Raw genomic sequence first — 52,887 nt, 5'->3', positions numbered from 1 at the left:
ATTTGCTGTTATGTTAAACTTATATTAAAGTTTTTCTTCATTACCCATTCAAGCCGTCTCCAAGCATTATATGAATGTATGTTTTGCCTCCATCCTATTGTGATGATACTAAACAGGTTATCCCTCAAACATTCAGAAATATTGCTAAAAAGAGCCTGAACTATGTTTTGAAGTGTTTCAAGTAAATAATTACATCCAGTGGCTAGAATCAAAGACAGGAGGTAAAATGCTTGCTAATGCTGAATTTGGATGGATGAGTATTTAATGCTACAGAGCACCTGAGGAAGGAATAACTCAAATAGAGGGTCAAATTCAAGGCTGGAAAGTGTATATAGTGTATGAAAAGTTTACTACTTATGTATATGATCTGTGATATCTTCATGGGAAACAGATCCCAATATGGAATTAGCACACTGTGAGGAGGACCTTCTTTATAAGTTCGGCAAAAAGCTTCTGGGTAAATCTATGTGGGAATACATTTGAGAGAAACATAGCTAACAAGGCATCTGAAGCTACTGATAGAAAATTGTGCAGACAAGCTGGACTCGAAGCAGTGACAGAAACATGGAACATTGCTGATGTGTTATTAGGACGAGATGCCTGACGAAGTTGAGCAACATTCACTCTTCATAAAATGACATATATAATAGAAACTAACCACTATTTTGGCTTTCTTCGATCACCAAGGGTACTAAAAGTTAAAGAAAGTGTTTAGTCATCTCCAGCGACGCCTGCGAATGGGATGCCGAGGTTTAATGTTGTCAGGTAAAGATAATCACATGTATAAATGCCTTTTCTTAACTTTCTGGGCTTTGTGTCTAATGTTTGATAGCAGGACCAAGAGCTGATACACATTTCAGATGGACTGAAGACTGTGACCAAGTACTGAAATGTGTTTTAATTGAGGCTCTGGTGTTATGCTACCTCAGCAAATAAGTACATTCATTGAGGATACTGAGGAAATTGATTTTAGAATGCATACCTGTTGTCACAAGTGTAGGAATGTATGTGGAGTATTTATTACACAAGCTAGTTGTATGTTGATGGCCCTTGAATGTCATTCCCGCTTAAGAAAGAAAACAATACTTGCAATTGCAGCGCCAAAAATTACTGATACTGCTTGTATGATTAGAAGTTCGATGGTCAAATGGACCATGCATTACCGAAATGACTCATGAACTTCAAAATTCTAGAAAGTACGATATAATATCGGACCACATAGTTGTAAAAATACAACTTCGTTGTACGTCAATGTCCAGGGCAACAAAACAGTAGTACATCATCAGACATTGAGAGTTGCTTAATTGTTAAATGTCCAGAAGCTGGACATCATGTAGCTGTAAAAACTATTGTACAAGTAGTGGTGACAAGCCATACAGACAGTGATAATTTCACAAATGGCATATCAGGGGTTTTGGAAGGAGCAATTTAATAACCCAGATCAAATTTGGGTACTACTTGTCATGCGACAAGACGAAGGAAGAACTTCACATATCAGTGAATACACTACAGATGCACTAAATATGTAGCGCTTTATGAGTAGCTATAAGTACAGGATGGTGTGCTGTATTGTTTCTATGAACCTCAAAAATGTGGTACTTGATCTATGATTTAGTTAGTGATTCCGAAGGCTCTGAGGCAGGAGGTACTTTAAACATTGCACGATACAAGGACTGAAAGTCACCATGGAACGTCCCACAATATTATGAATTTGTAGAATTGCTTTTTTTTAAGGTATTCACGTTAGTGCCTTGAGAGATAGTAGTAGCACTCCACTGTGTGTGTGTGCGTTGATCAGAAGAAACGCTAGTTATGCCAGGGTAAAATCTACTGAAGATTTGTAGGTTCTTCTTTATACAGAATAGTCCTGGACGTAGCTGGCCCTCTGCTAGTTATCACCAGTTACTTAACTAACTGAGCCAAAACTTATCCATTGATTGTTACTTCGCTACATTTAGAACATTTGGGGAAATCCATATGGTAAAGGGACAAACTTTAAGAGTAAGTTATGTTTTGTTTCAGTGTCAAGTATGGCGAAAAATGTACTTTTCCATGTCATCCTTCATCTGGTGGTTTGGCTGAATGGGCTATACAGGGCATTAAACATATTCTTTTGAAGCTCAATGAACATCTTTTATACATCAAAATGCCACATAGCATAACATAACAACAGTTGATTGGTTGTTTGCCAAATTTACTAATCTTATAACATAAAGCAGTTATCAATGAATGTGATGTATAATACATATTACAGTGCTGGTGTGCTACAATGTTCACATATATATATATATGGAATGGCAAGAATCTTCACGGTAAAAGAGTGAAAGTTTGAACTTGGAGTCTAGTCGTAATTCTGGTACATGACTATACTGTGAAAACTATCCAGTTTTGGTTAGACTGGTACTTATTGAGATCCTAGGCAGCTGAATCCATCAAACTACACCTGCAATGGTCACATAGAGTGTGAAACATGTTAACAAATTAAATCCATATATCATTATTGGATCTCTTGTGCACCATTTAGACAGGAATCAGCAGTTGAAGAGAACAGTGAAAGTACTCAGTTGTACGATTTTGAACCAATTAATGACGAGGAAGATGTTGCAAGTAACTCTTTGGCTGCTCATGGCAATTCAAATGATGAAAAGTCTTAAGAAATACTGTTCAGCTATTTTGGAGATCAGCCATAGCATTAATGCTGACCTGTGAATCATTATGGGTGACATTGAAATCAATTAGAAATTAGGATAGCATTAAGTTTCGACAGTTACCATATCAGTAAAATCAAAATGATAAAAGTTAGTTTTACTCAATGCTTTCTGGACTACTTTGTAGATTTTTATGCTAGCTACTCCATTACACTAAACTGTTCGTTTATAGTATATTTCTCTAAGTGATGAAGTTCGTGCACATTGAAGTTGATTTAAAAATCATTTTTACCAAATGTCCTGTACATTATTTTCCCCAGGAGTTTCCTTTTATAAATAACTCAAAATATTTTAGACAATTAGATATTTCAGTTGTATTTTGATTTGCAGTCACTGAATATAGAATATTTTGTTAAATAAACCTAAATTTGTAATTAAATGGTTTATACTGAAGTTGATTTAAATTATTTCTACCAAATGTACTGTATATTATTTTTCCTTTGGTGACATGTTGCGTATAAAATATGCTGAAAAATAACTTACTCAGCAGTTAATGTGCCTAGGTAAGATAATTTGTTTTTGTATTGTTATTTCTCTATCATTTGTTTCTTAAACTGTAATTTACCTATGAGAAAAATGTAAAACTAAGATATGAAACGTAAATGAAATATTATGTATTTAACATTATTTCAAAGGTTGAACACTATAGTCTTGCACTGATAAATACCACCCCGCTCTCTTTTTTAATTGATTACTGGCATTCTGTAACTGCTTTCTTATGATATTTTTTTACAGAATGCATAGTGGAAAAATATGGCTGAAAATGTGCAGAAGTTGCAACTATAAGTACCTGGGTATAAATAAAATTGAAAATATTCGTTAAAATGTAACATCCTCCCCCTCAGTAAAAAGCATTTAAGTTATTTCTTATGGTCCTATATTTATTTATGTTTTTATGATGAATACACAACTATATTTTAATTATTCTATAACACAACTCAGAACCTCGCACTTTTAATAATTCTATGCATTTAGAAAAGTAGCAAAATAATTATATTCGAAATGGTAATCTGCATGCAGACAAGAGTATTCACTACAGGCCTTAGGTGCATTTATACTTTCACTTGATCGTATGAGAATACTCAATGTTATAAAAAGTTAGCTTCAACAAAGCTATATCTACTTGTAGAGGTAAAAATCATTTGTTATCATGGCTGATAGCATGTATGGTAATTTTTTTAATATGGTTATGAGATTTATTAAGAAGTATGTTTGGGCTACTGGTAAATATATTCAGAGGTAGTTCATATTAGAATTGTTTAATTTTCCCCTTTAAGCTCATTAAGTAAGGCTGTAATATATCTAACATAGATGTAGTTGAATCCCAGGATGATTTAGTGAGCTTAATACTCAAGGAAATGACAAACGGAAGAGTAATTTTCAAAGACTACACTGTGAGCTACTATTAACTACTAAAAATCAAATAATTTGAAAAGGGCCTGCCGACAATAAAACAATTGTTAGTGCTCCAAGTTCTTAGCTAAGCTTTCAAAGATCCTGCAAGATTTTACCAGGTCGTAAAACAATCTTATAAGAAATTGTGAAACTCTTTTAGTTAAGAATTTTCTAAGATCGTTTGTTGGAAACTCTCAAAATCTTAAAACCTTCAACAGATCTTATATTCTCCAAGATTCTATAAGATCGTAAAGAATCTTACAGAATCTCAGTGCAATATTATAATATTTCCTAGTCAGAACCTGATAAATCTTACAGGACTTGTCATAGGATCATACTAGGAGCCTATAATTGACCTTACTAAGATCTTAGACAAGATTCTCGTTTGGGTTGTCCTTTATCACCACTTACTGTCTTGTCACTGGGGAAGTTTTCTCTGCATAGATGGTCGAGCAAATCCAGAGTTGTCCCTATCATTCGTGATACTCTAGAAGTGGTCATGACAGAACCCTGGGCTCTTCAGAAGTTTGACTTTTCACTGGGAAATTCTTCAGCACGTTGACTACCACTTGCAGGTCTTCTCTAAAGCTAACAAGTTGTTCATTCTTTTGCCAATATACTTCTAAAGATGATCATTGACTTGGACCGCCAGTTTCTCTAGATGCTGTAAATCATATTATTGATTTATTCATGCTCAATAACTCATTTTGATTCCACATTTTCTAATGGTCATCTACCTAAATAGCTAACTGAGTTAAAATTGTAGAGTTATATCTCTCCACTATTGCACCATAAGATGGTTGAATAACCGTTGTTTTAGTCTATTTGTTTCAAAGAATCTGACATATCTCTGCAAACAAAGCTGATTCAAAATCTCATCCTTGATCTTAATGAAATTCCATAAGAATCTCAAATCTTAAAATGAATTCATTGATGACTGTTCTTGATAGAGTTTCTACTTCAATGTTAGGAACAGCCTGTACTTCTGGTCATTCAGCGAAATAATAGATCAAAATCCTGATGTATTTATTCCCATTGTTATTATGTGACAAAGAACCAAGCACATTGGTAGCAACTTTCTCAAATGGTGCTCCAACACAATACTTGTGTTTCTTTCATGTACCTTTTTGCTCACAGCAAATTCACATAATTTACACCAATTCTCTTCAGATTTCTGGCACCCAATAAAAGCATTACTCTCTTAATACCTAAATGTCCAGCTATTAGAAGGTTGTGGTGATAAAAGAGTACATATGGCTGCAGTGTCTGTAAAGGTTGTTATACACTATTCTTGATCCACTGAATAATTAGTTTCATCTGCATATTTTTTTGCCTTAGCTTCATTTATTTGAGGGTTGGACCACATTAATTCTTCATTATCACTTGCGAAAGTCCCTAACTGAGCACTACAGTGTTGTTCTTTAAACTGATCATCGTTACTATCTTGAGCTTTCATTTTTTCACAGCGTTTACATTCTTTATGCAAGGTTTATAGAATAAATCATCAACATTTCCACGGTTCTCTCCATGGTGCTGTACAATGTTGAAGTTGTACTTCTGAAGTTTATGGTCTTCTGGATTACACATATTCATCATCCACTTCAATTCTGCTTGATCTGTCTGGAATGTAAGCTTAGCGCATATAGGTAATGATGTAAATCACTTAAGGCTTTAACAACACCGAGTTGCTCTTTTTTAAGTTATACAACACTTTTTTTCTGTAACTTTCATTGTCTTCTTGTAGTAGGTGATCACATGTTTTTTCCCATATTGTACTTTTGATAACACTGCTCCCATTGCAAAATAAGTGGCATCTATGTCTATGATGAAAAGGTCTTCAAAGGTTGGGAATGATAATATAGGAGTAGTGGTTAATTCTTTCTTTAGTATATTGAATCCTTTTTAAATCATACCATGCATTTTCTACCTTCTTATACTAATATAGTATTATTTTGATTTTATCAGTTATTATGTTTTCACATAATGTACATCTAAGGAAGTCGCTAAGCTGTTTTTTCTAGTTTGTTCTTTTGAAGTCACATTTATTCTGTCCGTGGGAAGCGAAGCTTGGCTGAAATACTGTGTCCTGTGCAAAAATGTATATAGCAGTGTCTTTCAATGGTAGATATCGTTTAGTAGCTTGTATATTTGTTTGTAGTAAAGCACAAAGCTACACAATGGGCTATCTGATTTGTGTCCACAATGGGTACGAAAATTTGCTTTCTTGCATTATAATTTTGCAGAGTTACCACTGTTCCATTTGAGGGAGGGGTTCATTGGTAGATCAGGTGTGATTTTGAGGTTTCGGGCTCCTCTAAGTTTCAATGGGAATTTAAGCAGCTTGGTAGATGATCTTGGCCTGATTAGTTAAGTAAAGAGTCCTGTTCCAGTACAAGCAACAGCCCATCACCCAAAAAAACTGTATATAGTGTATTGTGTTTTTTGTATTTTTACAATATATCTGTTATATTTTAACATTTCATTCTTTATTTAGTCCTTTGGGATTCTTTTCGAAAAGAATAAGAGTGTATAATAATATTTCAACCACAAAACGTCTGTTCTATCCATTGCTGAGGAAGTTTTTCAATCAATACAGGCAGCTGAGATACAATAAATACACTAGTAGAGGGAACAAAAGAAAAGTTTACAAATACAATACAAATTAAAGCATAAATACGATACAATACAACTTATAATTAATGTAAGAGATTTTTAGCTCATTCGAGTTAGTGTTATTAATTATAACGTATTTTACTTAATCCTACTTATAATTGTTATTTCATTTTTTACGTTAAAAATCTGTATCTTATAATCATTCACAAATTCTCATTCAACTAAAAATAATAACACACAACTTCAAAATAGGTACAAAATAAGGTCAATCTATAACTTCGAAAATTTGACTTTATATGTTTCGACATTGCAACGTCATTTTCAAGAGTGAGTTGCAAGACATAATCGTGTCTTATTTGTACTTTTTATTGTTAAACAGGTCATACAACTCTTGTGGGAAAAAACTGTAATATTGGCTCAACCGAAAAGTATTATAGCCAATGATATTCGTGGAACCTTGGAAATAATTAAAGATGAAGGTCCCGCGAATATTTATGCAAAAGTGTGGAATGTCCTTCTCTAAAATGTTCTCGCGGGAATTGTAAATGAAATACATGACATACTTAAGAACAACAAAAACAAGAAGTATAAATAAGACGCGATTATGTCTTGCAAATCACTCCTGAAGATGACTTTGCAACGTCGAAACATATAGAGTCAACTTTTAAAGGTCAAAGATTGACCTTAATTAAAATGTTTTTAATTGTGTACTTATTTTAACGTTGTACGTTATTTATTGATTAACATTATACACAAGTGCCAAGAAATAATACTCATCTTAAACTTAGTTATATTACTTTAATACTAAAAGTAAGTTATTGAATATCCTTTAACTGAAATTTAGATGCATCATCTTCGTGTTTTTGTTTGCTTGTTTTTTGAATTTCGCGCAAACCTACACGAGGGCTATCTGCGCTAGCCCTAATTTAGCAGTGTAAGACTAGAAGGAAGGCAGCTAGTCATCACCACCCACCGCCAGCTCTTTTACCAACGAATAATGGGATTGACGGTCACATTATAACGCGCTCACGGCTTAAAGGGCGAGGATGTTCGGTGTGACGAGGATTCGAACCCGCGACTTTCAGATTGGGAGTTGAACGAACTAACCATCTGGCCATGCCGGGCCGGCGGGTTTTTAAGTATTGGAAGTTTGTATTTTATTCCCTATATGCTATGAAAATAAATATCAATTTCCGATTTTAAGTAACAAATTTTATTCTTTATAAATAACAATATTCTATATATAAGTAAATATCTTTGAGAAAACGTATCTGTTATAAATTATTTCATTTTTACCATTATATGGTGTTATATTTTTTGCAGTATTTTTTCGTAATGAAACAATTTACTTTAGTAAGGTTGGATAAATTCCTCCCCAAACAAAATTAACTGTATATTTGAGAAATAAAGAATTCTTAACACCTTGACAATTTCCAGTGATAAATTTTAATAAACATAAATCTCAGTGTTTATGCCAAATCTTTAACATGCTGTTTACAGCTTCAGGTTTAATTAATAGGCCCGGCAGGGCCAAGTGGTTAGGGAGCTCGACTCTCAATCTGCGGGTCGCGGGTTCGAATCACCGTCCTACCAAACAAGCTTGCTCTTTCAGCTGTGGGAGCGTTATGATGTGATGATCAATTCCACTATTCGTTGTTAAAAGTGTAGTGTGTGGTGATGACTAGCCTTCCCTCTTGTCTTTCACTGCTAAATTAGGGACGGCTAGCGCAGATAGCCCTCTGGTAGCATTGCTTGAAAATCCAAACAAAACAAACCTACCTCTTCCACTCACCACGACCACTGTTTTTCTGGCATGAATTTTCAAGCCTCTTCTTTCCAAACTCTTCTGGCATACTTCAACTTGCGTTTGTAACTTCTACTCACTTTTAAGTTCATCTTGGTGCATCCCAACGTTTACTTCGAACTTGTCTGCTTCTCCATATAACGTCTTTACGATTGTTGTAGTTCCTTCATAAGTGGCTCTCACTAGTCTGAGAGCACTCCTTTCTTTCAGAAGCACCATTATACTAATTCTCGTGGCACTCTGTCTTACGCTTTCTCCAAATCTCCAAATTTATGGTATAACTTCTTGCTTCCTTCTCCTGTTGCGGAATGAAGACTGCATCTATTGTTCCTCTCCCACGCCGAAAGCCAAACTGTGCTAAACTACAAACAAATAAAGAAACTATGCGTTTGATCTTTGTTAAAGATATTTTTGATGTTGTTGTATTGTATATCATTATATGAATAATTGTTAAAAGGCGGATAATAATATATTTGGTATATAAATATTCTGCACATTTCTTTGAACCACTGTCCAATAGTCTATATTAATGTGAAATATTTTACATTGAATGATCACTGTTAAATAATTTTATTTGCCTGTCTTGTCTACTTGTTATACTGCGAAGCATGCTTATCTGATACATCGATAAAATATCAAGACGCACAGCTGGTTCGTAGTTTATGGTATATTTTTTATCATTGCATTGGTTTTAAAATTTCAAGTTAAGAATGGTGAAGTCGGCCTAAATTTAAATAGAATAATATATGTAGAATGTGAGATGGTGTTTCTTTTCCTTTTGTTGATAATAGGGAACATTCCTTGCTGTTTAAAATATAGAAAACGTTTGCATTTACACACGTTTAGTGCACCTATATGCAATGTGCAGATGACTGGTTTTCAAATGAGGTGACCTTAGTTTTCTGCTGATGACACATAATTAAGGTTTTTTTCACTTTGATATTTCTACGATTTATCGTGAACAATGTTTCTGGAGAATTTCTTAGACTTCTACTAATTTTCTCTCTAGCAACATCATTCATGTAGAGGTTTGACGATACATCCTCGATATTTTTATTGATAGGATGACTAAGTAAGGTGCTGACAAATGTACTCAGGGAAAACGGATTCTACACAAATAAATATATAGTGATTAATGCTCTCAGTCTTATTTAGAATTTCACCAGATTTCCTCCACGTCAAGATACTGTTCCACTTTTAAAGAAGTGCTTTGTGTGTTTCATGCACATGTTGGCTCAGTTGTATTTGTCTCTTGTGTATGGAACGAATAAACGATTTAAACTAACAACTTGTGTCCAATCAGGTAGGGAACTCAGATTTAACTCCATAATCTGCCGAGTCTTTTAGACTTATGTTGGATATTGGAAGGAAAATCATGTATTTATTTTTGTAGGACAAATATCTAATTACTATTATTAAACAACAGAAAAAAGCCTAAATAATTGCTTTACGGATATGGTATCTTTGGTAAAGGCTTCTTGATTTAAAAAACTTTAACAATCGTACGCTAGCTGGCGAATATAGATTGCTCAGTAAAATATTTCTTCATAAAAATAATAATAATTAAGTTTATTCTAAACTGTTATCTTTAGTATTGTGGCTAAACGCAACGAAAATATTCACGTACTTTATTTTTCATTTTATAATACAGATTATTTATATGTGCAAGTTAAAGAGCTTTTGGTAATTTCCGTCTTTACAAACATATGCATTCTCAAGTTTAATTAAAAAAGTGATGCCTGGCATGGTCTGGTGGTTAGGATGCTTGACTCCAAATCTGAGAGTTACGGGCTCGAATCCCCGTCACCGAATATGCTCGTCCTTTCAGCCATGGGGGCGTTATGATGTGACTCTCACTCCCATTACTCGTTGGTGAAAGAGTAGCCCAAGAGTTGGTTGTGGGTTGTGTTGACTCACTGCTAAATTAGGGATGGCTAGCGCAGATAGCCCTCGTGTAGTTTGCGCGTAATTCAAAAACAAACAAACCATTAAAAGGCTAAAAATTATTTCCGTGTTAAACCTTTACGTAGGATTATGTTTATTCTATATTATCTATAATACATGAAACTAGATACGGTAATTTATTGATTATTTATTTTTATATCACCAATGTTCAATTCATGTTCAATGTCAAATTTCGTATTAGACTATTAGTTGCAAAAGTCATAACATAATTACAATTTAATTAAAGTTTGTATACCTTATTGCACAACGCTCCGAATAAATTAATGTTAATTTGAGTTATCATGGAGCACCACTAGTTTGATTTAATTTACATAATATCTGTTCCGCGGACTTCCCTGAGGTGATAGTCTAAGGTGGTTTTGCCCTAGCACAAAAGTACGTGATAGATAGTGATGCTATCTATTGAGAAAACTAACAATCAGATGCATTGAAATTTTTTCAAAATGTTTTTGTAAATTGTTACTTGATAGTTGATTTGAGGAATATCAAGTACCCATTTGTATATGTAGTTTACATATGCTTATATAATTTCAAAGTTCATTATACCTACGATAAGCTTGATCTGAGGAATTCGTCAAAAAATAAAAGTTTTGGTAAAGGTACATAAAGTGTTAAACATAACAAAGATAAGTTGTTTATATTCTTTTTTCTACAAAGTAAGGAACCAAGTAGTTAGTTTAATTATATTATGTAAGCTTTTGTTACTATACGTCTCTTTAAAAGAAGAACATTTGGTGATAATATAATGCTATATTAAAAAACAACAGTAAAATCGTTCTCTAAAGGTTTAATAAGCCTAATTAAAAACAAAACTATAAGTTTCAGTCTTATAAATTAGAATCATCATCAGGAGTGCTGTAAAAAAACGTAACTTCATCTATTAAAGTAAACGTTTTTTCTTTTCTTTTCTTGGTATTAAAAGGTTTGTTCAAACTCTGTAGTTGACCATGTCATCACACCCTTATGTATATATGTACAGAGAATTGAGTACAAAATATTAAAGGAATTTCGAATTTTCTAATCAGCAAGCTACCACAGCCTATACAAAGTTGCGGTAGAATGACATAAAGTCTGTTGACGTTATTTGGCACTCTTAAGTAGTGTGATGTCACCGCTTTTAGTAATGCTATGTAACAGCCATTTTGAAATCAAAGTCTACATACGCTCGTATCATAAACATGTGTTCAAATTGAAGGTTTACAATTTTCGAGATCGGGATATCTCTTGCACTTAATGACACTGGAAAACAAAGCAATATGGATCAAGCTGTGATAAGCAAATTGCTGTGTCTTATAATAGGGGAGAATCAACTAACATAAAAGTCAGCGGCAAAAGTTTGTTTCAGGTAACAGTAAGAAACATAAACAAGAATGGTGTCTGCCTGGAAAAACTACACAAAACACGTGTACACAAGCTGCTTCCACGTATACCCGTTCAACCGTTAATACCTTACAGAGCTGGAGAATGAAAAGGGTATTCATGCTAGTCCGCACGAAGATATACAAATCAAGTTTCTGGATGCAGCACCTATGGATTTCTGAGTGATAGAGCTGTTGAAATGGCGCCGGGTAGCCATTATCCTCGTACATTTACCAGTTTATGAAAAGCATGCTGGGAGAATTGATGTCTTATGGATATCACAGCTTTGCGACGGAGCCTTTTGCAATGGAAACTACGCTGTAGGAGTATTTTAAATATGCATGATTGTAAGGTAGAGAATGATTAGATGTGGCGATATGGGTTGTTGTAACAACGTGGTAAGACTTCAAAATCGTTTTAAAATAACAAACTAAACATCAGTTTATATATTTATGCAGGATCTTGTATATTATGAATGTATCAACTGATACGATTACATAAACACTGGTTAAAACACTACACAATGTACATTTTGTACAAAGTGATTGAGGACCCGAATTCATTTATAAAGTTAAGACCAATGGAATATTACGGCAAGATTCAGAGTTTTGTTGTATTTGTAACAAAAACATGGTCTGTGATGTTAAAAGCCTAAACCACAAAGAGAACGAAACCTGATTCTAAATATTACAATACATCTTCTTCATAGTTTCGACCTCATAGATAACAAAAAATGTTATTATACCAATATTTTTTTCTCGTCATAGCTTCATGTGGTTTAGTTTTTATTTGTGGAAAAAAAACTACTCCACACACATATTTGGAAGAAAACATAGCTAAACATTTTCTGGTAATGACTTACTGATTGATATTAAGAAGTGTATAATTGACCAGGGAATTCTGGATTAATGGTTGTTAAAAAACGTTTTTGAGTTTCTATTAGTTTATAATGAATCACTGCTTACCTGGGTTACTTCAGTGAACAATGCCACAAAAAGGCTATTCAAATTGTTGAAGTGGTCTCAGTTGACAATCCATCAAGCTTGTAAATGCAATAATGGTTTTATATCGAAAACGAAGTTTCTATATTTAGGAGTACAAGGGACCTGACAAATTTGCCTTTGATAAATAAAACGCTTGAGTAATAGATAGGAAAGAGGCTTCCCAGAGAGACTCTATAACAGATTGTAAATCATTGTTGTGTATGCTGGGTTTTTATTAGATCTATCTATAAGTTTTATGGCTATTAGTCGACGCAGTTGATAAGCGCATCCTATATCCCTTTATTGATTTTTATCTTGTTTAATTAGGAAGATTCATTATCAGAGCTACACGTTATACCACGTAGCACACTGGGCCTGCAAAGGCCAGTTTAAATCAATTTATGAGAGACGTTGTCGACCTTAATAACAAATTTCCCAGAATCATTTATGGGATGATACTGATTGTTTTGTTTATGGTGTATCAGGCATACAAAAGAGATCACCATTTAAATGTAAAGTACGTTAAATTGTTTTCCTAAAGGTGATGCTGAATATTGAAAAACAGTTAATATTTTATATAATAATACATTGAAGAATGATATTTTATTTTTAAATTTTTGTTTCTAAAAACTCGTTTTTTATTTCGAAGCGATTTTAATAACTGATAACAAAGAATACTTTAAAACTATTTGGAATAAGTACAAAAACAGTATATATCGACAACATCGTTGAAAAATCTTTATAATTCTAAAACTGAGATACAAAAAAAGAGATGAAGTGTATGTTTTTGAAACAGATGGGTAGTAGACAACAACTACTTTTCTATGCTTAAATGTGTTTTGGTTAACAGTAAATAAAATAACTTTTCATTCAAAAAATTTCAATAATTGGAATTACTGGATATTTGTAAACGATCTGGAATACCTACGTAAACAGTATATGTGGAAAAAAATTAATATTTTTCAACCTTAACTGGATTATTGAAAACAGTGGTTACTTGTTTAATAAGTTTTTTAGTAGCACTCTTTCTTGATCTTTATTAATGTTTATGGTTTCTCAGAATTCTTAATTGTTTTGGTCTATGGCATATATAGTTTTTAAATTCGTATGTTTATGCAATAATTTTGTTCGCATCTTAAAAATATGCAAACGCACGATGTTTTTTATAGACTCAAGAAACCTCAGACTGAAATCTTTTGGTCTAAGTTAAGCCCTTTAAGATATTCATTCTATGTTGTAACTTGGAGAGAAATATTATTGTTTCAGTTGCTTTCGTATTATATAATTATGCGATTTCATTGAAACTTACATACTTTTCATTGTATACAACTGGCACTTTAAGCATGTTAACTTTCTGCTATTCTTTTTCAATATTTTTGTGTCTTTTTGGAATTTTTCTCTTGTTTTGGACATTTACCCTCTATAAGTCCACAGGTGAGACGTCTGTAAGTTTGCTCAATTATAACGCTAAAATATGGGGTTTGACTCCCTGTAGTGGACAGAGTACAAATAGCTTCTTGCGTGATTTTGCACGAAGAAAATAACAAATAAATATCCTATAAATATGATATTTCATAAACTATTCCCAAGCAAATCTATTTTAATTATTTGAAATCGTGACTTTCAGAATTTGTTTTTTAATGAACAGTGAAGTCATTTGAAGATATTATACAACTGACAACTATCGGGTTAAGAAAACTTGTATATATTTTTAATAATTATAAAGCTGATATGATTCATGTTTAATTTAACATACAAACTATCTAAACTTAAGCAATCTTTCAACTTAATAGTAAATCTGTTCAGTTCTTACCTACAACCTTAGAAACCTAAATGCTTTCACAGATTTCAGACGTATGCCAATTAGACCTTTTTTGTTAGAACAGTCTGGAGACATTTAACCCATTTTTGTAAATAATTTGTGCTTTACCTGTATTCCTATAAAAAAGAACAAATGTTTTTTTTTCTTAAGCTTAGGATTTAACAGTCATATTGTTGATCTTCCTATGGAAGGAGAGAAAGAATAATGAATTTAACTCACCATTACATTGAAACTGTTTTAGATCAAAAACATTGCTACACCAAGTAAAATGCTTTAATAGTTTATAAACTAATTTATGTTTTAACTTATTAAAAGTAAACTTACATTTGTTGAAATGCCTACTAAGTACCAATTAATATTTTATGTTTAAGCACCACTGTCTGCACTCTATAGCTTAAAGTGCTTGATATATTACAGCCATATCTGATTAGGGCAAGTATCATTTGTTTTCTCCTTATATTCCTGTAAAATTATAAGTTCTGTGATGTCAAACTGTACAGACTTTCGCATACTGTTTTTTTTTTTTCGTTGTGTTTTTATCTACGTATACCCTTAGAAATGTCGATCGCTCAATCTCTTCACATCCTATTAAACTATAATTAAATACAAGTGAAGGATTTTATAATTTCAAAAATTAAAATATTCTTCTAGCAAACGACTTTTGAATCATAAATCGTCTATAAATTAAGCTTTGTGTTTACGTGATCTCAATCCAAATACTTCGATTTTTTACGAAAATCAAAATGAAGCAGAGAGAAATGACCATACAGAAAATAACTTTATTACCACACTAACGGCTGGTGAACATCATACAAAGAAACGTCGTATGTTTCAGGTACATTAGATGTTTTTTTTTATTGTAGACTTCAGTTTTAAACAATTTATATTCACTATAACAGACACAACTTTCACGAAAACGAAATTTAAAAAGCATTGTTATATTACTTGATGGTTCTATATATATGATTTAAAAAATGACCGCCCATCAGTGGCTCAGCAGTAAGCCTGCAAGCTTATGACGCTCAAAAACGAGTTTCGATATCCGTGGTGGACACAGACAGCCTGTTGTTTAGCCTTGTGCTTAAGAACAAACAATCAAAATATGGCCTCGGATGACAAAAACTGGAAGATAGGTATTCAGACAATACAGATGCATTGAATACATGAGCACGTAGGATAAAACGTTAATAATGGATACAAACATTTAACTATTAATAGCTTCATTGTATTTTTCAACTTAGAGATTACTTCTTTGTTGACTCCTACTACTATATTGATATTGATTTTTTAGTCTTTAACCAATAATTTTTTTCCGGAGTTCATGAGATATAAGTCTCACAACGAGGCTTGTGCAGAGAGTAGAGTTCTTTTTTTTTAATGAGGATCACACACACGTGTTTATATGTTTTCTTTAACAAATAAGTGACATTATCAGTAAACAAAAAGCAACCACGTAATAATAATATATGGTGAAAGTAAAAATTAACTTCAATCAAATCATTAGCTATTACTTCCAAATCAGCCTTAGTATAACATGTTTATTTAAATTTGGACTTTGTTCGCAATAAATTCATAATTTTGTTTCGTAAAATAACAAAGATTTTATTTTCAACATTCTTAATACTTATAATAAATATTTCTCTCAGTAACTTTGACCATAATGGTAATGGATTTATGAACAATCTAAGGATAAGTTTGTTAGCTTTTTTGAAAAGAAGTTCGGAATTTTATGTAGGTAATTTAAAAAGCCATTTAACCATATTCTAGTAACTCTTTTGTTTATTCAGTTTGTTTCTTGTCACTGCTGTTGGTCAACCTGGACTACTTATCAAATAACTATACAATAGATTGGGGTAATTTAGTCATTTAACCATTTGTGAGTGTTTTGTTTTTACTTAGTACTGTTTAAAAACATTCGTTTCACACGTTTTTAACATAATTATTCAAGTAATTACTGATGAGACGGCCCCCTTAGTAAAATGGAGGTTTCTCCTTCTACAGTGTTCCTAAGATATCACGAGATATTTTATAGATAATTTCAGCCACATTTTCTTCAAGGTTCAAGCTTGATTAAATGATATTAAGCGTTGAAACTATAATAGGCTTGCATTAAAGTAATTACATTTGAATTCGGTACGTATTAATTTCAGACATTTTGACAGATACACACACACAATATATATATATATATATATATATATAATTTAAGGATATATAAGTTCAATTCGTATTTTTGTTCTTTCTTAGTTAGCACTCCCTAAGTTAAAGTTAACGATTTTGAAAAAAAATGCCCTTAGGCTCTCACAAAAGCTGAGATGAATTGCATTGAAAATGGTGGTCATTCATGTCAAAAAATATAATAAATAGATCCCAACAGTTTAAGGTAACGCAGTTTTGGTTATGTATGAAACATCTTAACAAAGAACAAATGATTTTTATTAAGTCTTTAAAAAAAGTAACATGTCATGGGAAACTTTGTTAGCGCAATAAGTTGATTTCCTGACACAATTTGTTACTTTTAGCAAAACGCTTAGGTTGACAGCACTTTTTATTTTAACTCATTTTCATGCATAAAAATACAAACAATTTTTAATCTTTTTAGGACTTACGATTTTTTAAAAGATACTCTTTTTTCGCATCCCCCACCACTACTCATTGATCCCTTTAAAAAAGACTCAATGGCATCTCCTAGTAACATAGCATTCAGAACATTGCCATCATCCCATAAGACAGTACCATGTTCACTTTCAAGTTGTCCGGGTGTTTCTTGGTTGACGATTTCTTTTGTACTCGACGATTGTTCTTGATCTTCAATTGGTTTTTGATCATCTGATATATTATTTTTTGGAATTTTCTTTGCCATTTCTCTTACCTCTTTCTTTCTCTCATCACTAAGACTCCGCTGATTTGTTCGTGACTTTATCCGTTTCCTGAAAATATCGGGAGTGCAAGGGGAAAATTCTGACTTTTGAATACTAGAAGAATCAACAGTTTCTGATCTTGTGTAACGTAAAGGGGTGCGTTTTGTAATACAGCCTAATACTTCCTCAGGCATGGGTTGAATTATGGAAATTAAATCTTCTCTCTTAAAAACAATGCCTTCTTCTTGACCTAATGTCTGACATGAAGCAGCTTCTTCAGATGAGACCTGCTGAGCAGTTTGTATTCCAGTTTGGGAATCGTTTGATCCTTCATCACTGCCAGATCGTTTTCGAAAAATATTAAGTTTAGTCTTCAAAAGTTTCGCTTCGTTAAATTTGACTTCTGTTTCATTTCCCTCAGAAGAAGACGTAGATAATTTTTTTAAACTTTTTAATAGCTCTCCTGATGATAAAGTTCTACTGAAAAACCTAGATGTTTTCCATGCTGCTTTAGGCTGCTTCGTCTTTGTTTGAGTAGTCTGAGTAACGTCCTCAGAATAATCCTTTCTGGTAGAAGTAAGAGAAGAAAAACCGCTTCCAATACCTAATCCAAGCCTAACTGAAGTTTCTCTTTTTTCTAGATGGTGTATCGCAGCATTAGATGATTCTTCGGTACTCTTTTCTCTCTTTTTAATGATGCTTGATTCTCTGTTCGCAATTTCTGAACGCCTAGTTTGCGAAGCCTCAGATGTATCTTGAAGTGTTGCAGTAGGAGAAATAGAGAGGTCAGACATTTTATACAACTATCATCTTAAAATTACTGTTTTCCACACAGATAATATTTTATCCAGACTTTATTGGGTTCAAAAAATATATATATATATTTTTTTTAGATTTTTTTTATTCTATGAGTATAAGCCCATTGTTTCGTATTATAAAGTTACACGAGTAACATATCACGATGATTCTTGTAGATATACTAAACAAATTGGACCTCGTCTTGCTGACTAGTTAATTCTGTCTGAGCTTGAAAGCATGTAATTCTATCCGGCTATACCATCATATTAGTTACACGTAGCATAAAAAGTATCGATGGTGTAAGATAGGCAATGGCATCTATTTCAGCTAACTCTGAAAAATAGAATTAGTTATTAACAGATTAGATAAATCAATAGCTTGTGAACAGTTATTTATTATCAAATAATTATTTAAAATATTTCAAAGATTTACAAAACCAGGTTACATTTACTAAACACAAAATCAACAGGTAAAGCTATTATGAATTTTTCAAAAAAATATTTGAAATTATTGAATACATAACAATGCAGTAAGAAAAGATTAACTATTTTAAAACACTCGTTGTTGCATTTTATATTAAGAATTTCTTATTGGATAACTTCATAAACTATGTACAGAAGTGAAAAGCGGTATAATTTATAATTATTTTGGACAAAAACATATCAGACAAAGGGAATATGCTTGAAAAAGTATCCTTTAAAATTTATAAACATGATCTGATTTCGTCTTTAAAACCAATTATTTGAATAGGGCTCCTTCTGTTAAAAGCGTTTTATCAGTACGGGCTTTAATAGTCCTTATAAGGATCGATTTCAAATGTAAAGAAATGTTCATTTTTTAGAAACCAGCTAAAGCTTTCGTTTAAGAAAACTAAAGGTAATTCTTCAGAAAGCTTTAAATGGTTTCCTGTAAAACCAAGATCAAAGGATAAATATTTCTAGAACGAATTCGGTTTTTAAGCGCAGAGAAGATATAACTCAGGAAATACGTTCCCCTTTTGTGGCATGGAGTAACGTCTATAGGAACATATGTTTTAAAACAAGTTTCTAATAAATAATCATTTTCATTAAAAATATCAGTTTTGGTTTACAGTGTTTTTACTTTTTTAAGTTGCAGCCATATTTGTGGGTATACTTAGTTAACTCGGTAATTTGCCATTGAAATATGCTTAAACTAAGTAGATTTGGCTTTATTCAAAAATATGCAGTTAGAACGATCTTAATGAATTTTTAAACAATACTAAAACACGCTATTCACTTCAGGAAGTGAGAAAAATAGAAAATGTCTAAAGTTTTAGTTAGTAAGATTGATTAATATCACAACCAACTTTGTATGATACTATTAATAACAAAAACTTTTACCATTCGCTACAAATCTGATGTGTAGTTTAATATTACTTTGACAATTGGACATTATATAATTGCCATTAAGTAACTATCACCGAACGACACTTATTGTCTTTAAAAACAAATAAAACAATTAAAATAAAATCGAATGTATAAAACAATTAACTTGAAAAGATAACAATAACACTAAAATGTGATAATATTACAATTCAAAATACACGTGAAACTTAAATCAAATTGAAAGGAAACATTAAAAGTAGATCTGCTAAACTTCCTGAACAATTGAAAAAAAACACTCCAATAGTCGTGTTTCCGACTCCAAATATCGACTTCTCCGCACTTATCAAGTTGCTCCGAGGACCTGATGTGACTCCAGATTCTGCAAGAATTTTGCCACACAAACTCCTTGTAAGTATGCTATTTCTGATCTGGCCTAATAATGTTTCACGTAAGGTTCAATAATGTATAAATAGAGAAGAGTGAATAATACTAACTGTACTAAAGAAATGGTAGATTTGATAACACTTATAGTGGAACTACTGAAGTACATCTTAGAAGAATTGTTAACGCAGTTATACAAATTATGACCAATAGATTTTCTAGTGTTAACTTAACTAATGATGTGTCTGTGTTTTTGAACATAATATATATATATATCTCTAGGTACCATGCCCATCTAGAGCATTGGTGAGCATGGTCTTCCACTGATCCCTGTCTCCCGTTTCTCTTATCATTTCTATAGTAGTAATTCGTAGTTCCTTGGCAATTATTGATAGCAGCATCTGTCTATGTCTTCCCTTACTTTTCTTTCCTGGGAGTTTTCCTGTCAAACTGATGTTTTAAATTTCTTCTTCTCTCATGACATGTCTTATAAAACTCCGTCGTCTCTTTGTTAAATTTCCCCACAACATTCGTTTTGTCTTGGTCTTATTTAGAGCGACTTCATGTTTGTTCCATGATATTTAAGCATTCGTTTTAGAAACTACATTTCTATTGCACTGATGTGTTTCTTCATTGCTGGTCATATTGGAACCATAAAGAAGAATTGGATAAATATGGCGCTGTAGAACTCTTACCCGTGTTTTAATTGTAATTAGTTTGTTGGTGAATATGGTCTTCTTTTTTTTTAAATGCTTCCTTTGCCATTCTTATTTGCCTTTTGATTTCGTGATCACATTTTCCGTCTGATAATATTCAGCTTCCCAGATATTTAAATTTATTGACCTGCTTGATTGTTTCATACCCATTGTTAATCTACGTTCTGGTATTTTCTTATTCTTAGTTATCACCATGCATTCAGTCTTCTTGCAGTTGATTGTCAGTCCTTTTATCATACTTTCCATTACAATTTTATTGGAGATGTTCTTCTAGACCTTCTTTCTTACCAGCAATAAGTACAGTATCATCGGCATATCTTAAGTTGTTTACATTTTTCCTTGACCCCATGAAGGTCTTGTATCTCTCAGAATATCATTTTGCTGTATAGGTTGAATAGATCTAGGGAGAAAACACACCCCTGTCTAACCCTTCGTTGTATCTCGGTATATTCTCTTATTTGATGTTCTATCCTCATGGCTGCTGTTTGTTCGCAATACAGGTTTCTGATTATTCGGAGGTCTTTCCCATCTATGTTTACATTTTGTAACATTTCAAAAAGTTGTTCATGTTGTGCCTTATCAAAAGCTTTTGCATTATAATTCCCTTGCCAACTGTTGCATTTAAGTCTCCCATTATAATACTGATTTTTTGAGATTTGCAAATGCTCTTTACTTTATCAAGATCTTCATAAAACTTATCGATTTCTTCTTCTGATTTTTCTAATGTAAGTGTATATACCTGAATTATAGAGATGTTGAGTTGAGAGGTGATTGAACATAATAGAAAGTCTTATTAATGAAAATCTAGACTTTCAAAGTGAAAAACTTAATGATTTAGAGTGTGGGTTGTTTCAAGAGAACCTTGAGAGTTTCGATATAAATGAATTGTTCAACAGTATATATAAATAAAGAAGTTATTTGATTTATATTCAGTTTTCTTTGTGTGAGTTCTTTATTCCACATGTAAACTTTCTTGAGTTGGTGGCTTGTGTGCTCTTCTCTCAACAGCACCACCCGAAATCGAAATAAATTCAATTGTAACGAATGTAAAGTCGAACCCACAAGCTCATTACAGGTGGCACAGTCAACAGGATATATTTAAGGCACACCAACAACAGGCTGTGAGGAACAAAAAAGAGACTAGAATAATATAAAATAAGTAGATGTAAGTAGTATAAGTAGACTTACGACATTGTAAGAAGTAAGTATAGATGGCTACCACTACTACGAGAAGACACAAAACTGAGAGCTGGTGCAGGCTTATAAGCTGACAGATGCAGATCAACTTGCTCTAGCTGGGCCATCTGGTGCTACACACTTAACGAATGCTATATCACTTTTCCAAGGTCAAATCCATAAAGAAGTAGAAAACTTTATAGATGCTATGAAAGAATCTGCTAGAATTTTGGGGTGGACTGACGCTCAAAAACCAAATACTTAGACTTAGAACAGCAGGAGAAGCAAAATGCTACACTGGGACTTATCTCGTAAGATAGTACAAGAGTATAGAAAGTGAGGGACACCCAACACAATACTAACACAAATCCACCATTTATTGCAGCATAATTAGAATATTTGGACACAAATTACAGGAATTAGAAAAAAGATTCCACAGAGCGTATATACATCCAAATGAATTAATGATACAAGATACTCTGAAGTCTGAATATGAGAGAGGTCTAATTAATAACATAACTAGGCGTAATGTAAATGAAGCAATCACACCTAATGCAGCTTTGGTAGACTCCATCGAAGTGGTTACTAGAGTAGAACTACGAGAAAAACTAATTTACTGACATCAGCATTTTGCTATAAGTACAGTAAGTAATAGTAGGAATGATAAAACAAGCTGGCAAAACAAAAACTAGATTAAGGCCAAGGTTTATAAAGTTTTAAGGTAAGACATATTGCAAAGAACTGTTATCAGAAAAATAATAAGCAGATAACTTCTTATAATTGTGGATTGAAAGGTCACATGGCAAGAAATTGCAGATGCCCATCAACATCTCCAAAAGATGGAACTTTCAGAGGAAGGTTCACGAGAAATAATAATAGAAGCTCAGTGATTGCTAAGGACTCAAGAAATGTAATTCCAGCCAGAATCACAGAACGAAATTAGAAGTGGTTTCATCAGTTTGGAATAAGAAATTGAGTGTTAATAGTGTCAATGAAGGGTATAGAATGTCGGTTGTTAGTTGATACAGGTGCTTAATCTGCTTTCCTAAGTGCAGACTTAGTAAATAAAAATCCGGCGTTATTAACTAATGATTGGAAAAAGTATCCAAAAGTGTATTAACATCTATAACACGATATTCTAGGCAAATATAGTGCTCAATTAAGAATAGGAAATTTAGAACTTGAACATTCATTTTACATCTGTAAGCAGATAGAGTTAGAGACAGATGGTATTTTAGGGCAAGATTTCTTACGAGGTTACGACACTGAAATATCTCTTACCAGAAGTAAGCTGCACAAAGAAACTGAGATCTTAAGTTTTGATGGAGTAGTACCTTCAGACTTACGTGCTAAAGCTAATAGTTAGACCCTGAATGCTAACATTAGCAAGGCTAAGGATCAACTGTCAATACACAAAAGCACCGATACTCCTAAATGCAGTATTGCACGACAGAGTCGGCGCGGTAAGAATACGAAGTGTTTAAACAGAAATCAAGTTAAAGAAGAAAATTAAAGAAAAGCCCTAAGTCTAGCAAAGAGTAGTAATAGTAATAGTAACAACAATTCCGAAAATGCTAAGAAGAGAGTAAGTGGAATTAAAGTAAGGCAAAGTAAGATTAAGAAACTAAAGCAGGGAAATAGTAAGTCAGAACCTTCAAATGACTCTACACTTATACATGATGTAAGCAACAGAGCATCCCAACAGGATAATCTGATATAAAGAGTACCTATAAAATTAGTTAAGGTAACAGAAGTGCCTGCCAGAAGTCAAATTATTATAAATGCTAAAGTAGAAGACTAAGCATAATTAAGAAGTATTAATTGAGCCTGTAGAAACAGAAGAAGTAAGGGTTTACATAGTTGCTTGTATCAATAAAGTTTCTGAGAGAGACACCATGTCAATTAAAGTATTAAACAAAAGTTAAGAAAAAGTAACACTCCCTAAGCACATCGTGGTAGGTAAAGCTAGCAGTAGAGCGAAAATAGCCATTGCATAACACAGAATGAAACCAGAAACAGGCATCACATAGTAAACTAGATTGGAACTTTATCTTAGCAGATGTAGAAAAGAAATATAAATAGAAGTTAATAAGGTTGCTAGATGAATATAGATATATATATTTGTAGGAGACGGTGATTCTAATGGATGTACAAATAAGGTTAAATATAAGATAATGTTAAGTGATAATAAACCTATAGCACAAAGACCCTATAGAGTGCCAGAGAAGCACAGGGGATAACTAAACGAATGTGTAAAGAAAATGCTTGAACAAGGTGTAATAGAAGATAGTAATAGTAGCCCGTATTCATCTCCAGTTGTATTAGTTCATAAAAAGAATGGCAATTTAAGGTTCCGTGTGGATTTTAGAAAGGTGAACGGTGTAACAGTCAAGGACATCTAATCATTACCTAATACTCAGGAGAGCCTTGATTGGTTAAGTAAAAGTAAGTATTTTTCGTCCATGGACTTACAAAGCAGGTATTGGCAAGTAGAGATTGAGCAAGAAGACAAAGCTGTCTTCAGGTAAGTGCCAGTTTGATAGAATGCCATTTGGCTTATGTAATGTTGCTTTAACATTTCAGCAACTAATTAAAGTTGTACTATCTGGTTTACAAGGTTCCAAATGCTTTTGTTACTTAGATGATGTCATAGCTTTTTCCGCAAGTTTTGAAGAATATTTAAAAAGATTAAGACATATCTTTGAGAGGTTTTACAAAAGAAATTTATAGCTAAACCTAGTAAATGCCAGTTCTATGAAAATAAGTGGAATATTTAGGTCATGTTGTAACTGCAGAAGTTGTAAAACCTGACACAAAGGAACTAGAAGTTTGTAAAAATTATCTGGCACAAAAAAACAGTGAAATATATTCGTGCATTTTTGAGATTCATAGGATTTTATAGAAGATGTATCCCACATTTCGCTAGTCTAGCAACACCCTTAAAGGAATTAAATAAGAAAGATGTAACATTTTGATGGACAGATAAAAGGCATTAAGCATTTAAAACGCTACACGACTCACAATTAAAGGCAAAATTTTTAACTGCCCACACTTTAGTAAGACATTCATTTTAAGTACAGATGCTTCGGGTTTTACTATAGGCTCAGTCTCGCTTGAATTAGACGAAAACGGAAAGGAACACCCTACAGCTTATCAGAGAAGACAGCTAGGAAAAGTTGAAAGGAATTATTCCATAATCGCACAAGAATGCTTAGCTGTATTGCATGATATTATTATCAGATTAACGTTAGTTGTATAGAAGAAGATTTATTATAATCACAGATCCTGCACCCTTGAGATGGATAATGACATTAAACGACCAATCGTCTAGATTAGCTAGGTGGTCATTGCTACTGTAAGACTTTGATTTCGAAGTTATACACAGCCCAGTTATAAAACATTTGAATGTAGACACCTTAAACAGAATTAAAACTGAAAATATAAAAGACAATGAAAAACAAGAAATTAATAATATTTCAGAATTACGATAAGATATTTGTAATAATTATGAGATATTCTGGGATTTAGACCATGTTTTTAGTGAACAGAAGAAAGATGAGATGGTAAATACCATCAAAATAAAGTATTACAGGGAGAAGATATAGAATACACGTTAGATAATAAAGTGATATGCAGAATAGTAGTAGATAAAGGACATATGGACAAGATATTACATATAGTTGTACCTTACAGCTTAAAGTATAAAGTTACGAAACTTATCATGATACTCCATTGGCATCCCTCTTAGCATTTGCAAAAACATACAGTAGAATCAGTAAATGCTTCTTTTGGATGAATATGAGAAAATACATTAAAATTATTGTGAGTCATGTTTAGAATGTCAAAAACGAAAACTAGTCCACACCTAAAGAATGCTCCTTTACAAAGGATATCTAGTTTAACAACACCTTTCCAGCTAGTGGCTATGGATATTTTTGGTCTATTGCTTACGTCTTATGCAGGAAGTAAATATGTTTTAGTCGTTGCTGACTGTTTACCTAGATTTACGGAAGTGATCTGTTTACCAGATCAGAAAGTAGAAACAATTGTTAAGGTATTTGTAAATCAAATTGTGGCTAGATATAGCATACTGCAATATATTTTAACAGATCGAGGTGCAAACTTCATTTCTAAGCTAATGAAAGAAATGTGTAACATATTAGGTACACAGAAAATCGAAGCCACTGCTTATAACCTAACTGCTAACGGTCTAGTAGAGAGATTTAACAAAACACTATTAGATATGATCTCTTGGTATTGTGAGCAAGATCATAAAACCTGGGATGAGCAAGTTCCTCTGTTACTATTAACTTATAGAAATGCTGAGAATGATTCTCCACACGAAAGTTCTTTTTTTCTATTACATGGTAGAGATGTAATGCTACCTATGCAATAAATATCAGATCCCAGAAAAATTAACTGTGTGATAGATGAAGACTACTAAGCTGAAATGATGAAGAGAATAGAAACTGCATTTGAAACTGCTAGTGAATACTTGACTAAAATTGATGAACATCGACAAAAGCATGTAAATAAGAAATCACAAACCAGTGAAATATACTTAGGTGACAAAGTATTACTATACACACCTAATGTTCTGAAAGGAAATACGAAAAAATAGCAAAACTATGGAGAGAACCATTTAGGGTCATTAAACAAACTAGCCCAGTTAATTTCAAAATTCAATAAATGTATGGCAAACGGAAACAACTAGCAACTGTTAATAGATTATAGGTAGTCAGAAATTCCCAACCATATCAGTATGAGCAATTAACAGACGAAACTGAAGTAAAGAAACAAGGTAAGAACTTACAAAAAGTCACTGAAGACACCAGTGAGGTTGAAATAACCCCGGATGATGATGACGAAGTCGCGGAGGTAGAACCTATACTAGAAGGAGAGGATGTTCTACTTGATGATGCAGTCGTAACTACTGAAGATATTCAAGCTAGCGACCCTTGTGATAAGAGTAGAACATCAATTCAAGGAAATGTACCAAGTACACCAGTAACAACACAAGCCGATAAAGTGACTTAAGGTTACAACCTACAGTCATGAGACCCAATAGCGGATCCACCAGAATTAACCCTTACACTCAGGACAAGGCGAGTAAGAATTCACCCCGGGTTATTATACATACACCTAAACCTGATGTAAAAATAATTAACAATGACCCAGATAAAATGAAGGCTAGTGTATTGAAAGCATTCAACAACATAATCGATTATCTGAAGAGATATGACTAGGATAAGTAAAATGACTAGGATTGTATATACTGTTGTATATAATTTATGTTTAATAATGCAATATAATATTATTATACACAATAGTAGTAGACATACTCATATGTAAACCAGGATCCTTGTGATACTGACGTTAAGAATTGTGACAGGACAAAATGTAAGTATAGTTCCAGTAGATAATATGGTTGGTATGGTATTTGTATAAGAATGTAATTTTATATTATCTGGAGATAAATGGATGATTGTTGAGAACATACCGTTTCCACAAGAAGAATTAGTAACATTCATTGGACGTTGATACTCGCGTTAGATTTCATTCGGAAGTGTAGAAAATATGACGTCATATCATATGACATATCAGGAATAGCTATCTTAAAACTGGTAAGAATATTACAGAAAGGACTAATTGAAAATTACAAGACACTAATTAATCAATATCACGATGGGATAGATGATCTATTACTAGAACTAAACGACATTAAAAACAGCGTTTATATATCCTATTGTAATCGACAGAAACGTGGTTTAATTAACGCGGGTGGAAGTATCCTAAAATGTTTATTTGGAGCTGCAACCACGAGCGATTCAACTGAATTAAATAAATGGTTGACCAGCAAAGAAAATTTTTCTGAAGAAATGATAAACTTAATAGGTGAATACGCAACTATTATGAATTCTTTGAATTAAACAATTGAATTCTATGATCATGAAATAAGAGAGGTATCTAGAGCACTAATGGATATCACTGACGCATTAATAGATGCTTGGGAAGAACAAACTGAAATTCATAAGGTAGAAGCTGAACTGCTCATCTTTAATGCAACGATTCAAAACAATTTACAACAATTAGCCTTTACTGTGGGAATTAGTAGAATAGAGTTAGCTAAATTAGTAGAAGCATTGTATGTAGCTGGAGATAGAAAGTTAAGATTTTACTTTCTACCCCCTAGTAGACTAGAAAGAGTACTAGACGAGACTGAAAGAAGATTGCCCTCATATTTACAGTTTATAATCCCTACACATAGTGAAAAGATCTACATGTATTATACATGGGCTAATGTAAAAACAGCTGCAGTAAGAGATACACTGCAAATGTTTATAGAGATCCCCTTGAAGGTAACAGACAGAATGTTTAAACTATATCGAGTAATACCATTACCAGTAGCCTTAAATAATTCGCTAGCATTAACTATAGAAAGTGAAAAACCATACATATAGCTGTTTCTAATGATCAATAAACATATCTAGAACAAGCAGAGGAAGATATATTAAAGTGAATAGAGGGACCCATTAGAGTATGCAATCTTAATTCTGAAATATATTAAGTACCCATAGTAACGTGTAACTATGTGATATTTGCAGGTATCAAAAATAAAATAACCGAACTATGTGAGAAAAGAGTGAATATTTCTGTACTATTTTACTTCTTTAAAACTAAAATGGTCCCCCGCTGGGACAGCGGTTAGTCTACGGATTTACAAAGCTAAAATAAGGGGTTAGATTCCCCTCAGTGGACACAGCAGAAATCCCGATGTGACTTTGCTATAATAAAAATACACAAAACTAAAATGTCAGGTACGTGGCTATTTAACGTTAGAAGTGAACTAACTTTATCGGCAGTATGCCCAATATCTAATGTGCATCAATTCGATTATCAGACTGAAGTAATTAAATCAAGGGATAGTGGATATTTAAAATTAGTTAGGAATTGTTCAGCACATGGGCAAGGAATAACTTTACCCTCCAGTTTTATGAGTAAAAATAAGTATACGCTGCACAAGTAAACTTAAAGATTCCTGATGTACAAGAATTATTAACTGAAAAAGAATCACAATTAATCAGAGAAATAGAAGCAAATTTAGAAATTAATGAATTAAAAAGCATATTAGCAGAAACACAACTTTTACCCCCTATATGATTAGGATTAATATAGAACATTTGTGATTTACATTAGAGAAAAAGAGGTTAGATAAATTGAAATTATAGAATTTAGTGCTGATAACACTATGCCTATTAATACTCCTGATAAGCATATTGTTTTACAAGGCACGAAATAAATTGGTCTGGATCAAAATGTTAAAATTGGATGGATTATCAAAATCCATGAAGAGAAATAGAGCTGGAAAAGATATTAAAATTTTGTCCTATTCTGAAACTACTGAGGTAATAGAATTAACCCACTTCGAATCGCAAAATTAAGTAGGACCCAGATAATTACGTAGATTGATAAAAAAAAATTGGAATAGACAAAATCAAACCAAAGAGGTTAATAGAATATAAAAATAAAATTTTAGTAATCAAATTAATAGGCAAAATTAATAGGATTAGCTTGATTTATCGTCGAGAACAAGGAATGAGTGTGTCGCAATACTGAAGAAACCGAGAGCGAGACTATCCATTAAATCGTGAAGAAGAGACCATGAAATACCTGAAAGCTATACTTGAAGCAAAACGATAATCTGGTGAAACCGACCAACATAATACAAATCGAACGAGAATCGATCAGAAATGATAATGAAACAATGCGAAACGGAAGTGTTATTGAATACTGTAGTGTTAATAATGTGTCAACATAATTTAACCAAGTGTATTGTGTGTTAAACTTACTAACTCCCAATGGAGAGAAGTGCAATAATTGAGATCGAAGGGCTCACCATTGCAGGGATATATATATCATCAAGGAAATGGCAGTGAAAGACTGTTCTGCGAGTTAGCACGACAATTATAGTTTCCGACTGCCATTTCCTCAGGAACTACTTCCTGAACAGGCTTGTGACATTTGAATGGAGCTACCACTTACTTGGATGGATTGCACTAGACAGAGAGCCAGTTCACAATTATGGAACTAGCCAGTTTGTACCAGAATTTGAAACTACACTACACCAAATTTTGCACTAAAGGAACCGAAAAGGCCAAACTGACAGCTGAAATAACACAACTGCCGTGCGTCAACGTAGAAACTTTTGAGTGCCTAGCCTACAGGAGTCTACCATGAGAGAGTGGATTGCAATTATCATTCTCCTCCACACGAACATTGTACGGTATGGAAAGTGAGTGCATTATATACCTGGATGAGGAAATGCTCCACATTTCCAAATTTTCAAAATGAGTATCAAAATGTAACTTAATTTTTTTATTGTTTGTATTATTGTAACATTAACTTGTGATAATAAGGATATAAATAACCAATGTTTAATCAAGATATAATCAATATATGTTATCTGTCGTTTTAGAAATTTTGATATTATTATGCTATTATTTGAATATATATATATAGTACTGTGCAAAATTGTAAGGACAAAGTCAAAAATTAGATTTCAGGCAACTTTCAAAGAACAATGGAAGGTAAACCACAGCTGAAACATCAAAATTTGATTCATTTTCATATTTAACAATTAGCAGGTTGCGGGTTTGAATTCCCGTGACCACCAAACATGATCACCCTTTCAGCCGTGGAAGTTATGAGCTGACGGTCATCCACTATTCGTTGGTAAAAGAGTAGCCCAAGAGTTGGCGGTGGGTGATGATGACTAGCTGCCTTCTTTTTAGTCTTACACTGCTAAATTAGTTTCCTACTACTTTGACTGACTTAATCATTTTGAAAACTTTTTAAGAACTACAGGGATGAAGCAACGCCTTAAGAGCTTTAAAAGCTAAATAACCACGTTATTTTTAATAGTCTGATAAAAAATCTATGATGTATAAAAATATATTGAGCATTAATCTACGGGAATTGTACCCTAGTGTCACTAAAATTCACCTAGAAACTCATGTCTAGGTTCCCTGTTCAGCTGATTAAAGTGTAATATCAATGTAGCTAGCAAGCTACATTGATGTTACACGTAAAATTCTGTTTGCTTTCACATAATATCCGCATCTCCCTCCCTCTCCCTATTTCGAAGAGCTTAGTTAGATGTGGGTATTATGTAAAAGCAAACAGTATTTTACGATTGACCAATTAGAACGTAACCTTAGTATCAACAACATTTCCTAGAAACCAAGGCATTGGCCATGTTTCCGAGTAATAACATTGAAGCTAGCTATTTAATAGATCTAAGATCTTTATCTCTATATAACCTTTATAGGAGTGATCTATAAATTTTGCAAGGGCAAGCAATTATTTTTGGATTGATCGATTGGAATGAAACTTTACAAATAATGGCATTGTGATAGGAATAAAGGTTCCATTGTTGTGATTTGGCGTTTGTATTATTGCGTCATGTTACTAGAACCTTCTAAATTTTTCTCGTTGTTTTGATCGAGTATTATTACATCATAATACTAGGTAGTGTGTAGAAAGTTCTTGGCCTCTTGTTTACGACATCGCTGTACAGCTTTCTTGACAGTTTTTCTCTCTCTTGCATGTCTATTTAAGACGTATCTTGTGCAACGAATAATGCACATCATGTAACACCACATCTTTGAAACAATTGTAGTTTTCACCTGAATTGTAGCGGAGACTCATATTTTCTGTTTTGCTAACACTGCTTTATATCTCTATTTGAAGATTAGACAGTGAATAGCCACTTCCTATACAAAATACAGTTTGAATGACATTTTACATGTCACTATCATGTTTATCGGTAAGAAATGAATGTGGCACTAATATCCTCAGAACCAAAATGTTGGAAAACATATAGTCTAGAAACAAAATATTTGTGTATTATTGACACCTAACTTGTTCCTTTCTCATTTCGATCCAGATACCTGGACGTCCTCGTCAAGCTTATCACTACCTGTGTTAAGAGCCTTGAAACAAGTGTATGAACACCACAAATAACACCAACTATAAAAAACACAAAAAAATATTTCTGAAGTTTCTGTAGAAACGCACTACATTTTACCATCAAATACTTCGTCCTACTGTAAGTAGGACAAAACCCGTAGGTCTTAGGAAGTATAAATACAAGCACCAAAAAGTGTACGCGTCAAGAAAGAAAATCAGAAGTTTGTGATATCAGCAAGCTCAATAACAGAAGGTTTGTTATCATTTGTAGTTTACTGCAGATCACATTCTTGGAAATATCAACCAACAGTGTACAAGACATAGCATCATCCATTGAAAGTATTCAAACTACATCATTGTACATCTTTAACAAAAGTCACTGATTTGATAGTTAGGTACAATGATGTAAGTTGAAAACTTGGAAGATGTTATTGTTGACAAGTTGCTTTGTAGTCGAACAATCCTAAAATCTCTTACACAACGTCCACATCACCCCTATAAAGGTTACATAGTTTTTAGGGCAATTAATTAGATACAATGATAATAGTTAAAACATGGTCGGAGCTAAACTGGAGCTCTATCTGCTTTTACATAATGTTCATACCCCTCCTTGAAAGGATACATAGCTGCATTGATTATGACACTTCAACAACAACAACAACAACAAAAAAAAAAAACAGAGCTAAGAGAAGTCATTAAATTCATACATTTTATTAGGGTATTCGAGTGACATATCTAATTGTAGTGTTAATAATTGTCTTGGCTTGACTCATCGGCTGCTGATTGAATAGCTTGGACAATACTATAACTGGGGTGAGTCTAAGAATTAAACAAAATGGAGATCTTTTCAACACCTAAAAATGTCACGACGACATTACTATTCTCCTGTTAGTTTCTACGAGCAAACGCTTGTATTAACAACGGAAAAAACTAACTATTTGTTAGATGATTAACTTCAAGTTTTATACAGTTATATTTATAATTTCTCACGATTATTATTTTCTAATATTGATGGTTTCTCTTTTTCACAGATGAAAAAGAACGTTCCAGGTTTTGAATTTACAAAACTTAAACATGGACTTTATAATATATTTAAGAACTTTAATGATATTAATTATACGTTTTAACTCGAAATAGAAAATGTTACAGCAGCTCTACAAAAAACAGAAACATTATCATTCATCATGAAACATTTAAATAACCTAGTGTTTAAAAATCAAATCTAGTTACAGTAAGCAAAATCATATGTTGTTCAGAATGAAGCCTTTACTTTCGAAACCATGGTCGTTAATAAATGAAGTGTTTGTTAAACGTATAATTGTGTTTGTTTTTCCCTCAGTTTTGTACATTTATAATATTTATCCCTGAGGCGATGAATAATTGTTTTATTTAATTGTGTGTTTATAACTTAAGATATAGCGCGTTTGTTTCCCTTGTGTATCATTTAGCGTAATTCACTTAGTTTTCAGTTATTAACATACTATACCCAATACTTTAAACATAATGGTTTATAAAACCAGATTGGTGTCAGTGTTTCAAAGAATGAGATATCGGTGACGATCACAACAAGGTAAACTACAAGTATTATGTCTAAAGATTCATGATAAGAACGTATTTCTATTTGTGTGATGATTTCATGTTTCAATACCACAATGAAATATCAAACACTTTTTAGGGATCAGTATCCCTACCAACATGTACCGTGCTTGTTTATTTCGTACGTAACCTACAGCGAATGTCGGTGTTTAGTAATTCGCTATTCCTGCATTGAGCTCCCTGTAGTGTTAAAATACAAAAACACGTTACCACGGATGTCATAGCCAATAGTTAATGCGGGAAAACATATCAGGAGATTGATCGAGAGCAAAAGCTGTTAGTGGCACTTACAAACATACAGTCGAGAATAATCTCTAAAGAACAATTCCGTGTAAGGCAGTTTTATTTCCTCAGCATGTGAACCCATGTAGGTTTCGTTACGTATATAACTTTAAATGTATTACACATTTTTGAGTTCGTTTGTAACCGTAAAAATATGTGGTTGCTCAGCAAAATCGAATAGAAAAGTATTCATTTCTACTACGAGAACTCAGTGTTAAAATTAAATTATTTGTGATATATTCATTATAAACCGGAATAGGTAAACAGATTACGGCAGTTTCAGACTCATAATAGCAATGGCTCGCTCCATTAAAACTAAATTAGATAAAATAATTTTCAGAGCAGAAAACTTCGCAAACCGTAATTAAATTGTTATGATATTCCCTTGAACTAGTGCATGATTACTGTAAGAATACTGTATCGAAACGATAATATTCCATGTAAAAATGTTGTCATTTACATTAAATGCTTCTGATGCAATAAAAGTAAAAGCAAAGAACAAGCTCTACACCTTATAACCATTTTTGATCTTTCTTGATATCCCAACCCAAAGATTCTGTTTCCTGTAATATATGTAATTAACAACTGCTCGTCAATTTGTAAACAATATTTTCTTGTGAACTCGGTGCGATAAGATACCGAATGCATAAGTTATTAGTTATGACCACTTATATACAGGCAACTAATATTACTACCCTGCCTGCCTGCTATACAGGCACAGTCAAATTAATAAGACCTTTTTTTATTTTGTGAAAAATAAAGCTATGATATAAGATGAATATTTCGTAATTGTTAATATAATATAAGCATATGTTTTTGTTTGAAAATAACTTTTCTTTTGTTTGAGCCCCCCAGTGGCACAGCGGTATGTCTGCGGACTTACAACGCTAGAATCCGGGTTTCGATACCCGTGGTGGGCGGAGCACAGATAGCCCATTGTGTAGCTTTGTGCGTAATTACAAACAATCTTTCGTTTGAATTTGTACATAATTTTGCACTCTGAAAAATAGTTACTTAACATATTATTATTATTCGTAAAAACCGTATTTAAATGTTTAACAATATCTCCCAGTTTTGTTTTTACTGGGATAGACAGAGAACCTTATAGTAACTTAGTTCAAAGCAAGATGGGAAGGAAAACATTTAACATCAAAGTAAGCTAGTTTTCGCTTTTGTGTTAGTAGAACTCGTGTCACTAGAGAACTGTGTGGTTTAATGTCAGTATGATCCCTAGTGAGGTCAACTGTGTAGAGGTTTAAGTACACTTGAAGGTGTGCCATCTCAGTCTTTACCAATGAGATGACCAAGTGACGTGTGAAATGTCCAGTGAAATGTGGAAGAATTAATCATACTGTGAAATGTATATATAATTGTTAACTTTCTCAGTCTTATTCAGATTTTCTTCTAATCTAGAGCTCTCAACAGCTTGAAAATAATGTTGTCCGACGTCTCGTGTTCACTCGTTGCAATTCACTGGTTTTGTAAGTTAAATAACTTACTTTTCACTGTGTTCTACATTGTGTTTAGTATCTTTTATTGATCTAAATCAACTCAGAAATTAATGTGGAATAATATTTTCTACTGTTCTTCCTACTATTGGATTACTAGTTTTATCTGTAAGATAATTAGTGCACCTGAGAATATAACGCCTTAGATAATCCTTCCTTTAGAGCTCAAAAGCACAAAATATATTAATAATTATTTCCTGATCGACATATATACAGCTACTTATATAGAAAGAGAGGGAGAGAAAGATAATTTTAAGAATTTTTGCACACAGCTACATAAAAGAATATCTGCGATTAGCCATCTTGAATTTTTAACTGATAAATTAAAGGGAAGGCGGATGATCAACATCACCAACCGCGAACTCTTGGGTATCCTTGTCCGATTGAATAGTGGGATTTTACTATTGATCGTATAGCGTACAGACCTGGAATTACCCGATGATTAGGGCACTCGACTCGCAATCTGCGGGTCACGGGCTCGAATTTCCGTCACCGAAAATGTAAGCTCTTTCAACCCCCGAGAAGCTTTACGCGAAATTCAAAAACAAACAAACTTACAGCGTACATACAATCCCTAAGTGCACAGCGTGTTTTTTGTGTCAACGAGCTGCGAATCATGAACCTTCTGATACACAGCCCGAGCAAGCTTACCATTCGGTCACTCCCAGCCCAAATCATACATAGATTGTTGGTGTTTCCACTATAATATCTCATTTCTGCTGACTCACTGTCAGCAAGGCTTCTCTAATCAATTTTGCGAAGAATACACTCAAGAGGGATGAGAGCTGATTGTCGTGTGAGACAAAATTGAGCCATGTTTTGTGGTTTGTATGATTACCCATCCTTCGTTATTTTATAATTGAATTATATTTTAATCTCGTTTCTCCTCTGAAAAACAAAGACTGTAATTACTTAACACTAACATGGGAAATACTGTTAAATAGATCATGCAACAAAATCAACAAAACTTAATCGAGAACATACTATATGTCTCTAACGTTTTTGAACATTGCTAATTTTCTCGGGGTCAAAGGCATTTTCCATACTGTATAACTTTGATATAGCACTTGCGAGCGAGATCGTACAGGTGAATGGAAATAAAAAAGTAATAATTTGTTATGTCTTGATAAATGGTTTAACTCAATAGATAATTTGTAATCAAGAAAAAATTTAATTTCCTTTGCACCATTAAGTTGTGTGGTTTTCCAGAATACGTCGGTGCTTATGTTTACAGATACGAATTAAACATTAACTTTTATTCAACTTCTAGCATGAATGCCTTGCCGTGATAGGCTGAAAATGCATCACATGGCATTAAACATTTTTCAGTGTTGCTTTGAAAGCTGCGCAACAAATCGCAGCAGCGTTGCTAGGTTGTCAAGGCGGTTGTCATATGTACATGATGTCGTAGCAGAACTTTGCAAACGACAGTTTTTTGCAGCACGGTAAAAACACGTTAATTCATTTAGGCCTAATTACAAAACATTTGCTCAAACCAATAAAATTAATGTGGGCATATTTTGTAGCATAAGACTGTAGTCACTCACAGATGAAGAACTGCAGAGTCGTTTAGGCAGTAGAACTTTTGCAGACGACAATTTTGCAGCACAATGAAAACACCCTGATTCATTTAGGCCTACTTTACAGTATTCTATGTACATTTTGTGCTGAAGTTAGACACGTACGTACTTTACACGTTTATTGGTATATACACATGACGATTGTTTTATATATATTTCGAAAATTAAATAATTTTTTAATCTTATTGATTTATTATTGGTTCTTAAAACGAGATCAAAATTTTTAATGAAATGTTAAATTTTAAGATTTGCATGTAGGTCTGGGGATGTAGGTTAAATATTTTATGTGAGAGGGCTACTTAAAAATAACCAGCCAATAATTGTTCACTAATAATCCACACGTCACTCATGAAATGATATTATTTTGAAAGTGAAGATATCTTATTCATTATCTTATAAAACTAATGAACATAATCCGTTGTGGATTGACTCATTATTATTATATTAAACTTTCAATGAGTTTAGTTGATTATAATTGTCATAAAATATTAATATTAAGCTTATGAAATATTGAACACTATATTCTTTATCTAGTCTCTTAGGGATTTTCAAAAATTGAAGAGTGTGTAATAAAGGTACTTCAACCACATTATGCTCGCCATATCCATAGCCGACATGAAGAGAAGAAAACAATAGTTGATATTTGACTAAGTTCTGAAAATGTGGTATTGTCTAGGAAAAATCCTTTCCTGAGAAAGACCTTTCGTGTCTGTATTCTTGGTTCTTCTCAACCTGAGAAACCTGCTCGACCTCTCACCATTTCCTTGATCTTTCAGAAGAGAGTGAACATTAGATATAGGTACCATGAGGATGAAACATACATATGGTCTTATACCAAGTGTTTCTATAGGACCCCAAGGAGTTCACTAACTTACAATCTTAACCCTCATACTGTGGGAGATGAGAATGGCAAATGAATTGTTTTAGAAGCCTTTATGAGGTGTTGCACTTGCCAAGATATTGATGACCTTTGTTACATTGTAAAATTATTATTATTGAAACGTTTCACAATGAAAGAACGTTTATTTTATCTTTTGTTTTTTAATAACTTTGATTTAGAGCGAGCTTGATTTACATAATTGAACTATATCCAAGCTTTGTGGGTATTATTGAATGTTTTCTCGGTGCTTGTTCTGTACAAGTGGAGTATGATCATACAATCCATGTGGGACGCATGAATGTAACTTTGAATTTAAAAGTATACATGTACAATGGGTCGTGAGCTATATTCGAACTTGTGACAGAAGAAAGTTTGAGTTGGAATGTTAGCATTGTAGTATTTAGCACCAAAGGTCAGACTGAAGTTGCTAGTGCTTGAAACGTTGCTGACAAGTCTTCAGTACCAGATATAGGAACCATACCAGCAGTTTGACCTTCTTCTCCATTACATCCATCGCTCTGTTATGACAGCCAACTAATGTTAAGAGGCCTCACATGTATTTATATGAATAGAACTATGTAAGCTTGCAGGCGATACATTTCTAAACAATGGTTTGGGAAAGAGTATGACATTAAAGATTATGTGTAGATCCATTACAAAACCTGCTGGGTTTGAAAACTACTTCACTTGTGCTTGTAAACATTGCTTCAGACAGAAGTATGTGTATGTAGTAAGTTTGGAGAAGTGACACAAATCTCACTTACAGAACATTAGTATTTGTCTCATAAAAATATTCTATAGTAATCAATCACGTCACCGCTGTCCCGTTTTCATTCATCGAACTGCAGAATTTTTCAGTCAATTCCGGCACTTGCTATTAAAAATCATGTTTTTGAATATAAGCCATGTTACTTTTTGCTGTTATTGGAAGAGTTTGAATATGTAAGAGTCCCCAAGGAACTAGGCATAGCCACAAACATACTTAAAGTACAAGTGTGTTTTTTTTTTTTTTGGTAAAGACTTTTTCGGTGCCTGTGTTTTCATCACTAGTCATCATCATCATCAAAAACCATGTTGTAACATTAGTCAATGACATCCCTTGGATGTGAAACAACAGTAGAGCTGCGTCCCCCCTCCCACGACGAACTTTCTCTAGCCACTTGAATGTGCAAGACAACCAAAATACATCCTAACGAAGAATGTGATAAAATTAAACAGTAATCATAGTCCCATTTAATGGGACCACGTTGTACCTCGAAGTAAGAAAGTCTTCTTCAGCCTGAAGAGGTTAAACGAGAAGGAAAGAAGCTCTTTAGGCAAGAATAAAGGTGATGTTGTGTCAGTCATTACAATTTTTACCACCTATGCATCTGTCTTGAAAAGCCAGGCATTGCCTACTGTGGCCCAAAGCCAATTGATTCGACCCTTAACCTGTCTGATTATCAGATTGAAGCAGCACAACGAGGCTTTAGCTATTCAGACCTGGCCGCTGACGAAGAAGGTAGAAGTTGCTGAAGTGACATTGGAGATGGATCTAACGCAGCTTAGGAGAATCACTAGGAGGACCGGACAGACAAAAAAAAACTCAACCAGAGTAAGGAGGAATTTTGTAAGTTGACCAGTGACCATCATTCTGGACAATCGTTTGCCATTTTTCTGATAACTTGTGTATGCATAACTGTTAAAACTCAAAAATAATTAGCACCTTTGCCCTTCTTTACAAATTCACCAATAATCAAAAATTCTAGGAACTTATGAGAATTTTTAATTACGAAAACTCAGATGTGAGTCTATTATATCTTTGTTATTATCATTTTATTCATTTATGAGAATCATAAATTGATTGTGTCATTACTTTGTTCTTATCCTTTGTAATAGTCACACCTTTGTAGAATTTGCATGTAAATCCCGTAGTGTATTTATACACAGAGTTTATAAAAGCCAGCTAGTACTACACACACAGTCAGATTGTGTTAAATGTTTCAAAACATAAAGCTTATGGCCCTTCAAACAGAAATGGTTGTTGCGTCCATTTTGGGTGATTTTGGTCATGTCGGTGTGAAAATGTTCTGAAATGTGATACACACACGTTTATGTGGGTATGTGTATATGTGCAAATATAGACAAATGGGTTTAAGATAAGTGTATTTTATTTTTCTTAACTGAAATATCTCTTTAAATTGAACTCCAATTATTTTTTAAACTAAAGTAGATTCTGTGCTGAGCAGTTTTTTCAAGAAAGTAGCAAGAAACCTGATATATCCTCCCGAGGCTTGGTGAATTATGAAATACAATAATTTGCATAATTTTTGCATGTTTGATAATTTTGACGTTTACTGATCATGGTAATAACATAAAGAAAGTTCTTCTTGACAATAGAATATGTTCTATAAAGTACTATAGGTTTCACTGAACTGCATCTGTAGGTCTTATATAATTCAAACCCATTTTCACTTTAAATGGATAAATCTCGACGGCTAGTCCTAAAAACATGCATTTCATTTCCCACTCCAAACTGCTTAGTCTTACGCAACGTTCTGATATTAGAACTAATGGCCAAGCTACTTTTTGTAGTAATACGTTTGTTTGTTGTAAAGCACAAAGCTACGCAATGGGCTATCTGTTTGTGTCCATTACGAATATCGAATCCCGGTATTTAGCGTTATAAGCCTTCTAACTTACCGTTGTGCCACTGTGTGGCAGGAGCCATAGTGATAAGGATTTCTTGATATTTGATAATACATAACATTGTAAATGACGTAATAAGAAGAATTTTTGCGATCCTTTGTTCATCTCTTTGATAGATATTCTGAGTATTAGAAATGCTAAACAATAAATACAAAGAGAAGCTTTCGATATCTCATAATATATATTTATCTGCAAGTTTTAGTTTAAAGAGAATTTTAAACTGAAAAAATAAAGCTGAAAAAATAAATCGTGTCCACCTTCTTTCTTTGTTTAAAAATTCAACTATAGTAATAAAAGTGTTTAAATATTTCGCCACGGTATTCCCATGTAGATTTTTCCAACCTATTCTTTAGTATAAAAAATACATAGCATTTTACAACAGTAACTATGTAAATTACTTAGAAAAAATATATTGCGCAAATAAATTTAACTAGTAATCTATCGCAATGTATAATTAGTACAATAATAAGTAAATATCGGGTTATTGCTGGAATCAAAATGTTAATCATATCATTAACCATGGCTCATAATAAAGTCATACAAAACGGCAGTTTCGATGTTCGTAATTATGCAAAAATTAATATTTATTGGCTCGTGAAGAGCACGTATACATAACTTACAAAGTAACTGTTTCATTAAAGAGAAGAGCGGTAATAATTTAACATTTTCCATACATTAAGGTTTAATATAAATGACCTTGTTGAGATTTTGCGGTATATGCATTTCTAGAGAACTACTATTGGAACCATGGCCAACTTCACCTTTACTAAAATTCATCATATATATGAAAAACAAAAACATATGTATATTAGAACTGCGTTATCTTTTAAATTGACCACAAGGATATGCTCACATTGGGACAGCGTTAAGTTTATGGATTTAGAATGCTAAAATTCGGGGTATATTCCCGCGGCTATCACAGCAGATAGTCCAATGTAGCTTTGCTCTAAATCAAACAAACAGACAAGGATACACTTATTTTTGAATAGCAAAACTTTTATTAGCGAAGATTTTCAGAATTATGCTTGCAGTGAGGGTGTTATAGATATTTATCTGTTGTGTGAAATAAGTAGTGTGTAAAGGCCCAAGCATTGCCTAATGGTTAATCTATCGCACTGGGGTACCCAAGGGTCTCGGGGTAGAGACGTGGTGCTAACAAATACGTCTTGCACTTACTTTCAACTGTGGATGAGTTATAAGAATCACAGTCAATCTCATTATTCAGTTAAGAGTTGCCACTTCGAGCGGTGACTGCTTTTTATTAGTTTCCTTCCCTCCTGTCTGCAGCTAAAATTAAGGACGGTTATGTCTGGATCATAGGAATCACTGATATTTCCGTTCAGCTTATTGTGTCTATAAGATACCGTTCAGGTTAACAAAGAAATATCGAAGTATAAAGAGAAACAGTCTATCTGTGACGGTGTAGAGGCCTAGTTTAGAGACCTAGTTTAGATACATATCTTATACATTTTCCTTTTAAAGTTATGTAACGGCAAAATGTTCATATTATGGTTGACTCACAAATGAGACATCACACGTGTCTTTGACTACTGGTTGTAGAGGTTTCAAATATTTAAGAGAAACTGATGGAAAAGCAAGAACAACGGATATCTGATCGAACTAGGAAGGACATACTGTAATACTGGCAAAATGCCAATGTAGAAAATGCAACTTTTGCTACTTACATGCTGATTACTTTTTCCACTTTTGTGGGAGTACGAAAGCAAACAGCCTTTGCGTTGCATTAGTGCTCATTCTTAACAACATGATTGCTTCTTACATTCATCATCAACTGTTTTTTATATTAAAATTATGGAAGAAGTGCCCATACGCTTGTAACATGTGCTAATATTAATATCGAGTTATTCTCTTTATATTACATATTCAATAGTTCAAGTTATTGCGTTCTTTCTACTTACTCCCTCCACCACCACTTCCAGTGGTTCAGCGTTAAGTGTGTAAGCTCACAATGCTAGTGGTAAGCACAACACAAATAGCCCATTGTGAAGCCTTATGCTTAACAACAAAAACAAACCCCGATAGCTCTCCAGTAACTTTGAGGATTATAGTGATAAAAATCGGTTTTCGATAGTCTATTGTATTGCTTTATGTTTAACATGGTTTATTGTAAGGGATGAATGTTAAATGTTATCCAGGAATCTTACGACAATTATCAATTTCAGGAGTTTGTAAATACCATATCGTTCATTATACCGCAGAAGAAGTTTATAGCAATTTTTAAAAACTTAGACTGTTTAAGAATGTTTTATGAAGATATCTTACTGCTAAAACCACAGTTTTAAAAACTTAGACTGTTTAAGAATGTTTTATGAAGATATCTTATTGCTGAAACCACAGTTTTAAAAACTTAGACTGTTTAAGAATGTTTTATGAAGATATCTTACTGCTGAAACCACAGTTTTAAAAACTTAGACTGTTTAAGAATGTTTTATGAAGATATCTTACTGCTGAAACCACAGTTTTAAAAACTTAGACTGTTTAAGAATGTTTTATGAAGATATCTTATTGCTGAAACCACAGTTTTAAAAACTTAGACTGTTTAAGAATGTTTTATGAAGTTATCTTACTGCTGAAACCACAGTTTTAAAAACTTAGACTGTTTAAGAATGTTTTATGAAGTTATCTTACTGCTGAAACCACAGTTTTAAAAACTTAGACTGTTTAAGAATGTTTTATGAATATTTCTTATTGCTGAAACCACAGTTTTAAAAACTTAGACTGTTTAAGAATGTTTTATGAAGATATCTTATTGCTGAAACCACAGTTTTAAAAAGAGAGAGATCGTTTTATTTGTCAGCCACGTAATGTAAAATTGAACTATGAATCAGAGGCAACAGATGCTTATAAATACAACCGGTTGAAAACATGTATTGATAAGTATTCATGGATGTGAAGTCAGTACTATTTGAACACTAGGAAAACTAATAGTTGATTCTAAACAGAAAAATCTTAATTATCGATAAACCTCAAAATTGCAGCTGTTCGATAATTGGTAAATAAATTGTAAATAGATAATTAGGTATATAAATTATAAATGCACAGTTTGATTGTCTTTTTTTTCAATTTCTTTATGTTATCCATAGGAATACATCTTTGGGAGCAGGATTAAGAAGAAAAAAATCACTTCCTGTGCAAAGTGCCTAATGTTCATTGCTTATCTATGCTTTGTTCGGAGTAAAACTACAAGGTGGGTTTCTGTTTTATGAGTTTAACTGTTGTCAGCTCCAAAGGCTTCTTGGTTTTGGAATGGGCAGGGAATTTATCAATATAAAATAATAGTAATCATAGGATATATCATTTTAAACAAAAATAAAATTGAAATTGAGAGGGAATAAAACTGGCGTAGATTCTAATCTCGTTTCCACTAATTACACATGACACTTAACTGAAACTGTCACACATATCAATCAAACTATGTTTGCAATTGAATATATCGGAAGACACTTTTAAAAGTAATTTAATTTTATAGAAAAGCTTTGAAAAATGTGACTCGTACACAAATAAGTTTTTTTATTGTAATTATATTGCATCTAGCGAGATTTTAAAATTTACTTATCGGTATAAATGTACTACTGATGTTTAAATAGTTTTAATTTCAAAGCTGATTCGATATTATGCCATTTTAAAGATCTACAAATAATTATTTGCTAACTTATCTTTTTAGGATTACAGCCCATTTTAGAAAACGTTGTTTCCAAAGTTTCAATTCATTAAATGGTTTAACATTTTGTATCATGCAATAAATTCAACTAAAATAAAATAACAGCATTACTTTGAAGTCGTAATTAGGTGTTCAATTTGTTTCTCTGATAATAAATACGCACGAAAAAATCTCGCATACAAGATATAAACTTAAAAGTCTTAATTACACTCAGAAATACAATCAGTATTTCAGTGTTTTTCTCAGAAGTAAAACTGATATAATAAATAACAGCAATGCTGCTACGTGCTACCTTTAAGATAAATAGGTTTTATGTATCAGTTGATAAACTATTTTTATAAATCATTTTCATATTAATTGTTTATCAACTTGAATATGTTTTTGTTTCGAATCAAAGTATTTTTCTTAACAAAATTGCTCTATTTTCTTTCTTACACTTCACTTTTATCTCATTATATTCGAGTTTCCAATGAAAATATTGCAGTTAAAGCTTTTCGACTACTCTTTCTCATGAGTCGAATGTTTTACTAGATTCAGTACAAACTTATTCAGGTTATAGCATCGTTTTTGCTTTTGCAGTGTTTCGTATATATTAATGAGAGTTAAAATATCATCAGTTATTGTAAGCGGTACTACAATACATGTTGTGCAGGGATACCACAGTACACACACCCTCTTACAACAAAGTAAAAGATGAAATATAAACTTAAGTTTCTTATCTCCAGTATTTCTAAACTTCTTTAGGAGTTGCATTCAAACTTAGAAGTTTACTGGAAACATTTGACATGTTTTTGACTATAACATATTTAACATGAATAATTGGTTAGCAAGAGAAAATCCGTTTGGTATTCATAAGTAATTATATAAAAAAATAAAATCATGTGTATAGTTAATATTTTAAGACTGTAATCTGTTTAGTTACAAATTTCTGAACATGTTTTTTCATTCTTTCATAGACTGATGAATAATTTTAGTAAGAATTGTGAACTTATAATATTTATTACATAATGTGATTTTATAAATGTTATTGTATAAAATAAGTTTTGGTACAGGTGCACGATATATTTGTTTACTAGACACAGTCACATGCTTAAGTTATTACTGTGATAAGCATTGTTGCTAGAACAGAATATATGATCAGTTAGTATTTCTAGATTACCAGCATTGCTTTAACAGCATAGGGGTTATTAAGTACACGAAAGTAAGACGTTAGAATTATAATAGAAATAAACAAAAGTATTAGTTTCGTACTTACTAAAAACAGGGAACTCTTTTGAGTGAGCACAAATGGAAAAAATAATGAAAAATACGCCTTGAATATTGTTCTCTCCTGGGTGTGATCTCCATATGTGACTTCATGAATCCCTCTGTTATCTTGGCGAACTGGAAATACTCTGGCTGGTGATGTAGCAGTTGACGGTGGCCAAGGCAACCACCAGATAGCGCCATCTATCTACGTTTGGAACAAGCGAGCAACAAATGTTTCTCTAAGCAGATAATAAAAACAGTTTGTTAGCTCTTAGTTTATCCACAAGTAAAAAAAAAAAAAAAAAGTAATAACAATAGAGTATTGATCGAAAATTTCTAGCTATGAGAATTTAAGCTCAGTATAGGCATAACGTACTTTGATTATGATAAATAAGTCTGCTTAGATCAAACGTCGGTTTTGGCAACTAACAAAAGAGCGACAGTTTTTTGTATCTTTAGTTAGACAAATATAGTTCTCATGATAGCAAACTGGCCAGTGGTTTAGCAGTAAGTTTGAAGGTTTGTAACGACAAAAACCGGGTTTCGATACCCGTGATGGGCAGACACATATAGCCTTTTGTATAACTTTGTTCTTAAGAACGAATAAACAAATAGAAAATTGAAACACATAGAACAAGTAATTATCTTTTTTTAAATATATTTCACGATACAACCAAAAGAACACATATATCCAATCATATAGACGGAATATGAAACAGAACAGTTTCGAAACATTATATCGAAAAGCAGAAAAATTTAATACAAGCAAAGTTTCTTGTGTATTAAAAGAAACTAATTTTTACCTATTTTTCTATCTATCTGTCAAATGTATGTGGAATAATATACATAAGCGCTAGTTCTATTTTATTTTGCTGATTGGATTATATTTGGTCAGAATGTTAACATAGACTATGTATGCACTTTAGAAAAGCAATGCAAGTCCACACGAATCTCCAAAAAGGCTTTCGAATACAAGTTTCGTTTCATGTTGGAAGCACCTATAAAATAACCAAAGCATGGCGTTAAGCATTTCAAACTGTTTGGTATGTTTGTGTTTTCTTCTATTTTGTGGCTGTTATTGTATGATTAACAATTTATATGTGAAATAAGAAGCTTTTTAAATTTAAATAACACCGTATAAAATATAAATTAAATTAACCAATATCTAGTACTTCTATAGGTAAAGACACTTAGACACACACAGATGAGTAAATATAAATAACAATCCAAATTATAATAATTTTACTATTGTTTATACGGTTTGAACTAAGTGTTAAAATTAATTAATAGTTTACGTTAACTTATTAACGGGTTTAAATATTTGTTCTCTTAAACAAGATTTCATTCATATTGAATAATTTTCAAATGAAATTTCAAAACTGTAATTTTAAATGTTTGAGCATCGCAAAGTTTTTAACAAGAAATTATGGACATATTACAACGTCAAGACTTTTGTACCAATATTTCTTGAGAGTATTATTAGACATTTCTTCAACTTTGACCAGATATGACCGAAAGCTCATCCTGCTTTTGCTTTTAAGAACAAAGCTACACAATGGGCTATCTGTGCTCTGCCAATCACGGGTATAGAAGCCCGAGTTTTAGCTTTATAAGCCCTCATACTTACCGCTGAATTTTGCTTTATAAAATACCCTTTAAATGCGTTAAAATAGAATGTTACGAATTATTGTTGATTTTAGTGTGATTTCTTTACAGTTTCTAGTTTGCAAGTTTATTTTAACATAGGGGCTGAAATGCTTTCTTACATACATTGACCGATTATAATTTTTATACGGTAAAACTGGCTAAAAAGTATTATTTGAACTATTTCGTATTTACTGTTGAATGTGAGTCGATACAGAACTTAGCAGTCCAAATGTGTTTCAAAAACAGACAAAAATCTTATTTAAAACAGTAATCAAATTAGTCAAGTAATAGGGTCCCCTGGTGGTACAGCAGTAAGTTTATAGACTTACAACGCTAAATCAGGGGTTCGATTCCCCGTAGTGGACACAACAGATAACCAAATGTGGCTTTATATTAAAAGAAATAAAGGCAAAAGATGAAGTCAAGTAAGAGGCGCTTACTTGAATATATCTGAGAAAATAATGTGAAGTAGAAATTGTAATGAAGCATGTTATCTAATAATAATGAATTATTACGAATTACTATTTCTCTTACTTTTATGTTTTATCACACTTTCAAGTTTGCATGCACTCATTTTTTATATAAAACGGATATCATGTTTCTTTATCCTACTGCTAGGGTTAGCAATGTTAAAAAAAGATAAACAGCTGAAGCTGCTATGAACTGAAGTATTCAGTGTTTTAGTCGGTATCTTAAAATAAAGGTTCAACTGTATAAATAAAATATTTAACAAGTGTTAGATAGATCACATTTCAGATAATTAGCATTACATTTTAATGTGCAATAAATGCTTAGAACTTATCTTTCATAAATACAAGAAAAAGGAAACTGTCCAATTTTATCTCACTATTTTAATTATTAAAGAATTTGTCTTATTTTAGAATGTGTTACCAAAGCATATTAATTTGATTCATCATGTTTATGTGCTATGCAACTAGATTAAACTCTCAAAAACAAACATAGACGTGTGTTTTATATGAAATGTTTAATACGTTGCTACTAGAGTATTGTGTTGAATATAGCACAAACATTTGAATAAAACACAAAGTATTTAATATTAAAAGAAAGACAAAAAACAATAGACATTACCTTATCACCATAAGTAAGTTTAAAAAAGCATTATAAAATTATATTATAACTAGAATTAACACAAATGTGATACTTGTGTTGTGTTGTTTAAAAGTTAATGAGAAACATACTAATAATTAATTTAAAACCTAATTTTCTTAAGTCACATCATTTTTATTGAAAAATAACAGTAAAATATGAAAAGACGATTGCAAAAAAATAATTCAATACATTTTTATCTTTGTCTCTTTCTTAATATAATTTTATTGCATAAACATGAGTGTTATCCATATGCAAAATAAAAAATAAGCAAACGAAATCATAAGTAAATCCCTTCACTATATGTGTATATTTGTTTATCGTATATTGCAAGATAACTTTAATATTATACCTTAAAGGTGTTTCAAACGCTAGTGAATAATTGAATTTTGACACGTACATTTCAAACTAAACTTTTTATACTTTCAATTTATTTGTATTATTTCTGTTATTACTATCATGTATGTATTAATGTCCAATGTTATTTACATCCATTGCCAATCAATGTATAACAGTTGCACAACTCAAAATACTAAGTTTTAATGTTTTAGAATATAAAGTGTGCAAGGTATTATTTTTGTTAACTTATTGTTATTCTTTTATTACTCCTGCTTAAAGAAAAGTTTGAAGTAAAAACAACTTTATTTCATTATAAACGAAGTTATACTTGAAAGTTGTTGACTTATCTTACTTTCCTGAAAGGATCTCATAATTGTCAAACTCTCCTGCATAGGAGATTGATCAATTTCTTTCGTGCGCGAAAATAACCGCGCTTAATCATTTTGACAGTCGCCTAGCAACGTGTCTCTAGATGTACTCCATCACCTGTTTGCAAGCGCACATTTCATGAGTATGGATTACACAACAAAGTCAGGAGGGAATATTTATATTTATGATAACAGCGCGAGTACTACAAATTCACCTGATTATTTCGAGGGATGCTTTCCGGGGATGACCTTTTCGTTTGAACTCACGGATTTTTCTTGTTGGTTGTTTTGTAATAAAATAGATAAACATTGAATGCTGTGCAAAAGTAATGTATTCAACTAATCTTAGTTTTATATTCAAATAAAAACCTATAGTTTTTTTTTTATTATCGAAAATAAATAGGTGAAATGTTAAGGACTTTCTTGAATGAAATGTAGTTTAACTTATTCAGTATTGACTTAATATGAGTTACCCTTGCTTCATTTTTAAAGGAATGTATACGTGTTATAACTATGTGCAAAAATGAACTTAGCTTTCTATAAAAACATGGTTTTATTAAGCAACAAGACGACAATTTTTCAAACACTGTGGTTCTATGATGATGTCGCCATGTCTAAACTCTCACCTGCAACAATGATTGCCTCTTGGGAGCATATTTAAAAGCCTTTCTAATTATCCAAATTATTAAACCACTGGTGAATTCCGTTTTTGTTTATTTGTTGTTAAGCGCAAAGCTACAAAATGAACTATCTATGCTTTGCACATCGTAGGCATCGAAACCCGATGTTTAGCGTCATAAGCCTTCAGACTTACCGCTGAGCCACCAGATGGCCTAACATATGTATATGAAGAACCTTTTAAAAATTATGTTTCTGTATATACTCAACCCAAATTCGCTCAGTTCTGGTCTTTTTTTTTGGAAAACTTCTTTTTTCGCTTTTCTTAAGAATCATCATCGCCGAGATTATTCTAGTATTATCATTTAAAGATGGAAAACTTAATGACACAGCAAAATAAATATTTTTCTTGGATCTTTGTGATATATATACTACAAAACTAATACGTTTTATATCTCTTAATTTGACGAATTTGGAGGTGAAACTATAACACCAAAACTGACCTGGAAAGCCCCCAGCTGTTTTTACAGAGAAAGAGTATGTATAAGTAATTTAAGCAACTTCTCGAGTCACGCCATTTAAAACTTATTTAAGTGAAAATCATTACCATGTACTTAGTTGGACTGATTAAAACTGATATCTCTGCGATTCTGAGGTAGTCATGGTATTTGGTTTTGCCACCGAATGTGTATTTTGAGTTTCGTATTACATAACATTAATATCTGAAAAAATAAAAAAAAACTTTCTGTATGAAAAAGAAGTCAACGTTACTATTTAACTTTTTAAGTTGTAATTTATCTTCAAGCTTTTAAACGTCTTTTCCTTATATTTAATTTCACTTTCTAAAAACCTTTTTTGAGTTTCTTTATACTGTTTTAATTCTTTGAACTTAAGATTAGCAGTTTTAAAATTTAAAAATTTTCGTATTAATCCATAAACCTTACATTTATTCAAAAAGTTACAACCTAATTTAATTTTGTTTAGTTTGACATAATATTTTCCAAGTTTTCTATACTTTTCTAACACTTCTTTATTATACCTTTTCTGTATAATTTGAATAGTAGAACTGTTTTCCGGAAATCTTAAATGTGATATAAATCTGAATATAAAACAAATAACAAAAAACATCCTATACTGACTTAAGTTGCCGCCTATCCATGTTACCTACTAACCAAATACTTTTGCACAAATACCAATATTAACAGTTTATGACATCCTTAAGTATTTTATAACTAATTTAAAAGAATAACCTCAATAAATAAATAAAAAAATATTAATCAGATGAATGTTTAAGGTGACATTTGAACAACATATTTCCTAAAAGAGATATTCGATGAATTAATAGTTATAGCTACAAAAGAATCACATTTTTTGTTTAATGGTAAGATTTATGATCAGAAAGATGGAGTTAGTATGGGTTCTGGTTTGGCTCCCATATTGGATAATGTATTTATGTGTTTTAATAAAAAGAAATGGTTAGAAGAATGTCCAAAGGAAATTAAACCGATAGTGTATAAAAGATATGTGGACGACACATTTACGGTATTTGAAAGTGAAGAACAAGTAGATAATTTTTGAATTATCTGAATAAACAGTTTGCCTAGCTTACACTGTTAGTTACGTATGGCGAAACTCCCGCCAATTCTCCAAGATTGTAGAATGTTCGTGAACGCAAGAATCGACAATATATCCACTTCCGTAACCGGTTAAATATAGCTAGTGTTGTTGTCCGAACTTTCGAGAAATACATTTCCCGCCCATATAAAAAGACCAAGGCTAAAGAAGAGAGTATATAAGTCTGCTAGGAACCTGTTATAACCGTGTACGCTATAAACCGTGATTTTGCTAACCCTTATCAACTGGAAAATATATGACATTTGACCAAGAACAGTTATAAATTTCGAATGTCAGTGGATTCTCATCGGACGTTAGTATCTTTCCGAAAGTATTACTGAGTTCTCATAGAACATTAGCGGTTTTATAAAAATATTATCTTACTTCAACCGTCCAACAATTCAGTGTCTGACAAAGCTAGCTAGCTTCTCGGCAATTGTACGTCCATCGACTTCAAGTTAACTCGCTGGATATCAAGGAGACTCTGAACTAGAAAGAAGATTCTATGTTGTTTGTAAGTCAGTGAAATTGTTGTTTGTAAAACTTTGTTTGTAGTAATAGATTTGTAATAATTGCTGTTGTAAATTGTTCTGTTGTATATATATATTAAAACGTATTTGTGTGAAAAACGAAGACGGTGTGTCAATCTTGTTGGCAAATAGCATAAATTAACTAAAATATCGGCTTCGGACTATTTCAAATTCGCAATATGTAACACACTACCATTTACTGGAACACATGCTTTGAAAATCAAGAAAAATATAAAGAACTTCCTTTGTAATGTGTATCCACAAGTTGAATTACGTGTGGTACTTAAGCCAGTAAACAGAATAAGGAACTATTTTGATAATGGCTGGAGACGGCTTGAATGGGTAATAAAGAAAAACTTTAATATAAGTTTAACATAACAGCAAATATACAACGTTTCGACAAGGTTTTGTCATCATCAGGTACCTGATCTTATAGGATCATATGGCTACTTATGTAGAAGTAATATGACGTTGTAACGTCGAAAGATGTAGAGTCGTCAACTTCTTGAAGGCCATAGATAGGCCTAAATAAATTGTTTTAATTGTGTACCAGTTTAATGTTGAATATTATTTATGATTTTAACAACGTAATTGTTATAATTTTATCAATTGTAGTGCTTATGATATATGAACTGCGTGATTCATTCTGAACATTACTTTTAATAACTGTTACACCATTCCAGTTGATTTCAGCATCAGCTTGAGAATTTAGAATGAAACTGCTATATTCAAATTGTTATTCAGGATAGAGTTTAATACAAGGTAACCAGAACGAAATATTGCTTATAATGATTTCATAATTTTCATTAGCTACATCAGTAGAAATCATTAGTTCTTTTTCTCCAGAGAACATATCTCACATTGATATTTGAAATATCTTTTGTGAAATAATTAAACAATCCAAAGTAATAATCAGTATCCATAATTCTGTTTTATTACTATTGTTGAAATACATCTTTTGCTAAAACATTCGTTGTTAGAAACACCATGTTTAAATGTCGATATTATTTTATCAATGGTATCCTTACCATCTGCACCACCCAATATTGTCGATCCAATATTGTTTACTTGGAATTTCAGAGATATCGATACAGAAGAACTTATTTGATACTTCGCTCGTGCTGAATGGTTTATGAAATTTATTAATTCTTGTACGTAATGAGCAAGACAAGGTAATTCAATTTTTTCAATTAATGCTAATACCAATATGTAGCCCCCCCCCAATGGCACAGCGGGATGTCTACGGAGCTATAACGCTATAAACCGGGTTTCGATACCCGTGGTGGGCAGAGCACAGATAGTCC

General features: G+C 32.5%; 1 protein-coding gene across 2 annotated transcripts; it reads right to left on the bottom strand.

The window, feature by feature from the left end:
- Window positions 1–17,206: 17,206 nt before the first annotated feature.
- LOC106460241 lies at window positions 17,207–45,515 on the bottom strand. 2 transcript variants are annotated; one of them, XM_013919924.2, is made up of 2 exons: window positions 45,368–45,515; window positions 17,207–18,641 (listed from the first exon to the last, which is right to left on the bottom strand). In XM_013919924.2, the coding sequence occupies exon 2, from the start codon at window positions 18,302–18,304 to the stop codon at window positions 17,255–17,257; it is 1,050 nt and encodes a 349-aa protein (XP_013775378.1). In that variant the 5' UTR covers window positions 18,305–18,641; window positions 45,368–45,515; the 3' UTR covers window positions 17,207–17,254. The 2 variants fall into 2 exon arrangements, with proteins under 2 accessions (XP_013775378.1, XP_022242616.1); XM_022386908.1 differs by lacking the exon at window positions 45,368–45,515 and adding an exon at window positions 42,350–42,370.
- Between the last annotated feature and the right edge of the window lie 7,372 nt (window positions 45,516–52,887).

Source organism: Limulus polyphemus, unplaced genomic scaffold (assembly GCF_000517525.1).
Source record: "Limulus polyphemus unplaced genomic scaffold, Limulus_polyphemus-2.1.2 Scaffold734, whole genome shotgun sequence".
Lineage (NCBI taxonomy): Eukaryota > Metazoa > Arthropoda > Merostomata > Xiphosura > Limulidae > Limulus > Limulus polyphemus.
Note: the sequence above shows the minus strand (reverse complement) of the source record. Positions and strands in the feature narration are given on the sequence as shown.

Coding starts and splice junctions, on each gene's coding strand:
- LOC106460241 (XM_013919924.2), bottom strand. CDS start 18,304: ATGTCTGACCTCTCTATTTCTCCTACTGCAACACTTCAAGATACATCT.